Below are 64,718 nucleotides of genomic sequence, written 5' to 3'. Positions count from 1 at the left end.
CATTTTTTAAAACAGAAAACAGATGTTAAAAGTCGGATCCCCCAAAGTATGCAACAGGACATTGATCCCACACTTCAGAACTGATCTCACTTGAATTAATAAAATGCCAAAAAGTATGCTATGAAATTTATTCAACATTGTAATATATTTTATACGCAGAAATTATAATTGATTTAATACCATAATTCAGAAACTACAGATTAAAATTATTATGCGTTATCACAAGCAACAATGAAAACCTAGAGGCAATTTAATAAAACTTATTGAATCATAAGATAATCGACAGTCTTTTATTTTATTGTCAGATTACATTATGCTCTTGTTTTATGTGCGGCATATCTTAAAGCCTTTTATCCAATTGTGCCGAATTTGAGCATTTTGTTGAAAACACACACGATGATAATGGAATTGCTTGTGCAGAGCCCGTAGGATAGTGCCCATGGGCACTTGATAGCCGCTAGCCATGTCAGCTGCCGGCTGACACCAGCTCTCGGGGGCAGTGGCTCCTGGTACGACCATTGTTGTCCTGTTTGAGCGCAGCACGAGTTGCTATTAATAAAAGTGAAGAAATAAAAGAAAAAGTGAGAGAGAGAGAGAGACAAGCAAAAATAAATAAAAAATTAAAATACGCTCGTGGTATTATTTAATTGAAATGTGAGAATGCGCTTTTCCAGCGCCTAGTTCACACCACCCATGCGAACAGGAGACATACTCAGCAAACCTAAGCCCCAAGCCCCCGCGACCCCGCTACACGCATCATCATCGTGCTCGCCATTCCATCACAATCCTGCGAGACCCATTCAGAGACACAAGTTGCTGCCGCTGTTGCCAGTTCAGGCTGATGAAGAGCACAAACAGCAACTGTGCTACAGTTACACAGAAGCATGCTTGAGCCAATGTCCCCTCGGGGCACAGGCTCATCCTCCTTTGCCAGGCAGTCACTGTTAGCCTAGGCTGACTGTTTGCCAGCCCGTTCAGCCGTTGAGCATTTGGACTCTGCACTTGGCTGCTTTGCGGCTCTTTCATTCATATTCTTCCATTTAGTTTTGTGTTGTGTTGTTTTGTGTTTATATCCTGAACCCATTGAAAATTGTTGACAAGGGTATAACGAAGTGGTGCACGTGTATGTAACAGGCAGAGGCAAGCATTTCCGACACATTAACTATATACTCTTGATCAACAAAAGCTAAGCCAAGCCGATCCATCAATTTGTCTCCCTGGCTGTCTGAACAGACTATGTAAGATTAACGCTTTATAATATATATATGTATATATATATATACATATGTATATATTCTGCAGATAAAATTAATTATATTTTATTTGTAGCTTTTTTTCAAATACAAGTTTTTCAATATATCTAAGACTTTTCCAGCTTTTCCAGCTTTTCATACGTAACGACTTGTGTTTAGGGTATCTTCTAGTCCGGTTTACTCAACTAACGTTTTCTAACATGTTTTATTCTGCCATTTCTATTGCAGCTTAATAGGCAACATACACTCTGCAAAATTACTGTGACTCAATCTGATCTATTTAAAGTTTTAATGCTGTACAAAGCATACAGTTAGATTAAACAATTATAAAAAGTATGTTATATTTTAATTGTGTTAGTTATTAACAAATTATAGTAGATGACATACAAATTTGTAAGGCTTTTATAAATAATAGTTTGAATGATTCAGCAGTGAATAATTGACTAGTAATATGTTATTAACATATTGTGAAACTAACAATGACAATGACGACAAAATTTAAATTATATATTTGCTTTTATTATTTGTATGTATTTATTTTCTGGGGACCACAGTTCAAATGAACTGGAACTCATAAATTGTAGAACAATCATCTAGGATGATCTAGCTCAAGGGTTTTTCGCCAGAGCATTAGCGAAAATGGCGCTGAGTGTAAGGAAACGCACAGGCGACACACGCACACACTTACACACATACAAACACACACACATACACACACACATACACACACACACACACATTGTAACAGTTTTTCCGCTTTCGCTCACCCACACATATATTAGCCGGGCTGTGTGGGGCCATTATTGAGGGTGTTGCTGAGGATGCTCGCAGTGTTGCCCAACAAACACAAATTCCAGCACAATGCGAAAGATAACAGCATTGACACACATACACACACACACGCAGCCTCCCGACTGGCCAGAGCCGAGAGTATGAGATGAAAGAGAGAGCGCGCACACGAAGAGAGAGTATTAAGTTCGGGTTACTCTCGCAGCGAAAGGTACCGTTAAGGTATATGCTTGAAGCTTTTCAGCTTCAGTCCCGGACGAGATTTAGCAACGTGCGCTTGGCTTCTTCACCAGCTCTCCAGTTCGTGCTTCGGCTGTCAGTGAACGCGTGCAACGTGAAAAAAGCAACGATTTTATATATGGGCGGACCACGGATAAATATTTGCGATAAAAAAAAAAACAAAAAAAAAATAACAACACAAACACGCAGAAATAATTTTTTATAATAAGCGCAAACAATTAAGTGGAGCTGGTGCTGTTTGAATCGGACATTTTAATAGATAATTGGGCTGGCATAGTAAATGCAAAATCGGTTTATATATTTGTATCTATAACACAAAAGCATAAATTTGATTACAATGTTAAGCGCAGGCCGAATGTAAAAACTTTTGGGCAGCGCAGCACACGCGAAGCGCGTCAGAGCGTTGACGTCGCCGTCGACGCTAACGTCAACGTGAACGACGGCGTGGACGCAGCCGCCCGCATTATGTATAATAAAATTTTGCAAAAATAAAAAGCAGAAATGAATTGAGCCAAGCAGCGACGCTGACGCAGACGCCGACGCTGAAGCTGATGTAAAGTAAAGATGTGCGCGCACAATACAACAAATTACAAAGCATACTTTTGGGAGCGGCAAATGGCCAAAATCAACAGCAGAAGCAGCAGCAGCATCAGCAGCAGCATCAGCAGCAGCAGCAGCCAGCAGCATCAGCAGCAGCCAGCAACAAAAATGTCAACGTTGAGCGTGCACAAATAAGCCACACACACACAGACACACACTCACACGCACGCACGCAAACAGACACGAACACCCGAGAGAGAGAGAGAGATAGAGAGAGAGAGCTACATTTGCGGAGAGAGCGCGAGAGCTTGCGCTGTAACGTAAGTTGTAAATGTAAATGTGATGGCAGAGAGAGCGCTGCTTGCCCATGGTGTATGCATGTGTGTGAGTGCGTAGCAACGGCATTTTTGCCATTGCTGTTTCCAGTGCTCTCGTTTTGATTAACGCAACGAGTAGGTCGCTCGCATCGGGTCGGTGGGGCGCGGCAACTGCGGGTGTGTGTGTGCGTGTGTGTGTTCGCAATATGCTTAGCATTGAGGGGCAACCCACCAGCATAAGGTGTTAGCAGCAGCCAGCAACCAGCAAGCAGCAGCAGCCGCCCAGCAGCAATTCAATTTCCGCCAACAAGCAAAGGCCAGCGAGCCCAGCAGCAGCAGCCAGCCAGCAAGCCCAGCAATTAAACTCGCGCTTAAGAAATTAACATAAAAGCTAAGCAGACGCAAACGCACAAAAGTTGGCAGCTAGTTTTTTTTTTATATTTATTTATTTATTTTTATTGTATGTATGTTGTACAATTTTATAAAAGCTTAAGATCCCAGTGGGCGTCTCTGTATGATGTGTGTATGTGTGTGTGTGTGTGTAAGTTTTATCTCCCATCTATGATGTGCATGTGTGTGTGCTGAGCTGACAGCGCCCGCATTAGGCGCCCAAAAAAAAGAAAATACAAAAAAAAGAAGGAAAATAGAATACGAAAAATTCGTATATAAAATTAAGGCAGCTGCTGATGAGCTGATCAGGGCATGTGTTAGAGAGACTGTGTGAGTGTGTGTGTGTGTGTGTGTGTGTGTCATAAAAATAGCCTAATAAATTGGCAAATGAAAGCCGCAGGTTGGTCGAGTGTTTTGTGTGTATGTTGTTGTGTTCATTGTCGCGTTTTCATAATAAATCCATAAATCCTTTTTTACGGGCGCGGCAGGCAATTCGATTATTTGCTAAGAATCGACGCTAACAAATTTGAATGTAACGCTAAGCCGACAGTTGGCCAAGATTGCCCGGCTAACGGGCCTGGCCCAACATAAGCTGACGTGGCCAAAAGGTTTGCTCTGCCAGGTTAGCCAGGCTTATACACTTATACACACACACACACACACACGCATACAGGAGCAGCAACTAAAAGTTGTATTTTTTTTTTATTGTTTCGTTCTCTTTCTCTTTTTCCGGTATTTGGGCCAATTATTGCTGTTGTTGTCATTTGTTGGCCTCCAATTTATTGGCGCCCTTCAGTTTTGGGCGGCTTGTTTTTGTGGCCACCGCCAATGGCTTTGATTTATGCGTGTGTTTGTGTGCCAGACAGCAATTGAGATAAATATTCAGATTTGTGATTGATTTATTAACTGACGTCGCGTTTAATTGGCCAGCGATTTGTTTTTGTGTGCAGATTTTGGAGTTCGCTAACAATTTGATGGACTTGTTAAAAGCTACAAGTTAAGCACAAGTTGTCAGTGATTTAGAAAGCACCTTTCTTCATATCCACACATCAGCATGCCACATACATTTTTAATTTACATTTTTTATTTTGTGCACAAGTTGGTCTTGATTCAATTATGTGCTCGTTATGTGATGTTATTAAAATTGCTTTTAACCCTCTGCATACTTGGTAAATACTTTATCTGTCACATTTTTGCATTTTGAGCATGGCCTGACACTGGCTTCTGGGTAATGCCAAAAAGTTCAGCACACACATGAAAATATTTTGTTCCAAAAAAAAGTTTACACAATTTTTAGACATCTTTTTTTCAGCCTGCATTTTTTAACAAACCTGTGTGCATTGAAAGGGCAGAAATTTCTATCATAAACTGGGTTGAATTTATGCAACAAGGACTAACAGATTTTAAAGATATTTAGGTAAACATTTTGGTTCCTTTTCAATAAATAATAATTACAAAACTCTTATGAAGGTTTTAGTGAATTGTGTCTCAATTATTCTTCCAAATACCACTTAATTTGTCGCATTTCCAACATTTCCATTTGTATTTCCCATAAGTATGCTAGAAAATGCGTTGAGCAAGTATCAACTTGTGTTGGGACATTGAAAGCGTCTAAAGTGGATTGACAGCTTAACTCTTTACTGTTAAAATAAACAAGAAAACAACACACAATTCCATTTGGTAGGTTGTCACTTGTCAAATACAATATTTAATTCCAATTTACTCACTGAAATGTGGCTTTCTAAAGGCTTAACAGAACTTAATGGCTCTTGAAGTAGTTGAGCACTTAATGTTTTGACTTTATGCATTGTGTATGTATTTAACATAAAATTGAAGTTAATACATCGATTAATACAGAATTTCAAAGTAATTAACGTAGCTCATTAACATATAATAGATATGCAGGAATTAAAATATTAATTCTTTAAAAGAATCAATCAGTAAAATTAAATGCCTGCTCAAAATAATGTTAGTAATTTTCTAATTGGCTATTAAAATTGTGAAAAATGCTTTGCATTTACGAAATTCTTGAAAATATGATTCAATTAAAGACTTTGAATATTTGTAGTACTTTGTTGTCTACCTAACTACTCCCCATTCAGGTTCTTAAAAAGATTGATTTTATATCATCGAATTAAAACTGTTTTAGGTAAGCTTCGAAGCGACTTAGTCAAAGTACTTAAACAGCGAGCAGATTAGCAGCATTAAATGGATTAGACTTGTATAATTTATAAATAATGGCTTTATGCAGTTTTAGTTAATCTACCTAAACTGATCCATGGCTCAAAAGAGTTTCAGTAATACCGCATTCGAAAGCATTATAATTAAAACTAAGAATTAATTTGTTCTCGGAGCAGAAAAAGTGAGATACTAATTAAATCCTTGCCAGCTTAATTTCTATTCAACAAATTGAAAATAAAAGCGAAATAAGCAATTGAATTTGAGTTTGGGAAAAGTCCTTTGCTAAGTACGTGCATTCATTATTGAGTGGCTAAAAGCTTTCCATTATCAAATAATTGAATTGTATTTATTGTGCACATTGAAATCTATTTTGGTCACAGCGCTCAAAGCTTCAAATCCCATAATTCAATTATAAACTTGTGTTATTTTTGTTATTTGCCATTTTTCATGCTCATACGCAAAGCCTTTTGACACATTCTGCGAGCCTGTGATTTGTGCTGCGGAAAAATACATAACGCACAGGACAATGCACGATGAGCATTGAGTGGCATTCAAACAATGTCCTGAATGCTGTCAATGCCAGATGAGTCTGGATAGAGGAGCAGAGAATAAACTGCCAAAGGACTCAATACAAATCAATCATGTCGCATATCATGTCAAAAGCATCAGCAGAAAGGACCACCAATGCCACGCCGTATGCGTAACTTATTAAAAAACTTTCCAAATCAAAACACAATGTGAAGACCATGTCTAATATTGTATGGATATATCTATGTCTACACATATATATATACATATATACATATGTATATATATATAGCCAATGACAACATCAATAGTTTTTGAAAAGTGTCAGAGGAAGCCGTCTTGAACATTTCCGTGCCAAAGTGTTCTGCACGAGCGGGGAACGGGTGTGTTTTCTGGGTTGCCAGCCAAGTTTATATGTTTGTTGTATTTTTTGTTGTTTTTTTGTTGCTGTTGTTGCCTACACTGACTGTTGCATGTTCGAGCCCATTGTTGGCAGAATACCAACAACAGCAACAATAAATACAAGCAAGGCGTGGGCGTGGCATGTTTATCTGTAACTGTGTGTGCGACTTGCCAAGGAAACGCATTCAAGCAGTTTTTCATTTACATTTTCATTAAAACAAATCACACAGAAAATGTCATTTGCAAAAAGGACAAAGCAGACTTGCAGCCGCAGGCGGCTTCTCTGTCTTTGATCGGGGGGGAAGCGGCGGTTGTGGGAGGGGGCATGTATCAAAGGCCTGCGACAGCTCATAATTCTCACTGTATTATATATATATATAAATATATAATATATATATATATGTATGTGAATGTGTCTATATATGTATTTTTACAGGGCCAGTGCAAAAATGCGCACAAGGAAGGCGCCAGCGCCAGCGCGTGGGTGCAACAAGGATAAGCAGCAAGAGCAACAGAAAGAGCAAGAGCAAGAGCAGCAGCAGCAGCAGCAGGACAAACGCCTCTCATCGAATGCCATTTAGAAGTCACCACTCAAATAAAGCATACCACAAATTATAAACGGCAATAAGCCGGCAGTCGCAAAACGAAATCAAATCAAAATCCAATTAGCAAGCAAAACAAAACAAAAAAAAACGAATAATCAACAAATAATATCACGCATACGCCATGGAGCCGGTTATGAGCTTGGCCTTGGCCGCTCACGGGCCGCCCAGCATACTGGAGCCGTTGTTTAAAACCGTTACTACGAGCACAACCACAACAACAACAACAACAGCACCGAGCACAAGCAGCAGCAGCAGCAGCCCCACCATCAGCCCCACAACCAGCAGCACACTGCTAACGGCCTTATTGGAGAATCTAACGTCGACGGCAGCCAGCAATTTCTATGATCCGTATGGGAATCAAACGAACGGCACTTTGGGCTTTGAGACGAAGGGACCACGTTATTCGTTGGCATCAATGGTGGTAATGGGTTTCGTAGCGGCGATTTTGAGCGCGGTAACAGTTGCTGGCAATGTGATGGTGATGATCTCATTCAAGATCGATAAACAACTGCAAACGATCAGCAATTATTTTCTCTTCTCGCTGGCGATTGCGGATTTTGCAATTGGTGCGATTTCGATGCCACTGTTTGCGGTGACGACCATTTTGGGCTATTGGCCATTGGGGCCACGTATCTGTGACACTTGGCTGGCCCTCGACTATTTGGCCTCGAATGCATCCGTTTTGAATCTGTTGATCATTAGCTTTGATCGATATTTCAGTGTGACGAGGCCGTTGACTTATCGTGCCAAAAGAACGACAAATAAGGCGGCGGTAATGATTGGCGCCGCCTGGGGAGTTAGTTTATTGCTCTGGCCACCCTGGATCTACAGTTGGCCCTATATCGAGGGTAAACGCACCGTGCCCAAGGACGAGTGCTACATACAGTTTATAGAGACAAATCAGTATATTACATTTGGCACAGCACTGGCCGCATTCTATTTTCCCGTGACGATCATGTGTTTTCTCTATTTTCGCATCTGGCGCGAAACGAAGAAGCGGCAAAAGGATTTGCCCAATTTGCAGGCGGGCAAAAAGGATTCCAGCAAGCGTTCCAATAGCAGGTGAGCAGAAATTCAATTTCTAAGCCACAAGCCAATGTTCATTTCCCAATTAATTTCTTTTCTGCAATTGGATTTGGTTTGTAATTCTTTTTTTGCTATGAAATTGAAACAAAATATGACTTTAAATTTGTTGCATCAACTTAAAATAAAATAAACTGCACTCATTTCTTAAATTAAGGCTACAAAGACTTAAGAATGAAAGCTTCTTTGGATTCCTTACTTACTTTGTTTTCATGGGTTTCCAATTTCTTAGAATTCTGTCGCTTTCAGCCAACAAAATTGTGTTGTACCAAAATGCTTGTCAGCTAAGGATGACTCAAATAGTTCTTGAAATTTGTATCAGTAAAATTGATGGGATTCCTCCTCTAAAAGAAATAAGCACAACTAATAAAATAAGCTAATTTTCGGTTGCATACTTTTATGCGCTAAACAAATGTATTTAAATTAACACTTTGCTTTAATTACCATTTTAGCGATGAAAACACTGTGGTGAATCACACTGGTGGAGGCTTGCTGGGATTTGCCCAGCTGGGTGGCAATGATCACGATACCTGGCGTCGACCGCGCTCCGAGAGTTCGGCGGATGCGGAAAGCGTTTACATGACCAATATGGTCATCGATTCCGGATATCATGGCATGCACTCCCGCAAGTCAAGCGTAAGTTCAACGTGTGCAATGCAATTGTTGTTTTATGGTTTTCACTAATGTTTCATTTGCATTTGGATTTGGATGTGGATTTTGTGATATGCAGATAAAGAGCACAAATACAATCAAAAAGCCATATTCATGCTTTGGCAACATCAAGGAGTGGTGCATCGCGTGGTGGCATTCGGGTCGCGAGGATTCCGATGATTTTGCGTATGAGCAGGAGGAGCCATCTGATTTAGGGTATGCAACACCAGTAACAATTGAAACTCCTTTACAAAGCTCCGTCTCCAGGTAGTACAAAAAAAGCAGCTCTCATTCTTTTAATCGTCTAATTTTGTGTAAGCAAACACCGCACTCAAAGGCACACACACACACACACACGCACACACTCACTGTGTGTGTGTGTGTGTGTGTGTGTTGGCGTCTCAAATCGCAAATGCACTCAGAGCACTTCATACACAACAAAGAACAACACAAAACTCGAATCGATGCTTGCCCCAAGGGAAAAACAAAATGAAAATAAATTCTATTGCCACCCACCCACACAGAACGGTCTCATTTTGCACCATGCAGCATACACCATGCACCATGCACAGCCCAGCACAGCACAGCACAGCACAGTCATCAATAGACGCACAGTGCACCCGAAAAGTACTCGCACATCGTACTTCAGTTACACAGACGAATGCACAGCAATGCGCCAAACTCAGTCAGGGAGAAGTGGAAACGACTCCCCAACCCTCTCCTCGCCTCTCCTCTCCTCTTCCATGCATGCTTAATTTGTGGCAACTGTTGAAGCTGCCATTGAGTCAGAGTTTTTCTTTTTGGTAATTGGATTTTCATTTTACTTTTGTTCTGCTATTAATCCATGTGGGCTCAAATTTACCAAGGCCACAAACACAAATCGAGGCCACATTCAAAAATAATGCACTTTAGTTGGGGCGGCGTTTAAATTTTAAAATAGTAAAAATTCGATTTTTGGTTTAACCAAAGCCATAACTCTGTCAAAGCTGAACCGATTTGCAAAAGTAATAATTTGATAATCAGGATTTGACCTGCATCTCGATTTGAAAACACAATTTTCGATCTGATATCAAGTTAAGTTCCAGTTTTCTGTTTGAAATTCAATTTATAACACGGATAGTTTAGTAATTTGCAATGTATTATTGGTTTTCAGTTAAACATTGATAGATTGTGCTTCGATTGAGCAAGTAAACCCTCAACTTTAAAATTGATTACATTTCAGTTGAATTCAAGGGACTCTTCCACCCAAATGAAAACCAATTTCAGTTGCCAACTCGCTCTTTCTCCCCCTTTCCCTCGCTGGTTTTTCCCATTCCTGTGTATGTGTGTGTGTGTGTGCTTGGACGTGGGGCAGTTGGCATCCGCTGCTCCAAAACTGATCCTGGTTGTTGTTTTTGTTGTTGTCGTAGCTTGTCACAGTTTGTAAGGCCTGTCAATGTCCTGACGCTTGACGCCTGATGTCTTCTGATGTCAGGTGTCGTGTTGAAGCTTCTGGCGATACTAAAGTGCGACATGCCTTTGTGTCCTTTTCTTTTTCTTTTTCTTTTTCCATTTTTTTGTTCGTTCTGTATTCGTTCACAGATGCACCTCGATGAACGTGATGCGGGACAACTACTCGTTGGGCGGCAGTGTCAGTGGTGTCCGGCCACCGAGCATAATGCTGGCGGATGTTTCGCCGACACCGATGCGTCCGCCCCATAATTCAATTTCGCAGCTGCAAATGCAGGATATGAATGCGGTGAACAACAATGGCAACGGCAACATCAACATCAGCATCAACAGCGGCAGCAGCAATGTCAGTGGCGGTGTCATCGCCGGTGGTGGCGTTGGCAGTGCCAACAACGCTAACCTGAATGGTGTTGCTAGCTGTAGTATTTCAGCGGCCAACGCACGTTCGCTGCCCGTCAGCAACCGGATTGGATCGCGTTCCGTTAGCCAGGATTCTGTCTATACAATACTCATACGACTGCCGCCAGATGGCGCCAGTGCGGCAAATGGCGGCAACAATGCACCAAGTGTGGGCAACGCTGCAACCCAAACGGATAATGCACCCTCCATCAAAATGATACACGAGGATGTTGTGGCCGGGGCCGCTGCCATTGCCGGTTCAAGTGTTGCTGGTGTTGGCGTGGGCATGGTCAATAACCCGCCGCCGCCGACACGTCGACCGTTGCCGTCGCGTGACTCGGAATTCAGTTTACCGCTGGGCCGGCGTATGTCGCATGCACCGCAGGATATGCGATTGCTCAACGCGAAAGTAATACCCAAGCAGCTGGGCAAGGCGGGTGTTGTGACGGGGCAGCACGCACTTCTCAATGCACGCAATGCGGCCAAGAAGAAGAAGAAATCGCAGGAGAAACGACAGGAATCGAAGGCGGCGAAAACATTGTCAGCCATCCTGCTGAGCTTCATCATCACCTGGACGCCGTATAATATTCTGGTGCTGATCAAGCCGCTGACCACCTGTTCGGATTGCATACCCACCGAACTGTGGGACTTCTTCTATGCGTTGTGCTACATCAACTCCACCATAAATCCCATGTGCTATGCTTTGTGCAATGCATCCTTTCGGCGCACCTACATAAGGATACTCACCTGCAAGTGGCATACGCGTAATCGCGAGGGCATGGTCAGGGGCGTATATAACTAGAGAGCCCCTGCCCATCACCCAAAAAAAAAAAACAAACAAACAAACAAACACAAATTCTGTTCATAAATAGTTGCAATAAATGTTGTGTGCAAAAGTAAAAGGCAAAAAGTAATAAAATTGTTGGTAAAAAGCAAAAAGCAAAAACCAAAACTAGGCTTAGGTTAAACACTTTGACAAGCAGTACTGATTTTTGATGTCTAGCCCCCAAAAGTATATATATATATATATATACATGCATATATGTAATTATAATATGAGAGTGTTGCTTATTAAGTTTCCTACATGCCAAAGGTTAAAAGTTAAGTTGAAAAGTTAAGAATTTGTCATTAAGAATGGTTGGAGAATTTCAAGAATTTAAAAGAACGCAAAATAGTATAATATAAGAATGAATTTTGTATTTTTATTAACACATTTCCCGTATTGAAAAGCTATGCTAAGCTTGATCAGTCAAAAATATTCTTGAATTTCTGTAAATGTTTCGGTATACAAACAAAAGTACAATAAAATCCATAAACGATAGTTTATTCAATTATATATTAATTTATATATATTTTTTTGTAATATATATTGCATTATTATATATATATATATATATTAGGTTAGAGATTTGGTCCAAAACGTCAAAGTTCCAGATATTTAATTATATTTTTATTTATTTTTATTTTTAAGCAAAATGAGAAAGACACATTTGAAAGTGATATGAAACGAATTGGATACATCTGTATCGATGAAGCGAATGAATACCCAAATAATTCTCCTTAAGTACAAAAACCAATAAGAATGTTCTTCCATATGAAATATGTTTCGAATACACAATTCTGTGCCAATTTGTATAGCAAAAGAAAGAAAGATGAATTATAATCAAAATAATATTTGCATTTTAAAGAACTGACCGATAATACTTTACTAAAAAAACAAAAACATCAAGAGCACGAAGAAATTGATTTTGGCATACTTTCCCAACACATGGCATATGGCATATGGAAACTTATTGAGCAGCAATCGTAGCTTCTAGTTAAGAGCAACCACATCATATGAGAAACCCAATTTTGTTAGGCGTTTACTTTTAGGTAGGCACATGCTCCATGCAACAAGAATTTAATACAAATATAAATGATAATGATTTGGAATACATTATATGATATATACGTATATATATAGATGTGTATATATATATATATATATTATACTATATTATACATAAATCAAATATATATATATGGTTAAGCTTAAGTTGTTGGCGTACGCAAAACCCGAAAGAAAAAGCTTTAATACAGTTCAAACTTACAGAGATATTGTACGGCAGGCAACGAATCGCGAACAGTGCACTTTTCCAGATTGTGTTACGGGTAACAAGGGGGATTGGGGATTGGGGATTGGGATTTGCAACATCTTGGATTATGCGGCGAGTGATTGTACAGCACGTGTTTTATGTTCTTTTTTTTTCAAATATTGTGTTTTTTTTTTGGGTTGTTTTGAATCATCTTTAGTAAGGCAAACCTTAATTTATAAGTACCAGAGGAGCGAGAAGCAGAATATGAAGAAGTTCAGAAGCCCAAAACATCAACTATGCGTAAACCAAGCAAATTTATAGTATATTATATATGAAAAACAAAAGAAAACAAAAGAAAAGAAAAGAAAAGAAAAGAAAAGAAAAACACAAGTATATGTATCTATTAAGAACGTAACCCACCATAGTTCAACTACTAAGAACAAAACTTTTGTAACTGTTGATTAAAACTTTGTAAAAAAAAAACCAAAAAAAAAAAACAAAACTCAAGAAGAAGAAGAAAAAATACGAGAAGAGAACTAAAGTTTATTGAACAAAAAAGCAATAGAAAATCAGGCACCACGCATCACACTCAAACGAGAGGGGAAGTCGATGGGAGAGCAGAGCCGATAGGGTAGATAGAGAAAGACAGAAGGTGTCGCAAATCTGAAAAGAATCTTTGGTCAACTTCAATATTTTAGTTTGAGGGAAGTTCGATTGGCAGATAACAAAGAGACCTGCACAATGGGATGACGTTTAAACAGATCATGTGTATGCCAAATAGTTAGCAATATTTAACATAAAGGTTGTGCCGTTTTAAAGGAAGGCTATTCAATATGCCACATATATCACAAGACGAGCTTGTCAAGCGATTGTTTAGGTGAATGGGTTTCAGTTATATAGGTTTTAGCTGGATATATATCTATATATATATATATATATCAAATGAAATGCTCCATCGACTGTCCTCAATTTGAACTCCATTTAATGATTAAATAAACAATTTTCCAACTGCACCAAAAATAAAACAAATTATGAAATTACATACATATATATTAAAAGCATATGAGAAATAAATTACAAATACAAAAATACAATAGCATAAGCGAAATACAGACACAGAAATACATACATATATACGGACACATAACTAAATATCTAAGATGAGAAGCAAAATGAACATCCTTTTTATCAACTTGTAGTTAACTAATTACAACCAGATACAAACAATTGGATATTCTCCTCTTAAGGATATCCTAAGCTGAAATCAAAGCAACATTTGTAGTCTCAATGGCACAACTCGAGTATATATTTGTGTATACTTAAGATATCTAAAGCGTAAACTAAACCAGTTGAAAAGCAAAACCAACAGTGCGAAACCAAACTACAACCCAAAAGACATGATTTACAAACCACGCACACATCCAAAATGAGGCATATATAAATATATATATATACACACATATATCTCTGCAATCAATCCTGAACTAACTATGTATACATATATAGATCACATAGATCACGGTTTTGACAACAATTTGTAATGCTTCCACAAGCAGATGAACAAGAAATGAAAATTTAATTGCATACAATCTAATTGTTTGGAAATATACTACGATATATGAAATAATAATAATAATACAATTTAAAATACATATATGAATTAAAGCTAACAATAAAACAATGTGAATGAAAAGTATTTCAAATAATTTCATTTATTTTATTTGTTGTATATAAAGTGAATGCAGCTCAATCAATTGTGTAAGTATGTGAGATATTTTATTTAACACATTTCTATAAAATACGATATTTATATAGTGTCTAATTGGAACATCAATAATCTATAATGAGTAATGACCAACCTTGCTTAATATGTTCTCTTAGTAATTAGTGTTTTAATTGAGTGACACATAAAATGGATTTGGTCTGTCGAAGTGAGTAACTACAATAATTATTATATTTGATTTTTATTTCGAACAAAGAAATTCATAATTTTCTTGATCTAAACATTTCATCAAATTTATAAATATGTGCAAAATGCGTTGGTGCTTTAAGCATTATAAATTTACCAAAAGTATTCATCTGACAAATTTAAATTGTAATTGTAAACAATATAAATATTTGAGTGCATTCACTCAATCTGGTTTTTGTGCCTGAATAGTATGAATAGTAATAATTAATGCCAACGGTTTAGTTATAAAATTGTGGCTTTAATCCTGTGTAGATTTTGGTTGTTGCTCCTCGTCAACCTGCTCTGCTCCCTCCACCGTCTCCTCTCGCTCTCCGTGAGCCCGCATTAGCATCTGTGTGTTCTTCTGTATAGTTTCGACCTTCTGCTGCAATAGCTCCTGGCGTCGCTGCTCGGCACGCTGCTGCTTATCCTCCAGCTCCTCGAAGGTGATTGGCTCCGTTTCGGCTGCCTGTTGCATCAGTTGCTGCAGTCGCTTCGGCGGCTGGCGCAGGGTGTCATTTAATTGATCCGTTGAACTGGCCACGTCATCATCGAGGGGAATTGTGAATGCCTCCGAGGCAGCTACATTAAATCGTAATTGGTAATGGTTTATGCAAGTTGTAGAATATATAATTTGGGACCGTACTTACGGTATTCCGGCTTGGGCAAGTCGGCCATTTTGCTGTTGGGTCTTGTTTTTGCTTTTGTCTCGTCAATTGCTGTTGTCGTCGCCTGTGAACTGGAGCAGCCCATTGCCCATCAGCTGGCAGCTCAGGCGCAAGGCATTACGCTAAAACTTCCGTTTCTAGCCTGGGACTTTTTAACGTGAATCAGTTGAGCTGCTCGCTGATGCTGATGCTGATACTAAGGCTAATGCTAATGCGATTTCCTGCTCCTGGCACTGTACTGGCTACATCCGATTCGAAGGCGAAGTCTGTCTGTGATTCCTTCAACGCTCAACCTATTCAATTTCCGCTCACTTCAGTCATTAGCAGCAGCTTTTAATGGCTCATTAATATTGATTTTGTGTAAGTTTGACTGTTTTTTTTATATTATTTTTTTTCTTCTTTTGCCTGCAGCACTTTGCTGGAGACACTTCGGAAAATGACTAAAATGTGTGGCCGTTTGGCAGCGAGTCGCAATGGGAACTGAAATTGGAATCGCAATGCAAAGTTTTGCGCTGGTCATTAATAATAATCGTGGGGGCGCAGCCAGGACACCTGTCCGCCAGCAGGATCAATACTCATATGTCTAAGTCGTCTATGTATATTATATATATTCTTTTTTTTTCTATTTCGCACTACACTGAAAACGAATGCGGGCATAAATCAAAATTATGAATCATTTTTTAAGACATTCAAATTAATAAGTTTAATTCAAGTATTTACTTGTTAAATTAAATTGAAATAGTTTATCTTTGTACAATTAATAAATTTGCTAATTTATTTTTATTTATTTACAATCTTTTGGTAAATGAAAATTCAAAATTTGTAATAATTTTTCAGGACACAATTTTGTGGAAAAATGAGGCAAGTATTTTTCAGCGTGCAGTTGCGTGGATGTGGATAATAATGGTAAACAAAACAAACATAGACAGAGGCACACCCACTGGCTACTGGCTACTGTGACCAATGTCAATCAACTCCAGTTCGTGGCCATAATCAACGCTAATTGTGGTTGTATTTGCACACACAACCACAAACACACACATACACACACACACACACACACACACACACACACACACACATACATATACACATACAAGTTAATAAGTAGGCAGTACACAAATCTAGTCAGTGGCATTGTTAAACATTAGCCAAACCAAAGTTTAGTGACCCACTCAACTTTGACCAAAGGGTTTTATTCGATTTTTACAGTTGGCCATTGTCAACGCAGTCGCTTGGCCATAAAAGTGGCACTGGGCCCGAAACACTAACGGCTTCCGGCTCGAAAGCTGGCCAAGTACCAACAGCAGCATGTCCGCCCCTGCGGCACCTATCGGAACCTACGGAAGCTCCGGCGCGTGCCAAGCACCGCCCAAAGCGTTCACATAAGTATACATTATGCATGTGCCACACGTTCTTTTTTTTCTTCTTTTTGTTCTTTGGTCAAGTGGCTGCTACTTGGCATGCAAATGGCTTAAAAGCGGAAGCGTCGGCGACTGCCCCCAAGATATAAGCATAAGCGAAACGGTTAACAGAAGAGAACCCAACCAGAATAGGAACAACAACAGGTGCTGCCCTCCATGGAAGAGACCCCCCCACCCACCTTTGAGATAGCTACTAAGTAATGAGCGATGTTTAATTAGGTTAAGTGTCAATAAGATTGTGTCGTCAATCAATCAACACACACACACACACTCACGCACACACACATGCTGAAAGCACACATATCAATCAAGTGGCTAAATACCAAAAGGCATTTTAGTCTGGTTTATTCTTTTTATACTTTGATACCTATGTTTTCTACAATTTTAGAGCTAGAGTCTCCGAGCTGGCAAGTTAGATTTGAATAGTACCCTTTGAAAAGTAGTAAAAAAAAATAAAAAATATTTTATTTCAAACTGAGTCTATTTTTTTATTAATTTTCTAAAGGAACAGCAACTTTACACAAATAAATACAAGTAGAGAAATGATTATGTTTAACTCACAAAATACTTACGCAAAATTCAAATAATTTCCACAGTTCAGTTAAAATACAAAGATTAATTGCTTGAATTCCATTTGTTTTCGGTTTATTTAAAAAATACAATTTAGAAACATTTCCTCATTTTGGTGTTGTTGGCAAAAAAATGTGGTTTATATGTATAATATAATAAAACAATATAAACTATTAACAAAGCAACTTTATATCGGCAGCTTAGGAACATCATCAGCTTCATCAGCATCATCATCATCATCATCATCATCATCATCATGTTGACTCCTTCCTCCTTAACTTCATCTCTGTTATTCAATCTCATAGAACTTGTAAACTTTATAACTTATTTGATTATCTGCCTCTGACTGAGACAGATGCCAAGCCAACTGTGTCTGCAGCCAGCTCAGCTTGTTATATAGGTATAAAAATAGTCTATATAAATATGTTTTATGCGTATATAGATATAGATATATAAATATAGATATATATATATATATGTGTGACTTGGGCGTAGATGTGTGTGGGTGAACAGCAATGCATCAATATTATGATAAAAACTATGGATAGACTTGTGTGTATATGTTGTGTGTATCTGGTTGTGATTGTGTCTTGAGTTGCATGATTGGATATGGATTTACAGAATACAGTATACAGTATTTATTCAAATGTTGTCATAAAAGCAATCTCCATTTATGCCACTGCAATGCATTGAAGAACGGTTAATCGTATTCCTGTTTAATTGATAAGATTTTCTCGGCACTCTTCTCAGACTTCTGGTTGGAGCTGGTGACAGTTGCAGCAGCCGTTGATTTGCCCTTAATGTAGCTGGCTACAGTGGAGCTCAGTGGTATGGTCACATACTGATTGCCATCTAAAAACAAAAATCAATAAGTTAATTAATAAAGATCGATTTTGATTAATTTATAAATATTATTAACTATTGCCAATCATATGCGGGTATATTCAAAGGAATATTTCTTGTCAATTGAGATTGGAGATTACTCACCTTCCTCGGCATGGAGCTGCAACTGTCCTGATTGTATAAGCTGACGCAGCATATCCGGCGGTATATTGGCGAACGAGGTAGCCGGATAAACATATTTGCTATCCGGTGCTGTTGCTGCCACTGCTGTTGCTGCCACTGCGGATGATGCCATGGATGTCGAGGGTCCCGATTCAGTCTGATAACTCAATGCTGTTGCCTTGGGGCAAGTGGCAGATACTGAAGTAGTAGCTGTTACTGCTGCTGCTGCTGCTGCAGCTGCCTCAGCTTTCAGATCCTGAGGCGTTGGCTTGGCATCATCGACGGCATCCGTTGGCATTGGCATTTCAACATCGGACGAATCATCCGATTCATTGCCAGACGATGTTGGTGAACGTTCATCCTGCAACAAAGAGAGAGAAGGGGCAGATTAGAAACTGTTGCAGCCAAACAGTCTGGCCTGATCTTAAGCCAAAGATGAGCCAGCCAACTGTTCTATATGCGGGCCAAGTAAGTAAATGAATGTGTGTGTTTTTGTGTGTGTGTGCCACACAGTAAAAAAAAGAAGAAGAAAAATAAGAAAAAAGCAATATGCTTGCACCAAATATGGCGCGAAATTGCGTATAAGTGCTGGCCGCGTTGCACGCCGGCGCGCATTTCAATGAGCCAGCTTGTTGCCTTAAATGTGCACACGCGTTAAAGAATTTAGAATATTGATTTCTGGCTCGGTAAGCGAACCTGTGCAGGGACAGCTCTACAGCTCTCCAGCTCATCATCATCATCAACATTGACATCCACAACAGCAACAGTCGTCGCATCATTTTAATTTTGATTAGTGTCTCTGGCAAAAAAAAAATAATTGCGAACTGTAACAATGCGTTCGCCATTTTGTCCGTCCATTGCGCATACGTCTCGTGCGCTGTTGGCAGCAAACTGCCACTACCACTGGCACTGGCACTGCCAGTGCAACTGTGCCATCAACTTCCAATGAAATTGTAGCAGTGACGCGTATGGTTAAATTGCATTGTTGCCACTGCAACACACAGCTGACCAAAATGGGCGTCGTCTGCTGCTGCTGTTGTTGTTGTTGTTGTCGCTGTGGACGTCTGCCGGCTTCGAGCGACTGCCTTTTGAGTGACAGCATCAAGACATTTTAATTAGCAAACAGCACACAGGCAACAACTACAACAACTACTGCAACAACAGCAGCAACAGCAACAACAACAACAACAACAACGTTGACAAATTGTCTTTTAAGTCGTGCAACTTGACTTTTGGCAGCAGTAAGTAACTATTGCAACTGCTGCAACGCCTGCAACTGTTACTGTTGTTACGCTCGCAACCAAAAACAAAAGAAGATACGCATGTTGCAGCTGCCACACACACACAGCAAAAACACCTGTTTGCATTTTGCTACTCGTGTTAACGAGTTTAAAAAGCGTATGAGCTTTTCTTACTTGTCATGTGCAAATCGTTTGTAATTTAATACATTAAACTTTAAGAATGATTACAATAACTATTTATATGAATTTTAATGTTGGATTCTTGACAGTTTTCGGTTGACAAGTTCAAGTTTCAAGACTTCAAACAGGCGAAAGTTTCTCAACCTCATCCTAATGACTTGACAGATGAATACAGCATTTAAATTGCTATCATTTGTATATTTAAATATTCGACTACCTATTTTTCAGAAACCAGCAATGATTGTACAATAAAAATTCACAACATACACAATAAAATGGCATTTAATATAAGAATAATAATGCTTTTAAATAACAAATAAAATAATTAGGTGTAATATGTATGCGCTGAGTCACTTAGCACACGTTAAATGTATTTAATAATTACGAAAAATATAATAAAAGCGCAAAAAAGTAATCCGCCCCCGGGTGGACTCGAACCACCAACCTTTCGGTTAACAGCCGAACGCGCTAACCAATTGCGCCACGGAGGCAGTTGGCGGCCAGCCGAAAATACACCCAACTTATGCTTGGCGAACAATGAACAGGGTTGTTTCACATCAACTTAAAATGATGCTATTTATAGAAGCATGATAAGCAAATGATTGGCAAAATAAAATGCAAAAAACAAAAAATAAATAAAATAAATAATACTAGGAAATAAGAATCGCTGTCGCTGATAGCAATAAACATTTAAAGTTTAATTAATTAGTTGTCATGTTGTGTCAGTCAGCTGTTAGAGATCCATAAATTGCCGGAGGAGATTAGCAAACTATAAAATTAGTGTTGGAAATGGTGAACTAATCTAATTAAAATTGAACCTTAACAAAGGAGCCAATGCTAAATTACTATATATTTTATGGCAAGTAAAAATAGCAATAAATATCTATTTATGGCATTGAATAACCATATATGTTTTTCTATAGAAATCGTTTGCTAAATTTGATGAAATATTTCGATTTTTTTAATGCATACCCTTTCAGATGAACAAATCAATTTATAAAAATCACTCCAAATGCAACGGCAACAGCATGATGAGAGTAGGAGCCGGGACAAGGAGGAGGAGAAGGACACGCTTCAGCGGAGAGTGGAGTGGAGTGGAGAGAGATCCAGCGATCCAGCAGCAAAAAGAGCCATCGATACGAGGAGCTGCTCGCCAAATTGATAGTCGTGTGTCGTGCGCAAATGCCGAGCGTGTCTCATTAAATGACAATTAGAGTTGAGCTTGGAGCTGCGTGGAGCTGCGTGGAGCTGGAGCTGAGCGGACCCAACCCAATGTGAGACGAGTGTGGCAAGTAGTAGCTGCGTGGAATGCAGCGGCCAGTGGCATGCAATTTATAAAAATAATGCAGCATTGTTTTGTATTGTGTGTTTTGTTTGCGTTTTGCTTTTTATTTTACTTATTTTTATTTGTATTTGTATTTGTATTTTATTGTTGGGGCCGCTGGCCTCGAGTGGAGCCTGCAACAAATGCAATTATATAGAAATTTGTCTTGCTGTGATATGTGCGGCATGTTGCTGATGCAGTTGCTGCTGCAGTTGCTGCTGCAGTTGCAATTGTAATTGTTGTTGTGTGGCCATCGACAGTGCCAAAAATAGTCAATTTGGGAAAGGCTAATAATAAATGCCGATCCGTCACTCAGTCAGTCAGCGCGAGTCAGTTCGTCAGTAGTCGGTATGATATGACTGAATGAATGAGTGCCTGAATGAATGCCTGAATGCCTGCCTGGCCTGGCCTGGCTAGCTGGCCTGGCCTGGCCTGCCTGCTTTGGCTGCATGGCTACCTAGCTGCAACCAAATTGGCCAACTGACATTCACAGCCAAGGTGGCATTTTGTTTGGTAGAGCCAAAGTGAATGCGATTCAATTCAATTCTGTGGTGTCGTGTGACCTACACCACAAGCCAATGATTGACGGATGGCACATTTGCCGATTGATTAGTTGTTTTTACCAAAATGGCCACTTGGATATGGCGACAACAGTTGTGTGGCTGCCTGCCTGCTTGCCAGCTTGCCTGCCCCCATGTTGCATGTTGCACGTTGACCAGCTGCCTCGCTGTTGACAGTCAGCACCCGCTTAACTTCAACTTCAATTTCAGCTCTATGCATTTCTGCTCACCACCCCCTTTGACCCCCTTCCCTCCACTTCCCATCTACCTCTCTCACAGCATTTTGGGCAATAAACATTTGCATTTGCATGTTTCTGTTGTTGCCTCTTGTTGTTGCTGCTGCTGCTGCTGTTGTTGCTGTTGTTGCTGCTACCGTTGATGGCGTGTGCATCTACCGACACTGATAGGAGCCGCCGCTAAAAGGAAACAAAAAACAACAAAGGAATAGCCAAATGTGTGGGTCCGTCTCCCCGTCTCCCTGTCGCCCTCTCAACCCGTCTCCATGCGCCCCTTGTTTGCGTTTGCAGTTAGCGGGCTCCATTGATGCTGGCGCTTTCAATGAAAACATAAAAATAAAAATGCAAATTAAGCCCCACAACGAAAGCACTTAAATCTAACGCACAATTCCAACAGTGCAAAACAACAGCAAACCCATCATCCACAGTGGTGCACAAAATCAAACCAGCGATTCAATCATTGATTTCAAGATCTTTGCTGATCTATAAATATATAGAGATATGATCTATATATGATATATGAAAGTCGTAGCACTGGCAATATTTGTGCCTGCCACAAATTGATGATCTAAACTTGATTCTCACTTTTTAAATATGCCTTTTTTATAGCTCAAATTTATGTAGTCAATATATAATTTTCTAGTTGATTGGCTTTTTTTTATATGGATTTTGTTTAATATTATTTAATTATTTTATAAGTCAGGCACTCAACTGATTATATTCGAATTTTCAGGCATTTTCCTAACAAACAAACAATATTAAATAACTTTTTTCATTCAATGATTTCGTTTTGTGGCTTGTTGTTTGCTAATTTTAAGTGATAAATATAAACGGAGGTTTTCCAAAATTCAAAAATTTCAACGATGGTTTTCAGAAGAGAAAATTTGTAATATAGAAAAAATGCCATACTTCATTTTGGGTTTTAGCAAATGACAAGGAAAGAAATCAAAAGACATAAAATCAATTGCCCTTGAATAAATAACAATTATGTTAAGGGATGAAAATCTGGCTGGAGTTTGTCAGCCACTAAAAGCATCAGACATTTGATATATTTGATATAGCCGAAAAGGACCCACTGTGTGTGGGTAGGCGGAATCACAACCCAAGCCCAAACCCAAACCCAAACCTCAAACCGAAAGCCAATCCAAACCTAAACCAAACCAAACGATGCCAAGTGAGGCACAGCGCGATGAGTTCAACAGGAAACGTTAAGCAAATGTTATGGCCAGGCCAGGGGCGGCTGGCGAACAAAGCCAAAGCCAAAGCCAGTTGACACGAAACAGCAAAAGCAACAACAGCAACAATAACAACAACAACAAACACTGCGTAAAGAGACATTGTCAGAGTTGGAGTTGGAGTTTGGTTCGGTTTGGTTCGGTTCGGTTTGGTTTGGTTTGGTTGGTTTGTGGGGTTTGTCAGTCGGTCGCATCCGGGCGAGCAAAACATGCACTTTGATAGCGTTTATATCCGCAAGCCTGGTCGTCGGCGTCGGCTTTCTGTTTTTGGTTAAATCACAGTTTGCGGTTACACGGATTCACGCGCCGAAGAAAGCGGCCAGCGGGAAGTGGCTCAAATAGTTGCGCTTCCCAGCCAAGAAAGTGCACATCGTGAGCGAAAATCCATTTATTAGACCAACTCGCTGACTAAGTCTTAACTCGTAACTCGTAACTCTTAACTCTTCCAGTTCCTTACAGTTATGATGATGAGAATTAGCATCTATTTAAATGTCAGTCGCACAGCATTAAGATGCCACGATTGGGCAACGAGCTTGGCCCGCGAACTGCCTGGGTTGCCTGGGCTGCCTCCTTGCCTTATTGTTCTCGGCCAGCAATTATTTGGCCAAATTGTATGGCTGCCCCGATAGCAACCTGCAACTAGAGACTAGGCCCCCAGGCCTAATTATGCGTGCGCCGACAACAGAACAACAACAACACAGACAGCGACAACGACAATGACAACAACAACAACAACAATGACAACAACAACAATGACAACAACAACGAGTGCTCAACACGACAGTGCTCAACTAGCGGATGTCCTGTACAAAAACAAAGGCGATGCTTCTAATCCTTGCAGGACTAACAATTTGATAAACTGCAATCAGCAGAAAATCTTCCAAAAATATAAAAAATTTCCAAATTTGTTTAAAAAAAAGTGTTGCAAGCTAATTTTTATAGTTATTGTTTAAACTTTTAAGGCGAATCAATGCTGGAGACGTCTCCAGCTGCCTTTCACATACAATTTTTAAGGGGTATAACAGGGAACTGGAACAGCAGGACAGACACAAAGATTGGAGGAGGATGAGGGGGGAGGACAAACGCTGAGCAGGCGCAGTCAGATGAAACGCCACCGATTAGCCTGGCGTTTGGCCAGGCGCCCGCTTTCCGCAAATTTATGATGGGCACTAACAACGGCCTAAAAGCCAAAAAGCTGCAAACGAAACGAAACGAAACGAAATGAAATGAACTTGGCCGCAAACAAACAGTTGAATGGACATGGCAATTATACCACAAGCATCGAGAGAGTATCGAGTATCTGTTTTGCATTTAACCTAGCCACCATCCACCAGCTACCATCCACCAGCTACCAGCTACCAACTACTGTGGCTAACCACACAACTGAGCTGCTTGCCCTCATGTGGGTGCACTTTAACTGCCGTTTAACCAGCTAACCACAAAACGGGCCAAAGCGGCGTAACTGGCCTTTACAATCTGAAGAGCGGAAAACACACTGACAGCGATTAGAACAGCTGCAGGCCTATTCAGTTTGGAGAATCAGTTCGATCTACAAAAGAGTTTCAGGCTCTTGAATAAGCCGGCAATTGTCAGTTGAAATACAAAAGAAGTTCACAATTGTAACACAGATCAAAGCAGGCAATTCCATGATCTAGTTAATCAATTTAATAGTTTACAAATAATATAACATTTGGCTATTAAATGATGCAATTTTTATTAATAATCAGTTGAATCTATAATTGGTTTGAGTAGAAATTGGCTGGGATGAAGGTGGTTCTACTTTATTCAATGCTAAACAATTTCTAAAAGTATTCCTTGCATAGCAAAAGTCAAACAAATCTTTTCTAAACTAATCTTTGCTAATCTCAAATCTCAGTTTCAAAGCATTTAAATGGAATAATCTGATTCACAGGAAAAAAGCATTTCAGTCTTATTCATGCATTGGAAAACCCCCTTTTATCTAATGCAAGCAACGCTAAATGAGAAGAACTGGGAAATTACAATTATATAGTTTTTATGAACAACAAATGAAGGTAAAAATATAATTAAAATGTGTAAAACTACTAAAATAAAGTAATTAATAATAATATTAAAATTTAATGATCTTTACTCATCTGTTGTCGACTGATTTACTAGTTTTAATCATTGAAAACGTGCAAAGTGTTATAAGAAATAAAAAAGTGAAACAATTTGGATAAGATTGTGGTATTTAAGAGGAATTGAATATGCTGCAAATGCAGCTTGAAAACGACTTCATTAAAAATCTTTAGAGAGGCCAACTAATGAATTGTAAACAAACAAAAACACACTTGGCGACTGTTGCCGATCATTAGACAAGGCTCGCAGTAATCTTGAAAGATTTCATCGAATTGTGTCATTCGACAAAAATGAACAAAAACATATATATATATATAAAAAAAGAGTAATAAGCTAAAACAGAAAATCGCGTCTCGTGTTCACGCCCACAAAAATCGAAGCTGATTTCATATTTTGTGCACGGCAAATTTCACAAAAAACCAAACTGGTTACACCCAACGTGTATATATATATATATGTATACGTGATCTTATAACAAATTCGTGTAAATTAAATGCTCATATGCAACAACATCAACTGGAAAGAAACTCATAAATTGGCGCTCATTTGTTTGCTCATTTGTCGCGTCAGCCCCCCAAACGTGGCCAATGTACATAAGGCCCGGCCCAAAATGGACATGTAAGCAAGTCAAAAGCGAGTCTATAAAATCTAATACGCACACACACACACACATACACACACACACCAACAACACAGCGCAACCAGCAACGAGCAACCAGGCACAAGTCACGCCCACAGCTCAACTGGCTATTTACTCCACACAATATAAAGCAACAGCAGATAAGTGCCTAACATGAAGAAGAAGAAGCACCAAAAACCCAACTTAAGAGCGCCGCCAAAGAGCACCAAATTGAGCCACGCAAGAGAGAGAGCGCACAATATGCACCATCTCGCTCACACGCACGCAATCAAATGGGTAATGTGCTCTTAAAACGAAAAGAATATGTTGAAACTCGTTTGCTCGCAGAGATCGACGCATTGTGGCTTGAGAGCTGCAGCAGCTGCGATTGCGTTTTCAGTCTGTGAGCAACTGCGTGAGTCGCACGACGACAATCCACGAATCAGCGAACGATCGTGCATTGATCTCGTGTGCCTGAAAGTGCACAGTGCACAGCCCACACCAAAGGCAAAGACGCTAACACCAAAAAGTGACCGACGAACAAAATGTTCGGCAAGTGTGTGCCAGTCAAAATGAATAAGTTGGCGTGTAACAGTTCTAAGCACTTGCAGTTTAAAGTTAACTAAAGATCAATAAATCGCTAAAAGGGTGAGTATTAAAAAACTTAACTTAAATTGAAATAACAAAATCTATAATTTAAGTAAACTTATAATTAAATTAGCTGCTTAATATGTGTATCGACTTATTGAATTAATTGAAGTTTTTTCGCAATTCGTTTTAAGTTAAATGTGATATTTTTATAACTTGTGCAAGTAGCTTAAAGTGAAGAATTTGAGGTTTTTAGTTTGACAAACAGTTTCCACAATTTCTGTTAGCAAATTGATAAGTTCTGAGATTTATTACCCAGCTGAAAATTATACATATTTTATGATTCATTATTGAAATTCGATTCTACCTAATGCATATAAAACAATCAGCAAATGGATTATATAAAAATAATTTTTTACCCTTTTCGAGTAGGTTTTTAATTACAATCAAATCAATTCTGATATATTGGTTAGAGAACCATTTATAAATATTTGTGCTATAAACTGATAAATGCTTTAAGTTCACAGTTAATCAATATATTTGACTACTTGAATATAACTTGAACCTCATTAAAAATCATGTTTTGAAAAGCATTTTATTCCATTCAAGCACAAAATCTAAAGTAGCTTTTTTATCTACAGGCTTTTATTTGCCATAAACTAAAGTAAATTAGCAAGACTTAATAAAATATATAGCTGTTAAGTCCTATATATGTAAACAGTAGCCCAGCACACGGACAACTCAATCAAAGAATTGCAATCACAGCCAGTTGCCACAGCAGCAGCAGCAGCAGCAGTTGGTAGTCAACAGTTGGTCTTTAAGATTTAGGTTGACTGCATTGCAGTGGGGGGGATTTAAGATTTGGCCTTTGGTTGGCCGCCAAGTCGTCGTCCACATTTCATAAATCAGCATTTTTCTCTAGCGCGCAAGATGGAGGAGATGGAGATGGCGGTGGAGACGGGAGAGAGATGGAGATAGAGAGACAGAGCTCGCTGGCGGTGCGTTGAAAACCGCCTGCTGCGAATCCTGGCTATTTATTGTATTTTAACAACATTATAAACGAGCGTTTAAGTGGCGAGAATCGAGTATCGAGTATCGGGTATCGGGTATCGGGTATCGGAGTGGGGCTCGCGTTTGATTTGTGTTAGAATGCAAAATACGGCGAGACACGCTGCGCACACCGAAACAGGCCCAAAGACAATGGCCAATAAGGAGCGGAGGGGAATGGGGATGGTGGGCCGACAAAGCTGGCAGGCAGAAAGGCAAACAAACAAGCAAACAAATAAACAAACTAACAGACAAAACTGACAAACAGACAAACAGACGAACGGAAAGCGGTTTCATAATCAGCCCAAAAGACGTGGCAACATGTGGCCAACAAAGCGTTTGTCGTTGTTTTGGGGCGCGGGTCAAATGTCAAGCACATTATTTTTATGTTTACGTATAATAAATATAAATGCATGATGCATTTTTGATAGATTTTCATGCCAATAAACAAGCAAAGACTTTACAACCGCTAGAATGGTGTTTTAGCCAACACTTGGCCAGATCGGGCCGGGTCTCAACCTCTCTGTTGGCCATTGTGTGGGTACATAAATTCAAGAAAGCCAAAAAAAAAAAAAAAAAAAACAAAAAACGGGACACCAGGAAGCATGCGTTTTTCTTTACTTTTTTTTACGGTTTTTTTCTTTTATCGATTCGGCTCGTAATTTTGTGTCTATGCAAATGTACGCGTTGTGTTCGGTTTTTGCATTTTTCGGCCCGATGTTGAAAAATCGACGAGATCAACTCCAGTCTGGCAGTCTGGCAGTCTGGCAGTCAGTCAGCCAGTCAGCCAGTCCTGTCAGCCCACTGAGCTGGTGGACCAACCACGTTGATGTGGCCAAACAATGCCTTGTTGACACTGATGGAAAATCTGCGTGTCACAAATATCAAAATTCAATCGTTAAACTATGAGAGCCGATCCGTCTGATCAAACTTCAGATGCAGCTCCAGACTTTGACATTCAAATTGTGTTGCAGTCGTTGAGTTACCCATTTATAGATCCCAGCACCGATATGCTAATGGCCAAGTTTGCAAATGCTGTTGCACAGTTGCAGCGCATATGATCCTCAACTGATTGCTGGTTGCGAGAAAGAGAAAAGCTGCTTTTGCGCTTTTATGATAAGCAGCCTTTAATCAGCAATAAGAAAGCGTTTATTCAGAGCAGTCAAAACAAGAAACAGCACAACTTTCTTCGGTTTATTTCCTCATCTTCAATTGACTTTAAACTGAATTTTTATAAACAAAATCACAGGCAGAAAAGGCATTTCCTGATTGAAAACAAAATATGAAAACCAATTTGTAGCAAATATTATTATTCGAAATGGATTACAAATTCTTTTCAGAATCATAAAAAAAATAACTAGCTAAGTTTGTAAGCGAATGACAAGCATTTTAGACACATTTATATAAATCTCAAATTTTATGAACTGAACTGAACATGGATGACTTAAAATGGTATTGAAAATGATACAGAAATCGGTCGAGTTAGTGTTTCAAGACTTGTTCAAAAAGTCACTGATCGCAAAGCAAAATCAAATTGAATAAATTAAAACAGCGTGTTTGATTCATACGGGGCGGCAAATGTTAAGAAAATATACTATTAAATGATTGATTAATTGAGAAATGCCTTAAATGGCACGAGAGTCGGCACTGTTGGAAGTAATTACAGAGTTGCAAATAAGTTAATAATAATAAAACAAAAAGAGCTTTGCAAAATGGCTTCCTCAAAGAAAGTTTCAACAATCACCAACTAAGCAATACAATATTTTTTGAGCACAAATTAGAAAACACCTTTTGCCTAATTGAATGCCAATTTAATGCATACAAAAAACAAAAAAAAGAATAACCTAAACAAATATGCCAAAGCCAAAACATAAATGGAAAAAAGAAGAGAAAAACAAATAATACATAATATCATATAGAAAAAAGGCCAGCAGAGCGAGAGAGATGAAAAAAGAAGCCAACTAAATTACTTAACAAGCCGTTGAGGCTGCTGCTGTTTGGAAGACGACAACAACAACAACAACAACAACAAGCAACGAGGCAAAAGTCGTCTGCGATGATTTACTTGTGCGTAATAATGCAACGCCCGCAACGCTGGAACGGCCAAGAGGATGGTCCACAGACACACAGACACACAGACAGAGACAGAGACAGAGACAGTCGCGGTCAGGCCGGGGAGTCCACTGAGTAGTCGCCCGAAGGAGCGAGCAGTGAGCGCGCACGGTAAATGCATGTGAGAAGAAGTCTAACTGGGAATGCGCCTCAATTTAAAATGCGAATTACATTATCTGATCAAATGCATTCTTTGGTGCGCTCCAGGAGGACGACTCTGCCCCATCGACTCGGTGTGTGTGTGTGTGCGTATGTATGGGTGTGTGTGTGTGTGTGGATGCTGCACAAATAAATAAATTTTAAAATACAAACAAGTAGCGCGCGCAAAAAGCGCCGAGTGGAAAATTCGTGACAGCAATTGTTGATGAGCAGCGTGTGAACAGAGCAGCAGACCGAACGGGGCCCCACTACTCAGATCGATGCTGTACTGTGGAGAGACCAGAAGGCCCCAAGAACTCAAGATCACACAGCAACAACAACAACAATACTATATATAAATGTTTGTACACAGCAGCAGCAGCAGCAGAAACGCGTAATATTGAGCGACTAATAGCTGAAACTTGACTTGAAAGCGAACGAAATGGCCAACGACTCTCGGAGACGGAGACACATTCAAAGACCCCAACCCCAACCCCGACCCCGAACCGATGCCTAAGAAACTGGGGGCCGTACACCTCCGCAGTCTAATTAACTCCTACGAGCCAGCGTACACACTCACTCACACATCAAGTTTTAATTAAGGCGCAAATGCTTATGTTTAAGCACATATGTATACATATACATACACACATATATATATTATATGTACGATATATACTGAGTATATAATATACACGAATCAAATGTATATTAACAGCAGCAGCAAAACAATCAAGTTGACACAACTCGAGAGTGGGCAGCATTCAGTTAAAAACCAAGCAGCTACAAAAGCAGCAAAATAATAATAATACCTACAACTATTGAAAACTAAACGATCTCAACTCAATTACTTCGGATATTACGATTAGACTTGTGGCAGTTGTAAAGTCTTAGTGGTTTCTAAAAATTAGAACGCATTGATTCAACAGAACTTTGGGTGTAATAATGATCTAGTTGAGAAATTATGATTAAAATGCTTTGTTGTGAAAATCAGAGCAGTCTTGAAAATCTGATCAGTCTTTGTGGCTATGGAAAGTATTAAACAGATCTGATTTTCAAAACAGAGCAGTCTTGAAAATCTGATTATTAAATTGATCATTGATCTGAGTATTACATTAAATTTTGAAAATCAGAGCAGTCTTGAAATTTTGATCAGTCTTTATGGCTATGGAAAGTATTAAACCTGAGTCAGAATTGCATTCTCAACTTTAAATGTAGTCTTCATCTAGAGATGATATCCTGATTAATAAGCCTTAGAAAATCAAATGAAAGTTATGGCTATGGAAAGATTTTACACATTTCAATGTGGATTTTTATTGAGGCAGTATTTGGAAAATGATTTTCGAGCCAGAATTTCGCGGCCAACCAAGAAAGTAGAAGTTATCTAGCAATCAAACCATGATCAAAAATTGAAAATCTGATCACTTTTCACAAAGTTATAGCTGTGGAAAGTTTTGATCAGTTAAATATAGTTTTAATCTTGGGGTCTAAGCCCGAAATAACAACTAAATTGATGGCAAAAGCAAAGTTGTAAGCCAAACCCTAAATGCGATGCTTACCCAGTCAGTAATTCAGTGAGGACCCCAATAAAATAGAAGGACGAAAAGCTGTCAGAAAAGTGTGTGTGTGTGTGTGTGTGTGTGATTTGAAGCCAAAAGATAGTTGAGCATATTTCTTTTGAATTATGGAGGTCTACTTACAGCTAAAGTACATAAATTATTGTATTATTTAAAAAGTTTGACAATTTACTTTTCAACTCAGAGTCCTGCGAAGGACAAACTTTACTTGCCAACTTGCATTAACTCCAAGGCAAAAATAACTTTTCGTGGAAGTACAAAAAAAAAAAATGAAGAAGAAGAAGCAGCAATATACAAAAAAAATAAAATAAAAAGCAAAAAGAGATGCCAAAGTGCGCAAACTGTGCCAAGCTGCTTCAGAATCTCAGAATCTGTTGATGGCATGCTGGCTGCTGGCTGCTGGCTGCTGACTGGCTGGCTGACTGCCTGAGTTTGCAGACATCAATCTAGAACGGCAGGCAGAAGCCTCAAAGATAGCCAGACAGACGGACAGAGACAGAGAGACAGCTGGACAGACGATTGGCAACCTGGTTGACTGAGTTGACAATAATGACGATGAGGACGCTGAGACGATGCAATGCGGCGATAGAAAGTAAAAGAGGAACAGCATCAGAGTTGAGGCTTCAATTTGTTGTTGCCTCCTTTGCTGGTTGCAACATCGGCAGCAGCAGCAGCAGCAACTTTAACTGCAATTTTAATGAGACGTGGGAAAATAGCCGCGTTCTCGAAATGCTTTTTCCAAGTACTTATGCGATTCGTAATTTGTACAACTCGCACGTTGCATGCAGATTTTTATTGAAAAAGCGCTAAACATTTATGGCTATATTTTTGTGACTGGCCAACAGCAGCAGCAGCAGCAGCAGTTGCAGCAGCAGTTGCAGCAGCAGTTGCAATAGCAGTGGCAGCAGCAGCAGCAGCAGCTACTGCAAAACATTTTGTGGCCACAAATTAGCGTTGACAGCGCAGCTGACTCGCACTGACAAAGGACCACCGGCCATTGTTGGTACGCTTGGTCAGCCAATTGGACGCCTAGCGTGCGCTTTCTAGGTGGCATGCCGCATCTGGTGTCATGGCTAGCGCGGGCTAGCCAACGTCGCTAACTGGACAGCGCTGAGCTTGTTAAATGTTTTGCCGCCAAAGCAAACACAACTGGGCGACAAAACATTTTGAGCGTCATTTGAATGGTGGCGATAATTTTTGCAAGCCCGTGGCAGCTTTGGCAGTGAATTAATTGCGTGCCACATTATAAATTTAAGGTGGCTTATTAAAGGTTTTCGATGCCTGTCTCTCTAAAACACGCGTTGCACACGCTGCTGCATTTCAAAAGAAATTCTCACACGCCGCCCGTTCAACAAAAACAAAAAAACGAAAAAAACAAAAAAAAAAAATCGAGAGAGCGCAAAAACAAACAGCAAGAAAAAGTACAAAAAAAAAGGGGAAAAAAGCGGCGCAACATAAATTCCAAAAAGTTTCGTGGCATGTTGCAAAGTTGTTGGGGTGTTGTTGCTGCTGCTGCTGCTGCAGCTGTTGCTGTTGTTGTTGCTGTTGTTGTTGCTGTTGTTGTTGCTACGTGTGGGCATGTCAAGGCGTCGCGTAAGTGGCAGTCAGCGACGCTGCTGCCACTGCTGCTGCTGCCACTGTTTCTGTTGCCACTGCTACTGCTGCTGCTGATGCTGCTGATGCTTGCAAATATTGCGCATACGCCATGTGGCCGCAGTTGTTCACAGTCAATCAGCTGCAAATGGCCAAATGAAATGCGACAAATGAAGCGCCGAAAATGCTGAGAACGCGATCAAACCGTTTATTTGCTGCTGAGCATTGCATAGTTTTTTCTTATACCTCTTCTGCTTTTCTTAGCGAATCGCTTTCTGTGGAATGGTTGTACAATTTTCAATTGGGCCCCCTCCACACACGCAGCAGCTGTGTTTTCAAAAAGGAAATGTAATGCGAAAAGTGGCCATGCACTGAATGCTAACCGTACATCTGCTGGCAGTTGTGAATTGGCATCAATGTGACTAGTCTGCAGTTTTTTAGAGTATCACAAAAAATGTATCTTTATCGACAATTTTGCATCCTTTTCTATCCATCCTCAAAATGCAGTCAGCTTATTTTGTTGTCTCGTTATATATATTTTTATATATATATTTCTGACCTCCTCTTTAATTAGTGCTAATGTTTATATATTTTCCATGCATTTGCTATAAAAATAGTATGTTTATTTCATTTTAAATAACATTAATTATCTGTATTCTATATCTCAAATCAATTTGCATTCCAAAAAGCCAAGAATTATTAGCATATTCAGGTTGACTGACTCATGTCGAAGACTTAGTTTTAACACAGTCAATTGTGGCAGCGACACCCACGCAGAAGCAGATGCAATAAACAGGATGCTTTAAGGATAATCTATGTGCTTTTTACGACCCTCAATTCAGGCAATATACAGCAATATAAACGCAATTTAAAGCGAGTGACAAAAAAAAAAAAAAACAAAAAAAAAACGAATAGAAAAGAAAAACTATAATTTTGCTCGATGTCGATGCCATTTGGCGATTTAACCCAAAGACTGCGAACGATATTCACATTTGCATGTATCTGTATCTGTATATGTATCTGTATCTGTTTATGTGTATATGTATCTGTATCTATAGCTTTAACTGTAGCTATGCCTTGTATCTGTAGCTGTATCTGTGTCTGCTGAAGCAAATGGCAAACAGAAAATTTGCATATCAAACGCAGTCAACAACAGACGCCGCACAGTCGCCTTCGATACCAAACAACAACAACAGCAACAACAACAGCAACAGCAACAACAAGAACAGTAACAACAACAATAACAACAACAACAACAACAACATTTGCGACATGTAGCTAATGCATAGACAATGTTGGCGAATTTGCGTACGACGAACGATGCGAATTAACTAAATTACAATATGTGAAATTGTCGTTGAATCCGCTTGTCTGCCAACTCCCCACCCCCTTCACCCCTACCCGTTTTCCCCTCTTCACTTGAGCACTGCCTAACCTCCTACACCCCCTCCCCTACCCGTCGGACGATTTGTGCTATATTTGCGTGAAATTATTATGGCAATCGATTGTGCGTCTTAAAACATTTATGAAAATTAAATGCGCCGACCACACATGCTGTCTAGCAAAAAAACAAAAAAGAAAAACGGGCGATAAAATTATTATTGATTACTCATACGCAGCGTACAACGGCGGCCAAAGGAAGCAACGAATTGAATATCAAAATTGGCAAACGTCTACGCAAAATGCAGCAGTGCAAAGTGCATGACTACAAGGTTGCTCTATAACTGAATTCACATTTGTCCAATGCAAGAGCTTGCAACATTTCTTAGAAGTTTTCATGATCATCATGCAGCAACATGTGAATTTCTGCAGCATAATTCATTTGTTAAGTACAGCTTAGTAAGTTAGCAAATTAATCCATGTTGGAAAGAGCAGAAAATTAGCAATTTTTGGTAGATTCGATTATCACTTCTTCTAAGCTGCTAAACTGACAGCATTTCTAATTGAACTCGAAGCGTTTTTAAGTGTTAAAGATTTCCTAAGTTTTTTCAAAGAAACTTTAAACTGAGCAAACTGTATTCAAAGTCAGAAAGTTATTAGTAGATATTAGAAATGTTTAAAAAATAACACAATTTTTAAGTAAAACTTTGGTTCATTATCAGAAGTAGATAAAATTATATGGGGTTTAAAGTACTGAGCATAGCAGGGAAACACATGAAAATATGGGAAAAACATGGAGAAATAAAGTTAAAGTTTATTATCAGAAGAAGACTGGCAAGAAATGATATCGAACCAAAATTTGCATTCATTTTCATTTAAGTATTATTTTTCAAGCGGCTGTTTATATGTGTATATATTTAAATACAATTTATTTGCAAGTTTGCGTAAGGTTGTCTTATGTATTTATGTAAATTGATACTATTAAAATGCAAGCCAAATCTCTGCTTTAATTGCTTACAACTTGCCAACTTTTTGAAAGAAGACAGCAGCTGAGGCAGCTAATTGTCACCTGTAACAGCGTTGCACGCACTTTACAGGGTATATGCGAAAACAGGGACAGCAACGACGACGACGACGACGACGAACAGCCTCGATGAGCTTTCTACAAGCCACGCTTGCTGTTGCTGTTGCTGTTGTAGTTGAAGCTGAAACTGACGATGTCGATGTCGATGACGATGACGCGATCGCCAGTCGCGATAGCCGCAATTATTTTCGTCATAAGTCAGCCAATGTGGCGACCACGTTGCACTCGGCTCAGTTTATGCCTCGGCTCGGCTTCATTGCCGCCGTCTTACCCCCTCTCTCCCTCTCGCTCTCTCTCGGCGTTGTTGTGTGACTCGGCTTGACTGCTGCTGCTGCCGCCGCCGCCGACGCTGAGCTGTTGTTGGCTGGCTGTGTTGTGCTGGTTTTGTTTTATATATTTTTTCAATATTTTTTTTTGTTGTTTTTGTTTTTTTTTTTTTTGCGCACCACACAAGCTTCCAAATAAGGGACGGCACATGTGAGTTGAGGAAGCTATAACTAGTGCTGTGAGCTACGCAAATCTGTGGGCTTTGCACTTTCGCATAGATTTCAATGGAAATCAACGCATGCTGACAAACTGCAGCCTCGCAAGTTGATTGAAGCCAAGCAAAATGGGTTCAGTTGCGCCAGGTGGCAACAATTGTCTCTCTCTATCTCTCTCTCTCTCTCTCTCTCTCTCTCTCTGTACCTCTCTCTGTCTGTCTGTCGCGGCAGGAGTTGAATTCGCTGTCGACTGCGCGTCGCGTCGTGCAACATATGGCAGCGATGACAACGCATGTTAACAGCTTTTTAAAGGCAATTGCACAACAACAACACACGCTGCTTCTCGCTTTGCCACAATTCCCAGGCCCAAGTGGCAGATAAGCCATCGGAAGCGCCAAAATAAAAAAGCAGATATATCTTTATACATATATATAGATATATAAGCCAAAGTTTGCTTTTATTGTTTCTTGTGTGTGTTGTTTTTTTGTTGTTTTTTTTTTGGCTACTTGCAACTTGAGACCTGCTGACAGGAAATCACACGCGTGCCACAACTCGGCGCAGCGGATGAAGTCTCGAGCTGCACCAGCTCCGTCTGTGTTGATTATCCAAAAATGCGGTCTGGCGTGCCTTTGAATTAAGGTATCGATTTAGAGTCCAGAGACTAAAGTGCCTTGCAACGCAATGCGGCGCGTCACTCATTTTTCATTCATTGTGGCGCGCGCTCATTGTTGGTGTGAAATTTAGCACAATAACAACAACAGTAGCTGCAGCATGTGGCAACTTGAACAAGTGGCTGCGGTTGCAATGAATCCGCATAACAGACATACACAACCAAATGGACAAATGTCCAATTGGACAGACGCTGTTTCTCTGTTTGCTGCTGCTGCTGCAAATATTTCTCGACTCTCTGCTGTTGCTGTTGCTGTGGCAGTTGCAGTTGCAACAACAAGGCAAGAAAAATACTTTTTAAATGCAGCGAAGCGTCAAGCGCAACGCTTTCTACCTTCTACCAACAAACAACAACAGCAACAACAACAACAAACAACCACTCAACACAGGATCAAGTGTTATAAATGTTAATTCACAAATAATTGCAGGGAACATTATGCATAATATTTTCTCCATTTTTTTTTTTTTTGCTTCCTGGGTTTCTCAAGCGGCGCTAATCACAGCGATGATGAGCTGGATGAAAGCCAAACTAAGATTTGGGTTCTAATGCAGCCATCAACATCATCATCATCAACATCATCCACAACATCATCTTCAACATCATCAACCACATCAGGCTCAACGTTGTCTAGACAAATCAACAGATTGTAACCAGCCGTCGGTCGTTGTGCAGAAGCGTAGAGTTTAATTGAAAATTTATGGCACTTTCATCAAGTGGAAAACCTCGATGATTTATATATGTGTCATTATCATGACAATGTTGTGACGTTAGTTTTGATTGAAAGTCGTAGAAAGATGCGCTTGATTAAACTTTGGGTGCTTGTGGCAGGCACTCTTTAATGACAACTTTTTATGCCTGAGATTATTTACATATCATGTGCAATGTTTTATTTAATTAATAAACACATGTTTTAAGTAATTCTTATGAAGATGAATTTATTATATATTATTTGCTGATATTGAACACAAATAGAAAATTTGCATGTTGTATGCAACTTTGGGCCTTGAAGTCTGCTTAACCCAAAATAAGCCCTTATAGAATAATGACATTAGCAAATATTAAGTTCAAAACTGAATTGAGATTTCTATAGCGGAAAAGGCGTATATATTGTCGAGACCCTAGCAACTTGTTGGTTATTTCCCCGCAGACGTTTACAAAAACCAATTGAGACAAGTTAACGACTCTTGTTCAGTGTATTTTTTGTATTAGCAGCAGTGACAAAACATCTTCGGTAATAAATTCTAAGCGCACCAACGCCGCACACACTTGTGCCATCCATTTAATTCATTCATTTCCATTATATAATGAAGCGCGCGGACTTCCCACACAGAGCCAATCCGAACTGCTGCCCACAGTTCCGACAACGGTTCCAACAACAGTTTCCCCAGTAAAAAGTAGCAACAATATAATAAAAAAAAATATGCTAGCAACAAGAGCTCAGCACAGCGCAGCTCAGCTCGGCTCATTTCCTGCCCACAATCGAATGAAATGTTGAAATCAACACACATTGTTTATATACTTAACACATGGCTAAAGTAAATAGTTGAGAAAATCGTGTGCTGCTGCAAACAATAGTTCTATTAACTTAATTGAAGTGTATCAATAAATAACAAAAAAAATAAATAATAATCTAGACATATGTAAAAATGATTATTTAAATAATTTTAAAGAAAAAACAAAGAGCTAAAGCTAAGACTGTCTTCAAAAATGTGACTGTTTTCAAAAAAATACTAGTCCCCACAATATTTTGGAATACAACTGATTATTAAGATTAATTAGCAACATTAAACAAATCTTTATGTTTACGAAAAACAAGTCTCCAAATCCGATTTTCTTTTTGGCACATCCAAAAGAAAAAAACTCTTATCTAAGCAATCGCTGCAGGGCCATGATATAATCGTTAGAAAATCTGAAAGATCATCAAAGCTGTGACGCATATTGTGAAAAAGAGCTTTCGAGATTGCATAAGACAAAAAAACAAAAAACAAAAACGACAACTTAATAAATCTAATCTAGGGGAGCACTCCAAAAAAAGGCTAATTCTCAGCCATAAAATGCGCAGTGAAGCGAGTAAAGATACAAAAACAACTTTGACTGTTAGTTTGCCGCCGCCTCTGCCACGCTTCAGTGGCAGCACATTTTTGGGCGTGGCATGTTGCCACATGGCGCTAGTAACAAAAAGAAGAAGAAAGAGAAGCCAGACACGGGCACGCCTGGGGGGTAAAAGATCGTTGAGATTTTCATAGTCGATAGCAAAGAATTTTGATTAACTTGGAAAATCATTGGAGTAAGTCTGTCCAGAGAGCGGTGGTGGAGCGGGCGGGATGATCGATGGGGTGTGTGTTTGTGTTGCACAGTTGCACAATCGCTGCTTAGACAGTTGCATACAATGTACGCATTATTTGTTTGCCATTGCCAACAATAATTGCTTAACTAAATGCGACGATGCGATGAGAGTCCTGAAGGAGGCACTGAAGCGCCTCGTTAAGGCTCCAGCTACAGCTACAGCTGCAGTCGCCTGCCAGCGGCGGGTTTTGGCCTTTAAATAATCACAATGAAAGCAAGAGGCAAACAAAACCCCAACGAGCAGCAGACAAGTCAAAGCTAAAAAACAATACACAGCAGCAACAGCAGCAGCAGCAGCAGCAGCAGCCGCAGCAGCAAAAAGCAGCTCACAAATTGTCATTTCTTAAAGTTTTTGTTTTATTTTTTATTCTCTTGCTCTTCTCCACTGTATTGCAGATTGCGAAGGCGGCGAAGACAAGAAGCGGTGGCCGTTGAGTTCAGGTACCTTCTGCCCAGCTACAACTATACTGCCCCAAGATGTTGCCGACGCCGCACAATGTGTGCGGGGCTTTAAGAAATGCCGAATTCCAGAAGCTGCACAGTACAATCAGTTGAATTAAAAACGACAAAAAAACAACAACAACAACACAGGAGACAGAGACAGAGAGAGAGCGAGTGAGACAGAGAGAGATGGAGTGAGCAGGACAACGACGATATCATCGCGCGCAGCTGCGCGGCCTAGGAAATTAAGAGGACATTGTGGCGGCATGCGGTTAGAACTTAACGGCGGCTTAACACACACACACACACACACACACACACACACACACACAAGCACACACACACAGTGTATCCAGGTTCGGTTCCAGGTTCAGTTGCAGCCGAGAGACCCGTCCCGAATTCGATGTCCAGGGGCCACGCAAGATTCTTGGCGTTGTTGCGTTGTTGGTGGCGCGACGGCAAACGCTGAAAACCGCTGACAGAGGTCGCCCTCGTACGTAATCGTCGTAGAGCATTGCAAATGCATTGCTTTTGTGCCGTCTGTTCTCTGTCCGTCCCACTGTCCGTCTGTCTGCTGCCTCTGTCTGTTGCCTTGTGCTGCGCACGTGGCCAACTTGGTGACGCTTGGCCCCAAAAAAAAAAACAACAAAAATACAAACCACAACAACAAGCCGCAAGCAGCAGCAAGCAGCAAGCAGCAAATCATTGAAATGTCGTTAGAGGCTCGAGCGGCACGCGGCTCCGATAGTCAGCCGAACCGCAAAATGCTTTTAATTTCTCAAACTGATATGTACTTAGTGCGAGAGTCGAGTATTGCCAGCTAAAGGAGAGAAGGTGTGTGGAGAGGGGTTCAAGAAGACGTGTCTCTCTCTGTGTGTGTGTGTGTGTGTGCAACACACTTAAACAGCGCAGCAGTTGGCAGGAGTTGTCGGTGGCAACAATGTAGACTAGTTTTAGGTGTGGAGCAGCCTCAGGAGCCTTCAAATAGTTCAAGGAGTTCGCATTGTTCGAATAAGTTCAATTATTTTACAATTCCTTGCGCTAATTACATTATTTGCATACAGGAAAAATATAGGATTTTCCTGGTTCCAAGAAAAATTGGCAAAGAAAACATTGATGAAAGATAAATCTATAAAATAGAGCAAGTTTGGGGATATTTGAAATACAATTGCGAACTTGATTATATTTGGAGTCCTAAGTAAAAAGCAAATATCAAAAAAGTAAAAAACAAAAAATGTTGCTGATCATCAAAAAATCACTCAAATTTTAGGAGCAAATGCCAAAAAATAAAATTTATATTATAATTAATGAATCCATCTTAAGCATCTATCAAGCCTTAAGAAATCCTCAAAAGGAAAGGAAATGTTTAAAAACAAGTCTAGGTTTAATAAAATTTTTAAGTACATCCTGGAAAACGAATGCTATTCAAAAAAAAAATCCTTGGAAAAAACGTAGGTAAAAATTGCTTTATGAAAGTTTGAGCTGCTTTGGTCAACTCATTATTAATTTAAGTAAGAGTTTATGCCAAATATACATTTAATAAGTTAATACAACCATAAAAGATAGTTGACAATATATATTTAAAAGATCGGCTATTTAACCTAAGCAGAAACTGTACCAAAGAGCAAAAAATGAAAGTCAAAAGGGTCACCACTGTAAGCGATTAGCAAGCAGACTCAAAACACTCAAAATAAAAGCGACATTTAAAATAAAATAAAACTGAGCTAAAGCCAATAAACTTACAACATGTTGTGTTTTTTATTTAAACGGGGGCGTTGGCGTTTAAGATGCGCAGGTGAGCGACCAAAGAAGGTAATGATCTATAGTAAAAAGAAGCAGACAAAGTAAAGAAACACCCGCGCAGATAAAATATACGCATATTAGTTTGCTATACATAAGTATTGTATAAAGTGGCGCAAAGTTGCCCAACAACAACCAGCAGCAGCAGCAGCAGCAGCAGCAGCAGCAGCAGCAGCAGCAGATAGAGCAACCCACTGCATGCAGACAATTAACCTTGGCTGGACTCGGAGTTGGCGGCAGTGTCAGAGAACGACCTACAGCAGCTCCAGGCAATAATAACAAGCTATGAAGTTTATCAGTCAGCTGGCCAACAAATACCAACCAGCAGCAGCAACAGTATTAACAACAAATGGTGATGACGTGCCTGCCAAATACTCTGTAAACATAAATAAACCAAAAGCGGGTATGACAAACTAAGAGAGAGAAGTTGCAGCAGCTTTGATATGACCTTTTTTGGAGTTGATAATAAGTGGAGCAGCAATTATCTTTTGTAGCCAAAACTAGACAAAATTGGTGTGTAAAGGAATTTGCTCAGAAAGCCCAGCAGAATCGATATACATTAGTTTTTCAATGGAAATTGGAAAATTTGCTGCATAGGTTTAAGTATTCCTAGCACAACAGAGGCATATAAAAAGTTTTGGGTAACTCTTAAAAGCCCGAAAATATTAATAAGAATCTTAAAGAGTCATAGAATTCGAATTGAATCTTCTCATAAGACCAAAAAAACTAGAAGCTTGAATAATGGTCCTGGTTTTTTTGAGAATCTGACCAAATACCAACTGCGAAATAATCCAAGCAAACCAAGAAATAAAAGTGCGAGCATCTTAAGCACTTTACAGGGCATCACTTAGTCAATCAGTTAGCTGGCAGCACACCTACTTCTTTGCTGCGAATGTCTGTGTGTGTATTTTATGTTTGTTGTGACCTGAAGCGGCGTTGGTGTCACACCCACAACCTTTCAGTCGTCGTCGCCGTCGTCGTAGTAGTCGCTTTGGCGTTCATTCATAGTCTCCAGTTGGAGGTGAATGAAACGACAGCTGCTTGGGACCCACCGAAAAGAGTGGCTCAGTGGCACACGTCATCGCAGTCGCCGTCTCTGTCGCTGCTAAGAGATGCGATGAAGCCTACGCGACGACGACGACGACGACGACGACGACTGGCAGCTGGCCGCCTGGCCGCCTGGCATTGAAAATGCCGCGCTCAGCGATTTGCATGCCAAGATCTGAGCTGGGGGCGATAGGGGGGGAGGCGTGTGGCTAACTGCTGATGCATGACTTGGACTTGGATGGGGCACTTGGACGAGCCAATTGTTGTTGATCGATTTATGAACTCGTTGAGCGAGCGACCGAACGACCAAGCGACCGATCGCTTATGACGTCACGCAAAACCCACATGCAGTTATCAGCACTGTGTCTATTGTTCATAACTAAAAAAAAAAAAGAAGAGAAACAGAGAAAAAAAATAGCCAAGAAATCGCTCGTCACTTCACATAGCACAAGCGGAAGCTTTTACAACGCAATGATGAAACGGAGCAGATAAAGATAAAGATACAAATATATGTAGATACAGATACAAATTCATTCAGCTCAGAGGCTGCCCACTCGCCTGTTGGATAATGTTTTTCTTTTTTTTTTTAAACTTTTTTACGTATTTTTTTTTGGCGTGTAGGTTAACAAGAAACTGGCAGCTCGTGCGGCTGGCTGCTGACTGCTGGCTGGTTATGTAAAAAGCTCTTAACCTTGCTCTTGAAAAGCTGGAAAGTCTGAAAACTCTCAAACTAGTTGGCAGCACTTAATTGTTGGGCTGATGTAAATTGTGTTCAGGATACTCTCGAGTCAAGAGTTTTTCATTCTTGTTTTTGTTTTTATTAATTTATAATATTGCGCTAAATAAAATATTTATATATGTATATATGCATTTATATAGTTACTATATTGTTTTTTTTTTGTTTTAAACATAATATGTCTTTCGCTTAGCCTAGGAAAATTTCGTGTTATTTTTTGTGTCTTTTTAAAAGTAATTTGTTGTTTTTTGTTTTGTTTTTGCTTTTGTTTTTAGCTAATTGCACAAGCATTATACATTAATTTAACTACGAATATTTTTTTTAGCGAATTGCGTTTTGTTTTTGCTTTTTTTCTTTTTCTTTTCATTATATTTTTCTTCTGTTTGACAGAAATCTGCAATCTGCACTAAATTAGCTTGAAATTATAATTTAAATAAGTTGTAATTAATAAATTATATTAAATTGCTTGCAAATTACGTATTTTGCTTTTGTTGTTCTACGTTCTATTGTCATGCCACATAAGAATTATGCTTTGAGCTGCCTTTCAAATTTGGTTTTTTTTTTCTTCGAATTTTTGTTTGAATTAAAAATATACAATAAATATTAGTAGAGAACAGCAGGCAGCAGCTCAAAGGGTAAGTACATTTTGCTTTTGCTCGATTTGCTATTTGGAAATTTTAGCATTTAGAATTTTGCAGAGTTTATGTGTGGTGGAAATAGATTAAATGATGATATTTAAAAGTATTTTACTATTTAGCTAAAAACACTTTTTCTTTAATATTTGATTCTGTTTTTTGTTTTTTATCTATCACGCACAATACTTTGACAGATTTCGATATTTATTTATCATAATTTCTTCCACGCACAAACTCGATAAGTAATATAATTTATGCAAATTGATCGGTTTCATTTTGGATGCGTAATCCCAGTTAGCAAATCGAATTGAATTGATAAATAAGCCAATAAAAGCCATTGGAATAAAGTGAAATCAAATAAAAATAACTATAAATTATAAATAGCGCTAAGATTAAGCTAAAAACGATGATGATTGCTTTTTCACACAAAAAACAATAGATAATATATAGTTTGCAACTACTACATGTATACAGATATATGTATATAGATATATATATATGCATATCTGTATATATATTTAAATAAGATGTGTTTTGTTGAGCACGCTCATCGCACTGAAGGCCGACGCCCGACGCCACTAAAGAAAAACAACATTTGCTAAATGAATCTATATATATATATATATATATCTATATATATATATGTATATAATATAAACACCGTTAAGATCGTAACTAATGAAATGTAGTTTATTAGTTTACATATATGTAGACTCTGCGCAGCAAAACTTTATAGACTGGCTAATAGCCCCACCCCCATTCCCATTCCCATCCCCATTCCCACCCCCTCCTCTAGTTGACGTTTTTATTGCACTTATGCTTAAGGACTAACTAAAGCAGTCTCGGCTATGTGTTTGTTATTTGTTCGGTGTGTCTGTTCGAGATTTCTTTGTTTGTTTTTTTGTCTTTTGTTTTTGCTTTCTTTCTGGTCGATACGCTGTAGTAGAATGATGGCACTGGGTTCGATACGGTACGATAGTTATATAAGTATATGGCTATATGGATATTGCTATATGGGTATATGTAATATATATATATCTATATATACATAAATATATATATGAGAGCTGTAGCTTGGCTATGGCACAGTTGCCTTTAAGTAAGAGTTTTGACTAGTATCAACAAAATGAATGTTGGTTTAAACAAATATATATCTATTTATATATGTGTATGAGCTGCCACGCCCACAACGCTAAACAACAAAACGAGCGGCGAGATCGTCGAATGGCCATGATCATAATATCTCTATACCCATTACATTTGCAGTGACAAATTCATGGCCAAATGCTGCACTTTGGGAACTGCTTATGTGAAAACTTGCAACTTGCTGCCTATACACACACACACACACACTAACACACACACACGCACACACACACACACACGAAAGATACTAATATACATATACAGTCAAACTTCTTCAACTCGAACTTATCTGAGCTGACTTTTGTTGTATTTGTAAAGATTTCGAAATTTCTTTGCAACCCACATAAAACAATTTATGGGCCCAATCTTTAACTGATAATTTTGTTGGTATGATTGACTTTGAGTCAACTAAACTTAGTTAATCAATATTTGATTAGATTGTTTAAGATATTCTTGGAAAAATAACTCATTTGTCTACTCAGCGAATTACATAAATCATTAAAGCAGAATAAGTCTTTGAGCTAGAAAATTGGTTTAAAATAGTTTTAGAAAATAGGTCCTTGGACAGCTTTATGATATAGTTGTCTGATACAGACTTCTGTAGACTGTAGATTTCTCAAAAGTGATAGATCAAATAAAGAGGCTCGACTCTGCCATTGATGCTGAGATCTGGAATCTATGTGCTATTTGCAAGTCGAAACAATTTTACATTTCAAATTGATTTACATAAGAAAGAGTGCTGCTTGGAATGAATGAATGATATCCTGTTAGGAAGTATCTGATTGAAGTATAAAATTGAATTTCTCTCAAGTTTTTCGGCTTTTCATCTATTTATCAAACTCAAAGTCTTGTTGCGAATTGAAAGAAGTTCGACTGTAATTTGCATTGGGACTAACTCAAAGGTATATGTCTATGTCTATGTTTGAGACGGGGGAAATTTGAAATTTCCTAGCGTTGCGCATGCGTGTGCGACATGTGCGAGTGTGTGGAGTGCGGCGGTGGCACGTGCGGCACATGCGCATGATGCGCATGCCCGCCGTAGGCCTGGGCGTGTGATAGGGGCGATGCCTGGCCGCCACTGTAGCCGGACTGCATGAGACTCTGCTCGAGACTGTAGTGGGTGGGCGGCGCCTGGGGGTGGGCGAGATGAGCGTGCCCGTGATGGCCGTAAATCAATTGTCTTACTTTGGAGTCCTCGTCGGCGATGTTATAGCTGAGCTCCGTCTCCTCGAATCCGGTGGCAGACATGCGCTGATCGCCACCGCCAACACTTGGCGGATCCGGTGAATTGAGGCATGTCTGTATCAGTTGTTTGCCCGCCTCCGACGTTATCATCGGCTGCAGCTTGCGCGTCGCAAATGTGTAAACGTGTCCCGTCTCGCTGGCAACCAGCAGCATCACCTGAGTACCAGTCAGCGTCGACAGCTCGTAGGCCTGCAGAGAGCAAAGAGTGGAGGAAGTGTGGTTAAAAGTTGTGTTAACTACAACGCAGAGCAGTCTGCGCTTTTGCCGAAAGCGGCACATAAATTTTAAGTTAAACTATGCGATTATGTTGCAGCGATAACAGATTAGCCAAATGCGGCTGCAACCAGCGAAAACTATGAAAACTGTTTGAGATGGCCGCGTGAGACAAAAGCAAATTTGGCCAAATTGTGTAAAACTTATACAAAATTCCATGATAAGACTTAAAAAGACTTTGTTGCCAAAGTATGCCAAAAACTTAGTCTAGTTGGAAAGGAGTATTGAAGATGTTGATGAAGCAATAAGTAATAAATATATTCAACATCTTTTCCTAATAATTGTTGGCTATGTATGAAATGGAACAAAGATGGATCAGTTTAAGATACTTGTCAGAAAAGGTAATTTTTTTTATTGGAATGACTTTTCTATCATTACCAGTAAACCTACTAAATTATGATCAAAAAGTGAGTATTTTTATTGGAAATACTATTCTCTTGTTAACAGTAAATATTTAATATTCAATTATAATCAAGAAGTAAGTATTTTGATTGGGAATATTTTTCTATTACAATCAAAAGTAATCAGTTGAAATAAAGCCTCTTTGGCTCAAGGGAAATCAAAATGAAATCATGCTTTTAACACATCTTTCAATTGGCTGTTTTGTGATTCAAAACACGCGCTCATCTCTAATGTAGATTATTGAAAGCGCCTGCTGCTGCTCGAGGCAGCGAGACGGTAGCTTAAGCTGCCTATCAACAGCTCGTAATTACTCCAAAGCGATAAAGTTGCTCTTCTGTGTTAGTGGTAGTGGTAGTGGTAGTGAGCCATGCGCAGAGCATAGCACAGCAGAGTTGAGCTGAGTTGAGCTGAGCTGAGCAGAGCCGGCGGCTCAGCGCATAAATAAACACGGCGTGGCGAGGAAACGCGCGAGAAACGCGCACAAAACGCGCGCGCCCCTCGATTGCATAGCATTTATTAATATTAATGAAATTGTTGTACACACATTGTTGGCAGACTGAGACTGCCTGCCAGCCTGCCAGCCTTATTGTTATTGTTGTTTTCGTTGTTGTTGTTGTTGCCTCTGTGGCTGCCAATTTTATGTGTAACATGTGTAAATGCAAACAATTGACACGGCCCGGGCCAACTCAGTGAGTAGGTGTCTGCTGTGGCTGGGAATACGATTGCAACTGGCGGCTAGGCTGCCAACAATTCATGTCAATTTGAATTTCGAACACAAAGACAAAAGGACACGACACATACACATACACATACATATACACAGGGCTATGAGGCTATTGACAGGACAAGCCCCAGAGACCAAGCCAAGCAGCGCGAGAGCGGCCGAGTCATTTGTTAGAAGGCGATTGTTGTTCCTTGCTGTTTGGCTGTTGCCTGTTGGCTGTTGCATGTGGCCAAAAGGCGAGCCGACGCAGCCAAACTGTCGGCCAAACTGTTAGCCACTTCTGCTATAGCTGCAGTTCCAGCTTCAGCTCCAGCTTCAGCTTCAGCTCCAGCTCCTGCTTGTGTCTTATCTGCGCGCAATCTGCCGCTGCTACTTGGTATCAATACGCTTCCGTGCTTGGCCACAAGACGCGCAAACAATTCCCAAGCCAAAGCCAAAATGCGCTTGGCCCCCAAGTTTGCCCTCAGCACTCGCCCCATCTCACACACACACACACACACACATACTCAATCTCTCTCTCTCTCTCTTTCGCTGTGTCTCGCGTAGCCTCGTGATTTCAATTTAACACCTTTTGGCGGCATTTTGCGCCTGCCTCACTGCCTGCCTGCTTGCCTGCCGGCTTGTGGCGGTGCCCCATTGTTGCAAACGTTTTACATGGCAAACGACAGGCAGTAGGACAACAGACAGGCAGACGGACAGCCAGTGCCACCATAGCACATAAACATAATTTTGCTGGCACAAAGTAATTGCTTGCAACATCAATTTTTGGCATATTTTAACTACTAAAATAAAAGAATATAAATTTTAAAAAATATATGAAAATATATATTTAAAATGTGAAATACAACTTTTATAATTTTATTAAAATTTGTTGAACTTCAATTAATTTAAACTTGAGAGTGATCAATAATAAGATCAGAGTCTATAAGCAAAAAATATATTAGTTAAAAAATGTATCTTTTTTTTGAAATGCTTTGTGCTTTTTGAAGTTGATGTTAAGTAAAATATTTAAATTAATTAAATACGTATCTAAAAGATGAAGAATCAATAAATTGAAATGTTGAACTATTCAATTGAGTGACTATTTTGCTTATGCTTCAACAAAAATACATTCAGCCCATGGTGGATTGTGGCACAGACAGCACACGTACATTACACACACACACAGAGACAGACACACAAGCTGCTTCTGCATTTGTTGCAGACATTTGTTGAAGAAGCAACGCCTTGCAGCCTACGCAATTAGGCCAGGCCTACAAATGAGATCATTGCGTTGACATTAGCTCACTTTTCACTTTTGGCCTTTTTCGGCCAAGATGCGAGCACGCCCACACCAAAACAGACAGCTATATATATTTATATATTTATATATATATTGATTTTTGTTAGTAGCTTTTGCCAAATGACCAAAATTGGTTATGGAGACGGTGAAAGAAGAACGCACTGGGCAAGAAAGCAAACGCACAGGTTGCCTTTGGAAATCTGTGGCGTCTGCCAAACAAAACTAACTGATCAAGTTCAATAACCGCAATTTGTTGTCCAGGACGGTGCGTGTGTGTGTGCCGTAGTGTGTGTGTGTGTATGTGTGTGTGTAGCGCCAAGCGTATCCATTGTGTGCCTGTCAACTGTCCGCGGCGTGGACATCGATGAGGGCCACATCAAAGTCACTAAAAATATATAACAAAAGTTTTGTCCCTGTCAACAGGCGCGCGCCTGTCATAAGTAGGGCCCCCAAAGTCAGCCAGACAACAACAACAACAACAACAGTAGCAACAACTGCAACAACAACAACAACAGAAGTCAGCAGTTAAAAAACGGGCAGAAACTTCAGTCTCTGGGGTCAAATATTTTTGCAATGCGCTCAAAGTGAATTCTACAAAAAACTAACAGCAAAACTTGCGCAGTTTTAATAAAACTTTAAACGACGTTTAAAAGTTGAGTGGGATATATATATATATATATATATAGATATAATTAATATTAAATGTGCAGTCAGATAACACAAAAGTTATAATAATTATTTAATGCTCTCAAACAGTTTTAAGACAAATATTAAAATTGATATTTATGCACTGCAATTTGACTAAGCTGGCTCTACTCAAAGTAAGTTGTTAAGAATACTATATATTATATAGTAGTTCAATCAGCAGATCTGTTTGCACACACACACACACACACACACACCCACTGAAAAACACACCCAGTTTTCGGCAAAAAGGGTATAGATCGGTTCGAGGCCAACTTTCGAGTTTTTCCTTTTTAAATTTTTGTCTCGTTTTTAAGCAAAAATATTTCATAAGATTTTTCGCTGTTAAGATCGTGCTGAGATCGTGATTTGGCGCTGGCGATTTTCTGTTTGTTGTTTGTGTTGTTGTTGTGTTATTTTTTGATCGTAGCGACTTTGAGGCCAAGAAGTCTATTTAAAAATGTTAAGCATTTCATATGCGAGCCAAGCAGGCGCATTATGTAAGTTTGCGTGTGAAAATTGGTCATTTGAAATAAAAAAAAAGCAACAACGCCGAGTTGGCCAAGCAGCAGCAGTAACAGCAGCAGAAGCAGGCCAAGAAGAAGGAGCCAAAGACAGTGGCAGTTGTTGCAATTGCAGTTGCAGTTGCATCTTCGCATGACAATGAGGCCAAGCGGCACGCAACTGCTGCAAAGGACGCGAAATGAGATTGGTGTAGCCATACATATATAATGCACATGTGTATACACTCTAAAAAAAAAAAACCATTCCTAAATTAAACTAAAACATATTTCTCAATGTGCTACAAAAAGTTGCCCCTTAAATGTTTCCGCTTATGATTTATTTATATTCTTAATATAAAAACCAAATCTTGCAAAATATTATTAAAAGAAATAAAATAAAATAAAATACTTTTGGCACTCCAGCTTCAATCAAATATGTGCTTTAAGACAGCAATTAAATTTGAAATGTAATTTTGCAATTTGATTTCGTTTTTTCTCAGTGTAGGTATAACTATGGCTATAAGGTATCGGGGTATTGGCTGTTTGCTCTTTGAATGCAATTGCGGGGCCGGCAAATTAACATTTTATGAAGCCGAAAACAAAGGGAAATTCGGAATCGGAATCGGAATCGTGGCTACCGCGCTTACACAGCGCCGCCGCCGCCAAAGCAAAAGCAGAAGCAGAAACAGAAGCTGCAACTGCAACTGAAGCTGAAGCAAAACGGCAACAGTTGGCCATGTTACGATTGACACAGGGCGTGTGTGTCTCTGTGTGTGTCTTTCTCTGTGTGTGTGTGTGGAGTGGGGGTGGTGGTGTGGAGGCTCTAAGGAGCTCAGGTATAGCACGATGGCAGCACAACGATAAAGCAAAGAAAACAATGCCACAAGAGAGGCGCGCAGGGACTCCTGAATTGATACGACAAAGAATTGAGAATTGAGCATTCGGCAGCATTTATTAATTGCACATGCGCTCAAAACGTGCAACACACTCCACAAAAATGACCTCCCCCCCTCCAAAATTGTTAAACAATTAGAAACTTTGCATTTGGCAAATAAATAAAATATATATTTACTTTGTCTGCCAGCATCAGAATAAGCAATAATGCCAAAAGACCGAGAGATGTTTGCTACGCACAAAATATTTATAATTTTTCAAATTCCATATAATATATATATATATAGATATCTGCATACATATATAAATATATACAACAAAAATGGGAAATGTCAAAGACTGAATCCCTGATCAAATTTATGACTCAGCGAGTGAAAAGAATGTTTCTAGCAATTAGTTGGTATTTATAATGAGATAATGCTCTCGGCCAAGTTAATCAACTAAAATATGAAAAGTCAACTTTGTATAATCAGACTTATTCTATTTGAGGCATTTAACTTATCCTGAATTATTGTACTTTATGAAATTAGTAAATTCATTTCAAACTTTCTGACACTTTCTGAATTTCGAAACGTTTTTTTACCCAAGGGAGCACTTAAATATATATTAGTTTGCTGCTATAATTTTTGGCCTTGATCTTGAGACATATTTTAAGTGTCCCAAAAGAAATATTTAAATACAAATTGTAAGCGCAATTTATAGCTTTAAGAAATGTTAGGTTTGACTTTCTTTTCGACTTTCTCGTTTAAGCATTGTTTTAATAATTTTTATTTTTTTTTGATTTTGTTCTTAATTATTTGTCGTCATTTTAGTTCCACACTTACCTTCTTCATGATGCCCGTTTTGCGCTTGGAGAACGTTGTATATCGTCGCAGCTTGTTGTCGATGTACTCCATTTTGATTTTGACGCGTCCCTTTGTCTTTTTGCCATTGGCGGGCGGTGATTTCTTATTGGGCAACGCATTATAGCCATCGACACCATCAACATCGACGCCGGCCACGCTGCCGGCGACAACGCTGCCAACGGCGGCACAGCTCTCCAAGCCCTGCAGCGTCATACCACCCCCGCCACCGCTGGGACGATGATCCTCGTAGCAATCGCTGCCGCTGCGTTTTAAGCCGCGTGATTGTTGCTGCTGCTGTTGCTGTTGTTGTTGCTGCTGCTGCTGTTGCTGCTGTTGTTGCTGCTGCTGCTGTTGTTGCTGTTGCTGGTGTTGTGGACTAAGTGTTTGGCACTGTTGCTGCTGCTGCTGTTGCTGCTGTTGTTGCGCCGCTACTGATGGAACGGGACGTTGCATGGTGACTCCGCCTCCGCCGCCGCCGCCGCCCATGCTCTGTAGCAGACCGCCGCTGGGCGGGCGGGCGCCCAGTGCCGCAACGGCAGGATTGCCATACATGTCGGCCTGATCGGCGAGACTTAACCCAATGCTACTCATCGAGTAGTTTAGGTTATAGCGCGAATCGCCGCGCGTCGGATCCATTCTCAGGTAAAAGTTCTCCACCGTGGAGCCGTACACTAAATCCAAGGCACCACGCGCGTCTATTATTGCCCGCTGCGGCACACTTTTCTTCTCTCTCTCTCTCTCTCTCCCACTCTCCTCTCTCTCTCTCTCTCTCTTTCCTTTTCTTGCTTTTCTTTTTTTTTTTGATTATTCGATTTTAGCTTTAGTTTTGCTCAGCTTATTTAATTCCAAAAATAAACACAAAAATAACACACACACACACACACACACAGGCAAAGGCGCGCACACACACACTCACACACACAAACGAACACACAGGCACAATAAGCGGGCGCCGCTGTCGCCGTCAGCTGTTTTGCTTGCTGTGCGCTGCTTGCCGTTTGCTGTTATAATCACCAAACGCGTTGTGCTGCACTCGCTGCAGCCTGTAATTGAGCGCGTCTAATATCGTTTAGATATTTGCTTATTATTATTAAAAACAATTATAAACACCGATACGTTTCTTTTTATTTCTTTTTTTTTGGTCGCAGCACGCAACACACACGCACACACACACGCGGCGCAAGCACACAAAAAAACTGACAACTTGTGCTGCTAGCTAACAGCCTGCTTAACTAACAGTCGCTTAACAGGGCGCAGAGTTGCATAGGGTTGGTTGTTGTTCGCGGCGATGTGTGTGGTGCGCGCGCTAATTTGAAAAATTATGCAAAATCTTTGTAAGAGCAATACAAAAATTGCACATTGAATTTGTAACTGTTTGTTGTTGTTGTTGCTGCTGGTTGCTGTTTGTTGCTGTAGTTGCTGTTTGATGTTTGATTCGATTTGGTATTGTTTTGTGTTGACTTATTTGTCGAGATGCGTTTGGCACTTGTTTTGGTCTTTTTCGCTTTAAAAGCTGTTTTAATGTGGCTACTGCCAAATTCGAAAACGTTTGCGAACGTTGCGCGTTTTGGTGTGTGTTCTTATTGTTGTTGTTGTTGCTGCTGCTGCTTTTGTATATATATATATATATATATATATATATATGTTGTTTTTCTTTTTTTTTCTTTTTTTGTATTTTTGGTGTGTCGAGCTAACTTTGCGATCGATTGTTGCCTTCGTTGTGCTTCAGATGGCGTGCAAATACCTAATAACAAAGCACGCGTATGGCAAGCGACGGCGCAGCGGCGTTCAAAATGCGCTCCAAACTTGGAGCCCACACAACCGGTCCGTCACTGAGCGACAGAGGGAGAGAGAGAGAGCGCGCGCAAGAGACAGACAGAGAGAGAGCGAGAGCGCGCGCTCTCTTTGTAAAGAGCGTGAGCCTTAATATATAAGAGCTATGCTGTTGTTGTTGTTGCTGCTGCTGCTGCCGCTTTATGGCTTAATTAATTAAGCCCACCAATAGGCTAGGTATATAATGTGTATTAGTGTTTGTGTATTAGTGTGTGTGTGTGCGCTCGCTCTTTTAGGTGTATGCATAATTTACTGTGCAAAACATCTGCCATTTGCGTGCATTTGATTGGCTGTGCGCCGACGCATAGATCCCAATTGGCTACGAACTCCGCCCACTTGTGTGGAGCGCGTCACGCGTCTGTTTATCGTTATTCTTCTTCTTGTTGTTGTTGCTGTTGTTGCAATTATTTGTACTGCGTGATTGAGTTTTTAATTATCGATCGGCCATTTTAGAGTAGTTGCTTGTGGTTGCTTATCAGCGCTGATTAAGTTAATTTCACCAAAAAAAAAAAAAGGAGGAACGAAATCGGACATCTCCGTTGTCCGATGTCGCATCTGAGCTGCTGCAGACTGCTGCAGACTGCCCCTAGGCGCACACAAAAAGCGATACACTTAAACTATGCCAGGAATTTCAGCTGGTCAGGTTCAATATGGTCAAAGCAAATGCTCTAGAGGATTTGCGTGGTGCTGGTTGTGGTGGTGGCGGTGGCGGTGGCGTTGTTTCTACTCCCGCCTTTATACTTCCCCCAGCGCTCGCTTCTCGAGTATTTGCGCAATGTCCTTAAATAGCCGTTCGCAAGAAGCGCTGCCTGCCTGGTTGCCTGGCCACGTGCAGTGACTAACAGATACAGTCGAGAGTCGACAATCATCCATCGATCCATCGATACACTGTCCAGTCAAGCGGCCAGTTACTGCTCCCAGTTGATAATCGAGACGCGGCAGCAGCAGCAGCAACAGCAACAGCAGCAGGCAACATCAGTTGCAACATCGACGCATTCCTGGCTCGTTCCCCAGCTGCAAATGGCAAACATTGCCTTTTCCAGACTTTGGCAGCAGCCTTGCCTTGGCTCCGTTGTCGCCAGCTTGTCTCTCTTTCGCGGAATAGGAATAGTCCACAGCCAACCAGCCAAGCAGCCAACCAGGCAACCAGCCAAGAGACGTCTGCATTTAATTAAAAATCACAGTAGAGATCGGTCTACCTGCCTGGGCTGCCTAATGATTTAAATTAATCATAATGACTGTCAAAATAGAACGCTCGCTTCTAGCTTTCAGCCAGTCTGCCAGTCAGCCTGGCTAGCTGGCTAGCTGGTCAGGCTCTATATGGCTCGACCCCGCAGCGGGTGCACCGGCTCCAGCAGCAGCATTAGCTAGTTGCATCTTCAAGTTTGTTGCCTCATCTGACATTTCATCATACTCACACGCTGGCCACAAGGTTCTCACAATTGTATTGATGTGCGCTGTGCAGCGCTTACTAATTGGTATTGACTGTCGCTCAACACATGGGCGTAGTTATTATTATTATTATTTATAAATAATTCTTATTATTGTTTAATTTAAATGTAATTTATTTTCATCTTTTACTTACTTATTGTATTTTAAATTAATAAATAAACCAAAACTATGATCTCCCAACTAGCTGTTAAAAAGCTTAGGTTTCATTATGTTAACAGCCATTGCAGCAAATAAGTCTGTTAAGCGTTAATAACATATTTGAATTAATTACCTGATTACACATGTTAATATATATGTAAAAGGAAGCATCTGTTAACAGTCTAACTTTGCAAATTACAGACAACTTAACAGCACCCCAAACTGTGCAGCCTCAAAACTGCTGCAGTCTGCTAACAGACAAAAGCTTTGCACATATTAACATACGTAAGTCTAGACTTAACATAACACTAACACTAACTGCTGCCAGCGAATCCTTTTGGAGAACTACGCCCATGTTGACAGTTAGTCAGGAGAAGCTTTTGCAGCTGGCTCCACTCCGGCTGTATTTCTAACTGAACGTCAGCTAGTCTGGCCTGAAATCCCCGCTTCATGCTCTCCTAACCCCTCCTTACTCCTACTACTAAACCGCCTTTCTTTTCTACTATGTTGTTCTTGTGTTTCTTCTTCTTCTTCATGCTCGCATCTCAGCTGGGAACAACTTTTTGCTGCTCGGCTCTTCTGCTTGCTGCTGCTGCTGCTGCGGCTGCTGCTGTTGCTGCTGCGTGTTGCATTTTCCATGTTCCTTGGAATTTCTCAGCATTTCTAATACTTAATTATTTGTGCGCGTTTCGCAAGCGTTTTACGTGCGTTTATGCCAGCACTCGCCAACAGTAAAGATTCTCTGCCTGCTCCGCTGCTGCTCCACTTATGCAACAGCAAAACACACAACCAATCAAAAGTTCACCTTCAAAACTGCACTCAGCACATTTTCTATATACATATCTATATTAAGTATATATATATATATATGCATATAGACTTTATAGTATTGTATTTTTAGTCGTTTGAAAGTGTTTTTGGAAAATGTTTGTTCCATTTATGTTTCGAACATTTTGGCAGCCACTTTAACTAAATGAAATGAAACGGAATACAAGCTTATTTATAGCACTGCTGCTATTTGTATAATGTCTAAATATTGTCTAAATTGTGATACCCTGTACGCATTCAAAATGGGTATTCTGAAGTGCTGCCAAAGTTGCTTCCTTTGTCCGCCTTGCAGTCTGTACAAAGTCTCATACAAACAGATGGATGGATAGACAGCGCTGACTTTTGATCCTGATCAAGCATATGTATATATATATATATAGGTATATGTTGAGGGTGTAAAATGCTCAAAAGTTTATAGTCTAATCATTAAAAGATAACATTCGATATCGCGCCGATCAGTGGAACTAAGAAGAAGAGTCAAAATTCGAATCAATAAAATAATGAAAACTTTGATTTAACTTTAACTTTTGCTAAAAGACGAACGCAGACTGCTGCGAAAATATCGATCAGTAAATTATTCATATATATATATATATAATAGATTGTTTTAACCAGTAGATGATGCTTGCCAGTCTGTCGAAGCCAGTCGAAATCAAACCATTTTTATGCCACATTTTCTACACAACATTTTCATCCAACTTGATCAAAATCTAAAAGTTCATTTTATAATTGTTTGTTATTCAACTGATGAATAAAATTGCGAAGAAAATACTAAAAAATAATAATAAAAAGTGTAAGAAAATTAATATCTTGTATATTGTTATGTCGATTTGAAAGATAAATAAAATAATAATTTTGCAACTTTTGAATATATTTTGCGTATTTTCTTTAATTGATTTAATTGATTAATAACAAACACAAGTTGAGCAGATAAAATTGGCTTGATTAAACCCTAAACATGAAGATTATTATATTATTATACTATACAGATCTATATATGTATATATATCGATATATTATTATATGACTAACAACACTGTTGAAAAATTTGCATGCATTGCTCGCTTGCAAATCATTGTCAGCAGTTGTTGTTGTTGTGGCATGCAACACGCGCATCTAATCGACTTACAAATGCGAGCAGAATGCGTTAAGGAGGCGACTCCTTCGCTCAGGTGTCTAATTGGGCGCTGGGGGTGACAATGAAGCACTTAACCAGCCAGTTGGCTGACTGACTGACCGGTTGCCCAGTTTGTCACTTGAGGCAGTTGCAAGTCGCCAGTTGTCAGTCGTCAGTTGTTAACACACTCAAAAAAAAAAAAAAAAATATAAATAAATAAATAAAAAGAGTTATTTTTTTTGAATATTTAAAAGTGTTTAATTTATTTAATTTATATTTATGATATTAATTAGCTCAAATCAATAAGCTAATTTCCACTTTTATGTTAATTATTGTGTAAATTAAGCAGCATTTTTTGCAGTGCATTTGCAACGCCAACGCATTGTGGCAAAGTCAAAAACTTTGTTACCAATTGCCAATTGGCAGAAGGCAAAACCCGCAAAATGTTTTTGTTTTTTCTTTTTTTTTTGTTTTTTTTTTTTTTTGTTTTTTTTTTTTGTTGCATTTGCTTTACGCAGCTCATGAATAACACATAAGGATTGGGATTGGAATTGGGATCGGGATTGGGATATGGATACGGATTGGGATTGGATATGGAATCGCTGCTCGTTGCTCGTGTTGCGTTACAATTTAAATAAAATGAGCCAAACAAAAGGAAAAGGGTTTCTTCGTTTATTTGTGGTAAGCAGCGAGTGTGCCTCATTGTCTGTGTGTGTGTCTGTGTGTGTGCTGGTGTTGCATTCAATTTACCGTTTGTCGCACAGGAAACAAAAGCACCGCTACAATCATAAAACGATTAACAGGTCGTGACCATTTCACCTGATTTTCAACAACAACAACAACAATCACAATACAAAAAAACTCATTTGCATGCAAAAGTTGTTGGCCCAGAGAAGAAGTCAGTTAAGAGCCAGTACGACGAGCAGGGGCTGGTGTGGCAATGGGTGGGTGGGTGTACAACAAGTGCAGCCGCGACGACAAGTGGCAGGCAGCAAAACGGAAGTTGCCCCCCGCCAAGTCAAGCCAAGCCAAGCCAAGCCACACACTTCACGGTTCCCTTCCGACTGACCAGTTAGAATTTCCTTTCAGCATTTTAAGTAGTCAATTATATGTGTGTGTGTGTGTGTGTGCGTGCTTTGCATGCCACTTGGCTAATGATAACGATAAGACAACCTTAACTTCCCCACTCCCCCCTCTCTGGCAGACCCATTTCATCGCTTGGCCAACTGACGTCAGTTTTGCGGTTTCGGCTGCTTCGGCTACAAATTAGAACAGAATTATCCCACGCATCTCGGATAATGTACGCGAAATGCTTGATCGATTGCCAGTGATCGATAGTTGTTGTTGTTGTTGTTGTTTGTTGTTTGTTGCTGTTGTTGTTGCTGCTACTGTTGCCTTGCCCCGAGCAAAAACTGACAACAACTTCGCAGACGACAACGACGACGACGACGACAACAACGTTGATCGTCAGGACAGACAAACAGACAAGCAGACAGACAAACAGACAAACAGACAGACAAACAGACAAACAGACAGACAGACAGGCAACAGGCCAATGCAAGGCACAAGGCAATCAGCTAGTGATAAACCATTTATTTATGCTTGCAACAGCTGAATTTAGCCGTTTTTTGCGCGCATTTCAAATAAAAAGCTGTTGTTTTTGACAAAGAAAGTTGGTTTTTGTAGTTAGAAATTTGAGATTCTATTTTTAAAATTAATTTCAAGCATAGATTTTGTATTGCATTAAAAATTTAAAATACATTTTTCTAAAATATTTCGAGAAAATTGCGAGAAAAAATGAAGCAAAATGTTTTAATGCATTTGTTGGGGATACTCTAATAAAATATTAATTAAATTAAATTATATTTAATATATATTTAAAGCATTCAATATTCGTATCCATTAAGCAGATATATATATATATATATATATATATATATATATATTCCTGATCTGCAGCACTAGTCGCGTCGTTATAGCCAAATCAGGCGGATTTTCATCTATTTGAATGAATCTCAAAGAGCCAGAAGCTATTTGGGAATATAAATTCTCGTAAACCCAGCGCAGATCAAGTTCATGTTAATCTATCGACTCTTAAATTAATATAATTAATATAATTAATTACATATTAAAGATTGACTGAATAACTTAATCGAAATCGAATAAGAAGCACACAAAATGAGAGCAAACCTTATGCAAAACTTTTCAAAATTTACATTTAACATAAAACTGGAGATTATCGGGATATATCTTTGTATATGTCTGTCAACTACAAGTAGCCATTTGCAAGTGACAAGTCACAAAATTGGTTGCTGGCTAAATGGGCAGCACTATGGGGCAGGCAGGCTGCTGCGGCAAGCTGTGGCAGGCTGTGGCGCAGACAGCGGATCGACGATCGCTCAACAAATTTCAGCGCGTAGAACGGTAACTTATTTTTTTCCACTTATTGCCAGGCCAAGACGACGACAAGAGGCAGCTTCGGTTGCTGCAACACGGCGATGTCTCCAGCCTGGCTGTGATAAAATGTGCGTAAAGTGATCAGTGGAAGACGTTCGAGGCAGCAGCGACTTTTGCGAGTTGGGGTTAAAATTCTTTGAGTTTTTTTTCTTTTCTCTTTTTTTTCATTTTTTTATATATATATATATATATATAGATATATATTTGATTTAATTCCTTGTTGCTGGAAGTCAGCATTTTAAAATTACAAGTATGTAATTTTGCTGAAATCAAGCGCTCATATGAAAATTCCAGCAGCGATCGATTCGATGCTGCACTCGATTTTTTAATTTGTGCCTGAAATCAGAGCAAAGTCCCACAGCGAGAGGGGGTGGATGGGGGGAGACTTGTGTTTCTCGCTTATCGCGCCCACTGTGCGCCGAGAGACGCAGCGAAATGTGATTCTGTGCACGTCGCTACACAAGGCATCCCAATCAGTCTGTGGCACTCTATGGCGTTTCTTCAGGAAAGGCACAGCGACAACCGCCTCCTTCGGGCCTCCTCCTCCAGCGGCTGCTCGTTCGTTCTTGTGCTTCTTCTCTCCTGGCAGCTCGTCATCATTATCTCTGCGCTGCCAACATCACAAATAATATGAAAAAAATACAAATAAACGAGAGAAAAAAATAAAAAAAAAATAAAAACAATTGCAACCCAGGCTGGAAGACAGACAGAAAACAGAGTTCGATGTCGTCTTCAGTTTCAGCTTCGGCCTCAGATCGAAGCTGCAAATAAACTATTTCAATCAATGCTGCCCAGTCCAGGGATCAGTTCTTTGCCCTCTCCCCGCTCCCTATACCCCTCCCTCTCCCCTCTCTATCACTATCTATCTCTCTCTTTCTCTCGGAAACCCATCGATCACATGCCAAAGTTATTTTTTGTGGCATTTTTTGGCTGCTTTCGTTTGAATACCATTTGTGGCACACTCTGTGCAAAAGCACACAGTTTTTTAAACTTAAAAATGAACCTAGATGTAAATTAACAACTATAAAAATCTCAATTTAATAATTTGAAAATTTGTTAATAAATTCGAAGAGAATTTTAAATATAGTTCACAATTGGTGCTTATATGCTCCTTTTATATTATCTTTTTTATGTTTTATTCTAAGTTGGCTAGCATTTAATTGAATTTATAATTTTCTAATTCAAATTCCGGCAACTTCATTTAAATAAAGTTCAGTTTTTTAAATTGCGCGCGCAATGCTTGCTAGCAAGCAGTGCAACACATACTGCTTGCCGAGCTGCGTTGCCTTCAGCAATAGATGACGCTTTGCAAAGGAAGCAGTGTGATTACAGCTTGACATAAGCAGTGTTGCAAGCAGTTTAGTTAATTGGCGGCTTTTTAAATATATTTTAAAATGTTAAAATAAGCTTTTTATATTTTTTAGTTAAATTTAAAAGAATTTACTAAATGTTGTCTTAAATTAATTGAAGTTACTACTCAGCTAATAAATATTCAGTCATAAATATCCACACAATTACATATTATATATTTCTTCATAATTATTTAATTGAACTCGAATCAATTGCAGTGTATTTAACACCATTTAAATGTTGAAGTTCATCGAACTCTTTTGTGCTTTTGGCTTTTGGCAGAGAGCTCTTCTTCCATAGAAGGGCAGCCCATTCCTCATTCCCGTAGTTCTCAATCTGATGACGATGGTAATTTTTAATGCTGATGCTAAGCGATTCTACAATGAAAGTTTTATGTTTGTTGAATTGTTGAATGCACTTCGGCGAAAAGTTCCGAACGCAAATCAAAAATCGAAAAACAATTTTTTCAATTGAAACTCATCGAGTTGCAGTGCCGTGAGAATTTTGACAGCTCCAGATATGCGATACATATATATATATACACACTTGTGTATCGGGTTCAATGCGATCAGTTCGAGTTTGAGGAAGTAGAAAACCTTATCGTTTATTGGTGACTAACTGAAGAATCAAAGCAAACCCAACAAAGCCCAACAAAGACAAAGAACTTGTTTAGCACAGCTGAAAAGTAACTAAACAAAATTAGAGCAACCTTAACGCATAGATACCCTGTAAGCTGTATAAATTCATATTAGTATTCTAAGTATCTTTGTTTATTTTAAATTCAAATATTTAACAACTAAAATGTATATTTTTGAGAGCATTTTTTACGGTCTGCAATAAAATATATGTGACTGAAATAGGAATTATCGTTTTGTTCTCATAATAATTTGAATGCTTTTATAATAATATTCGTTGACAACTTCACACTAATCCAACTTGCTAATCTTGCTTACTCAACTGTTTTTATACTTTAAAAATCTAAGTTTAAGTTTCTAGTTTCTTTCAGCTAAAAACTACAGTTTTTTTTTTACTGTATTTGATTTTTATATAATCTGTCATTTTAAGATGTCGAATTACATTTTGTGCACTTTGTACAATCAGCTGTAAATGATTTCGAGTACAAATCGCTGTCTGCTGTCTGCTGGCTGCTTTTAGCCAGGTTAACTTGGCTTGTCTTGTCTCATTGGCCGAGTGCAATGAACGGGCAATTTTTGGTGTGATTCTTATTTGTTTTTGTTGTTTTTACTTCTGTCTGTGAATGCTATTTGTTTTTATTTTAGCGGCGCACGCGTTTTGTTTAATACTTTTTTTTACGATTTTCTTATCAGTCGCTTGCCAAAAAAAGCAGTAAAGAAGAAGAAGAAGAAGGGTAGCAAATTGTTAAAGATTTGTTATAATTGTGAAGCATTGTTAGTAATTATTTGTGGGTGTGTTTTATGTGTTGTCATTGCCACAGCAGCTGCTTGTTGTATGCTAAACACGCTGTGTGGCAGAGATAAGCGCTTATCGATTGATAAGCAAAAATGATGATTGGTTAACCCGCGTTTGTCAATTGTAGCAATAACAAAGGTGAGGCTTCGTCAATTACATGAATATTATACATTTGTGCAATGTGCAATGCTACGCACAAGGAAGCAGAAAGTGTGCAACAAGGCTTGCATCACTTTGTAATGCGAACATTGCAACACTGCGTGCAGTCATCGATATCGATATCTTCTTTCCGATATGTTCTGTGCATTGATGCTTTTGACTGATAAGTGACGGCAGCAATGAACGCTTATCGTTCACATGCAGCACATGCAGCGTATGAGTAACGGGTTGAGTATACGTAAAGAAACAGAAAACAAAAAACAAAACGGTAAACGACAAATGCGCACACCTCAAAAAAAAAAAACAACAACACAACTTGACCTAAATAGTCAGATTGAACGAAAGCGGGAGCGGGAGTGAGAGAGAGAGAGAGACAGAGAGAGAGAGACTATACGACGCCTTTTACAAATCGCTGCATTTAAATCAACAAAACTACGAAGCGTGCTAATTTGTATGTATTTCATAACAACGTTTTAATTTAAATATAAGACGACAACAACAACAACAACAGCAACAGCAACGCTGCATATTACGTGAAAGCTCCCGCTTACGCTTAAGCTCTCACAATACTCTCACGCTCTTTGGCGCTCAGTCACGCATGCGCAACAGCAGCAGCAACAACAACAACAACAGCAGCAGCAAAAGCGCTCAACTTAATTTTACTTCTAAACAGCAGGCAGCCTAAACACAAATCAAAGTGCGCAAGGCATTGCCGGGCAGGTGAGGGTGTTGGTGGGGGGCGTGCATTGCCGGCTGTGTTGTTGCGGGCGTGGTGCCTGCCTTGTCGTTCTTCTTGCTTGCCCGACTCCTCTTCTCCCACAAGAAAACAACAAGAAGAAAAAACAAAAAGAAGCAAACGAAAATGAAAGCGAGCGCACAGGCAAAAACCCGAAGTCATTTCGGCAGCAGCGACGTCGACAGCGCATCGTGGTTCGTTGTTTAGCTTTTAGTGTGTGCTTTTGTCTGCTGCGAGCGCTGCGCTCTGGTGACGTCACGAATTAGTAAAGGCAAACCGCTGTGTCATATCAAAAGACAGCGTGGTGAGCGTAAATAATCAACTAAGAAAAGATCAATACTAATGATTATGCACGAGCTTAATTTGCATGAGTGAATCAAGCAGAAGGTTCAACAGTCGTCTTATTAAAATTGGAAGGTGTAAAAGCGTCATTGAGTGCAATATATTTATATGTTTATACATCAGTTATTATTTTTTTTAATAATAAGTGCGTATTTACTTATTTCATTAATTGGATAACTATTCTTATAATACATTTTAATGTTATATTTGAAAGAAATGCTAAGGCTTTTCAACACATCACTTTGACTTTATTCACCACACAAAACTAAGCACAACAACAACAACAACTTGCATGCTAAGTAAACTGCCTTGCAGTGCCCTGTCCAATGCTGTTGTTGTTGCTGCTGCTGCTGCTACTGTTGATTTTGGCGTTCCGTTGAGAGTAAAAGTGATTGGGAAAAACTTTTGCTTTTGCCTGCCGATCGTTTGCTTGCGCTCTCAATTGTGTTTGTGCGCTCTCTCTTTCTCTCCCTCCCTCTCCACTCTAGCTCTCTCTCTCTCTCGTGCTGTCTGTGTGTCTCTGCGCTATGGCCTGACCACCATCCACAGGTAGTTGCTGTAAAAGCAGCGCAGTTAACGACGCTGACGACGACGACGAAGTCATTTTGGGGCTTTTTATGGCGCTTTGCTCTCTTTGCATGTATGTGCGTGTGTGTGTGTGCTTGAGTTGCTTCTTGTCCGTTGCTGTTGTTGTTGGTGTTTATTTTTCGGCCGTCGCCGTCGCTGTTGTCGTCGCTGCTGCGTTTGCGTCTCATTTTCTTTGCGCTGTTGCTGCTGCTGCTGCGCTAAAGACTTTTGTCACAGTTACAATTTACCAATTGTAAGCAGCGGACGTGAAGCGCGCAAACCACTAAACAAAATAAAAAAAGAAGAAAAACAGCAAAAGCTCACTCGTTCGCACATAACGGTTCTTCAGGAGCTGCCTTCTAATACAAAGCGTCCGCGTCCGCGTCGGCGTCAACGGCAACGGCAACGTCAGCAGCGACGTCGCCAGCGTTGGCGACTTGTAAATAAAGAAATACACTCGCGTATAAAATCTGTTGCATCATTGCTGAAACACTTCAGTCGTTGAATCGCGTGCGTGCAGGCAACACATTTACCGCGACAACAACAATTACGAATAACAACAACACCAACAACAACATAAGAAGCAGTGCGCGCAGCTGCAGTGACAATAAAATAAAAGCAGCAT

The 64,718-nt window shown here is 39.6% G+C and overlaps 3 protein-coding genes and 1 non-coding gene across 5 annotated transcripts; 1 reads left to right on the top strand and 3 right to left on the bottom strand.

The window, feature by feature from the left end:
- The first annotated feature begins 7,353 nt into the window (after nucleotides 1–7,353).
- LOC6559629 (muscarinic acetylcholine receptor DM1) lies at nucleotides 7,354–11,664 on the top strand. Of its 2 annotated transcripts, none has more exons than XM_001985734.2 (4): nucleotides 7,354–8,307; nucleotides 8,781–8,964; nucleotides 9,059–9,195; nucleotides 10,561–11,664. In XM_001985734.2, exons 1-4 carry the CDS (start codon nucleotides 7,367–7,369, stop codon nucleotides 11,627–11,629), a joined length of 2,331 nt encoding a protein of 776 aa, XP_001985770.1. In that variant the 5' UTR covers nucleotides 7,354–7,366; the 3' UTR covers nucleotides 11,630–11,664. The 2 variants fall into 2 exon arrangements, with proteins under 2 accessions (XP_001985770.1, XP_032591264.1); XM_032735373.2 differs by having other exon boundaries at nucleotides 9,059–9,246.
- A 3,381-nt stretch (nucleotides 11,665–15,045) lies between these two features.
- On the bottom strand, nucleotides 15,046–15,913 carry LOC6559628. Its single transcript, XM_001985733.3, has 2 exons — nucleotides 15,501–15,913; nucleotides 15,046–15,432 (listed from the first exon to the last, which is right to left on the bottom strand). Exons 1-2 carry the CDS (start codon nucleotides 15,601–15,603, stop codon nucleotides 15,110–15,112), a joined length of 426 nt encoding a protein of 141 aa, XP_001985769.1. The 5' UTR covers nucleotides 15,604–15,913; the 3' UTR covers nucleotides 15,046–15,109.
- Nucleotides 15,914–17,970: 2,057 nt separating this feature from the next.
- Nucleotides 17,971–52,810, bottom strand: LOC6559416 (serum response factor homolog). Its single transcript, XM_001985732.2, has 4 exons — nucleotides 51,663–52,810; nucleotides 46,017–46,265; nucleotides 18,500–18,878; nucleotides 17,971–18,364 (listed from the first exon to the last, which is right to left on the bottom strand). Exons 1-4 carry the CDS (start codon nucleotides 52,317–52,319, stop codon nucleotides 18,213–18,215), a joined length of 1,437 nt encoding a protein of 478 aa, XP_001985768.1. The 5' UTR covers nucleotides 52,320–52,810; the 3' UTR covers nucleotides 17,971–18,212.
- On the bottom strand, nucleotides 20,356–20,429 carry Trnan-guu. Its single transcript has one exon. It is a non-coding gene; the product is annotated as a tRNA-Asn (tRNA).
- Nucleotides 52,811–64,718: the final 11,908 nt, after the last annotated feature.

Source organism: Drosophila grimshawi, unplaced genomic scaffold (assembly GCF_018153295.1).
Source record: "Drosophila grimshawi isolate 15287-2541.00 unplaced genomic scaffold, ASM1815329v1 contig_1367, whole genome shotgun sequence".
Lineage (NCBI taxonomy): Eukaryota > Metazoa > Arthropoda > Insecta > Diptera > Drosophilidae > Drosophila > Drosophila grimshawi.
Note: the sequence above shows the minus strand (reverse complement) of the source record. Positions and strands in the feature narration are given on the sequence as shown.

Excerpts from the sequence above, each read along its gene's own strand:
- LOC6559629 (XM_032735373.2), top strand. The coding sequence starts at position 7,367 with ATGGAGCCGGTTATGAGCTTGGCCTTGGCCGCTCACGGGCCGCCCAGC. Across the intron at positions 8,965-9,058 it reads TGCACTCCCGCAAGTCAAGC|ATAAAGAGCACAAATACAAT; the intron begins GTAAGTTCAACG and ends TGTGATATGCAG. Across the intron at positions 9,247-10,560 it reads TTACAAAGCTCCGTCTCCAG|ATGCACCTCGATGAACGTGA; the intron begins GTAGTACAAAAA and ends ATTCGTTCACAG.
- LOC6559628 (XM_001985733.3), bottom strand. The coding sequence starts at position 15,603 with ATGGGCTGCTCCAGTTCACAGGCGACGACAACAGCAATTGACGAGACA. Across the intron at positions 15,433-15,500 it reads CTTGCCCAAGCCGGAATACC|CTGCCTCGGAGGCATTCACA; the intron begins GTAAGTACGGTC and ends GATTTAATGTAG.
- LOC6559416 (XM_001985732.2), bottom strand. The coding sequence starts at position 52,319 with ATGGATCCGACGCGCGGCGATTCGCGCTATAACCTAAACTACTCGATG. Across the intron at positions 46,266-51,662 it reads AAACGGGCATCATGAAGAAG|GCCTACGAGCTGTCGACGCT; the intron begins GTAAGTGTGGAA and ends TGCTCTCTGCAG. Across the intron at positions 18,365-18,499 it reads GCAGCTCCATGCCGAGGAAG|ATGGCAATCAGTATGTGACC; the intron begins GTGAGTAATCTC and ends TTTTGTTTTTAG.